The sequence below is a fragment of the Narcine bancroftii genome, chromosome 7 (assembly GCF_036971445.1).
Source record: "Narcine bancroftii isolate sNarBan1 chromosome 7, sNarBan1.hap1, whole genome shotgun sequence".
Taxonomy (NCBI): Eukaryota; Metazoa; Chordata; class Chondrichthyes; order Torpediniformes; family Narcinidae; genus Narcine; species Narcine bancroftii.
In genome coordinates this window covers 27,066,269-27,138,357 of record NC_091475.1, presented here as the reverse complement: position 1 = coordinate 27,138,357, position 72,089 = coordinate 27,066,269, and the positions used below count along the sequence as shown (strand labels likewise).

The 72,089-nt window shown below is 38.5% G+C and overlaps 1 protein-coding gene across 1 annotated transcript; it reads right to left on the bottom strand.

Annotated features, from left to right (window-relative positions):
• Nucleotides 1-28,685: 28,685 nt before the first annotated feature.
• LOC138738637 (sodium/potassium-transporting ATPase subunit alpha) lies at nucleotides 28,686-67,118 on the bottom strand. The gene is made up of 23 exons (XM_069889231.1): nucleotides 66,981-67,118; nucleotides 54,890-55,009; nucleotides 54,738-54,797; nucleotides 50,014-50,217; nucleotides 49,810-49,923; nucleotides 49,577-49,711; nucleotides 48,985-49,102; nucleotides 47,549-47,817; nucleotides 47,026-47,224; nucleotides 46,320-46,429; nucleotides 45,608-45,742; nucleotides 42,286-42,475; nucleotides 39,718-39,893; nucleotides 37,527-37,663; nucleotides 36,172-36,322; nucleotides 35,345-35,513; nucleotides 33,730-33,884; nucleotides 33,371-33,494; nucleotides 31,891-32,036; nucleotides 30,651-30,781; nucleotides 29,851-29,952; nucleotides 29,625-29,716; nucleotides 28,686-28,891 (listed from the first exon to the last, which is right to left on the bottom strand). The coding sequence occupies exons 1-23, from the start codon at nucleotides 66,990-66,992 to the stop codon at nucleotides 28,863-28,865; spliced, it is 3,078 nt and encodes a 1,025-aa protein (XP_069745332.1). The 5' UTR covers nucleotides 66,993-67,118; the 3' UTR covers nucleotides 28,686-28,862.
• Nucleotides 67,119-72,089: the final 4,971 nt, after the last annotated feature.

The following is a 72,089-nucleotide window of genomic DNA, read 5'->3' as shown; positions in this document are numbered from 1 at the left end:
CCCTCAAATCCCTGCTCCGAATCCCGGGTCCCATGCGCTAGTCACCAACAGCCTGCAGTCTGCGCGGGTCCCCAACAGCAAGTCGCCTCCAGCCTGTGTAGGTCCTTCAGCTGCTGAGTCCCTCACTGATCCGCCGCTGTGGTCACTGTCCTGTATGGTTGTCTCCTCTGCTTCTCCTTCTTAATGCAGGCTGTTCTTCCTGTTTCTGGTGCCCTGGGACAGTCCACTGTTTGCCAAGCATCTGCAACCCCTTTTGGGCACTTTCTTGCACAGGCAGTGGCATTTTAGGCACAAACCTCTGTGGTTACAGCATTTTACTTACAAACACCATCATCTCCTTCAACAGGCCATTTATTACCTGTACGGAGGCACCAACATTAGGACCAGGTGGTTTAACTCTTTGGAACAGCACTATGTCTCTGCTCTCCACTCTCCGTATCCACCCCAGTGTTTGCAGCAACTCCAGGATACCAGGGAGTGAAGCTGAGTGGACAGAAGTTTAATGGGAACTTCATTGTTGGCAAATAAGTTTGCATGCCCCAAAGCTCACAACCTGAGAATAATGCAAAAGATAAATAATTACAGATGAATAGAGTTTTTAAAGAACTAAAACCATTAAAGCCAATAAGCTTTCTTTTGAAATTTAATAACAATTTTGAGTGAATTTTGCCTAATCAAAATTTTTTAATTCAACACTAAGAACTTTGGGTAATTAGGGAAAACATCATTCTGAGAAGTGCTTGGAATGCTCATTTCAGGGAACAGCTAATGCAAAGTACGCTGCGTATTTTAAATGACAAATAAAAACCATTTGACACATGGTAAAATAGAATGGGAGCAAGCAAAATTGTAGAACTTGCTTTAGATTGGGCTACAAACAGTTAAAAGAAAAATGGACACTTGTGAAGATGCACTGTGAATATCGGTTGTTCTATAATTAATTTAATTTATTTTTGAACATGATGACGACTCAATGCTACACCAAGGGATCTTGGAATAGCACACACATAACCCAAAACTCTTTACCCCATGTCCTCTTTGCTGCAACTGAGAACAAAGGCTTCCCTGGGCATAGTAAGAAACATTTGAAGTTCATAGAGGATACTTGCATCACATTGTGCAACAAGCCCAGAAAGTATGTTCCATAATCGTGTCACAGCACAATTCAGCAAATGCCCACTTTTATTTCAGTTGATAGTGATAAATAAGACAGGTCTGTAAAATTTTAAAATTATTGTAGTGTAATTTGAATCCAGAAATAAACAAATCCCGTGAAACTCAATAGCCATTGAGCATTTATAGCAAAAGGCTGGAGAATGTACAGGCGTGGGTGATGTATTTCTGTAACTATAATTCCCTAATAATAAAGTGTCCTCTTTTGCACAGACTGAGAACAGCAGTGGGTTGAAGATCAGTTGCAAATAGCTTTTCACATCTTAATAAAATTATTACTTTTCGTTCAACCAAGAATTATAAAGAACCCTGAAAGAACTTTAAAATAACAACCTTTACCTGCCAGACAAGACAAATATTTAAATTTAGACATTCAGCACGGTAACAGGCCCTTCCAGCCCATGAACCTGTGCCGTCCAAATACTCCATTTAATTTACAATCCCAGTATGTTTTGAAGGTGTTGGTGTAGGAATTAGCGCAACGTCTTTACAACACCAGTGAATGGGGCCGGACTGGGGTTTGAATCCCATGCTGTCTGTAAGGAGTTTGTATGTTCTCCTCGTGTCTGCCTGAGTTTTCTCCAGGGGCTCTGGTTTCATTCCAAAAACATAATTAATGGGTTGTAAATTGGGCGGAATGGACCCGTAGGGCTGAATTGGCCTGTTACAGTGCTGTTTGTCTAAGTTTTTAAAAAAATTAAATTTAAGGATGGGAGGAAACCGGAGCACCCAGAAAAAACTCACGCAGACACGGGGAGAATGTACAAACTCCTTACAGTCAGCGCGGGATTCAAGGTCGAGAAGCCAAAATGAACAGCAGGGTAAGGTACACAGTGCACAATACAGATGTAATTCTAATGCAGTAAGTCATCAATAGCTGCAACAGAACATTTGGTAAAATCCTTCAACAAGCATCTATATATTTTATTCATAATATTTGTCTTATCACCATAATAATCAGTTATTGATCATTTAAAGCTGAAGCAGAAAAAAATGTGCCAACAAGTTCTGATTCAAGGTAAAAAATTAACAAAACATAGTTTAAAGTTCACCGGTTCTATTGGCCAGATCTTCAAGGGTGAAGTTAATTGCTTCATCAGTGGGTGTGTTAAGATGGAATTTTTTTATTGTTGGTTTCTACCTTCGATCTCTATGCTACCATGACCTTGTGTCGGCAGTGACATTTTTGAGCTTGATGCAAGTTGAGTCAGAGTTGAAGTCAAATATTAACTTGATGAAGGACAGAACCTCTTTACAAGAACAATCATCTGCATAATCGTAGTAACTCGTTCTTTGACCAAACCATTTCCCAGTGAATCTCTTGAGGAAGGAACATAGCTTAAAGCATAATTAACAACCTGAATAATTCCAATTAACACTAAAATTGGTTTGCAATCGCAACTTATCTGTTACCTCCAGTAATAAATGTAGATGGTTTAATTTGGCTTGGTTATAACCATGACCAGTACTTGAGACAACAATCTTTAATTTGCAAAAACTTAAATTCAGGCTAGTTTGTGTGTAAACTGAGAGAAGGAGTTTACTCAGCTCATCCGATAATTTGCTTCCACTCCAGTTATGTATGTTCTGTGGTGACCAATGAGACTGATGTAGGAAGCATAGACACAGTAGGATGGATTACATATATTCAGAATGGATTTACTATGGATTCAGTATGAGGTCCCTCAAGGACATCAAAATGTTTCTTCACACACAACACAAATGCCACTGATGTCACAGACATTGCTGAATGCCCTCCCTTCCTCAGATCAGGATACCAAAACTGTTTAACTGCCTTGCACTTTATCGACTACAGTTCCACATTTAACACCAGCATCCACTCAAAATTGATCATCAAACTTCAAGACCTGGGACTCAACACTCCACTGTGCAACTAGATCCTTGATTTTCTCATCTCCATCAGTACAGGAGCACCATAGGGCTGATGTCTTAGCTCCCTGCTCGACTCGCTATACATCTATGACTATGTGGCTCTGTATGACAACAACATCTACAAATTCAATGACGATAGCACAGTAGTGGGTTCTATTAAAAGATGCAATGAGTCAATATATATAGGGAGATTGAAAACTTGGTCAATTGGTGCACCAATAATAACCTCGCACTCAATGTCTCCAAAGCCAAGGAGCTGATTGTTGACTTCAGGGAGGGAAAACCATATGTTATGATCCAGTGATCACTGGGAGATCAGACATGGAGAGGGTGAACCAAATTTAAGCTTTTGGGAGTCACTATCTTGGAGGATCTTTCCTGGAGCCAACACACTAATGGCATTGTAAAGAAAGTACATCAGCACCTCTACTTCTTCAGGAGTTTGTAGAGGTTTGGTATGACATCAGAAACCCTGTCACACAGATGTGTGGCAGAAAGTGTGTTGCATCATGGTCTGGTAAGGGGACATTAATACCTCTGAGCATAAAGCCCTGAAAAAGGTAGTAGACACACCCCAGGATATCACCATCCCCACCATCAAGAACATCTAATGGAAATGCTGCCATCGGAGAGCAGCATCAATCATCAAGGATCCACATCACCCAGCACTCGCTCTGTTCTCGCTGCTACCATCTCAAAAGAGGTCTAGGTGCCACAAGACTCACACTACCAAGTTCAGGAAGAGCTGCTACCCCTCCACCATCAGACTCCTCAATGACAAACTCAATCAGGGACTCATTTAAGGACTCTTACTGAGCATTTTGTTCTCTTCTCTGTATTGCACAGTTGTTTACATATGTTTATATGTGTATATAGTGTAGTTTTTTTTCTGCACTACCAATAAGTGGTCATTCTGCCTGGCCCACAGGAAAAAGAATCTCAAGGTTATATGTGATGTCATGCATGCACTCTGACAATAAATCTGAAATCTGATATCTGTTGTGAGTAGTGGCACCTTATTGACAGTGACAGAGAAGTGAGAACTTGAGTGTTACTTAATCCACATCTTATGACAGACCTTTACATCCCATCAAATCAGTGTCATCTCACACAGTAATCCCATTCCCTACTAATTTTCCTGATGATCTTCCTCCCCTCTATGCTTGTCAGCTTTCCCTGGATTCTACCACTCACCTACACACTAGGAACAATTGCCAGCGGCCACTTCACCTACAACCTGCATACCTTTGCATTTTGGGAGAAAATGGTCCATCCAGAGGTCAGAGACACAATCAGAGAGAGAGAGAACAAGCAAACCACACAGACAGCACCAGAGCTTAGGATTGATTTTGGGTTGCTGAGAAATGAAGCAGCAGGCCACACTAACTGCACCACTAAGTGGCCCCTTGAAACAGTGATACTGAATCTGACCCAGATTCTACGTGGAATTCACATACATCTCATTTTTAGCAAGGGCCAGCTATGTATAATTGTTGTCCTGTCTGAAACTTGATCTGTTTTTCAGCTCCAGATTTACTTATCTAACGTCACACATTGACATAATGACAATCTACAGGAAAGTCGATTCCACTGTTTTTCCACCCTTGTGCCTTTAGCATGTTCTGTTCACTGAATCTCCAGTGATTTTATTTAAATATAACTCTAATGTCATCCACTCATACTGTAGCAGCCTCTGGGATCACAATGGTTTTTTCTGTGTGTTGAGAAAGGCAGCTAATGAACCACATTTATAGCACCTCATTTGAGACACTTACTCAAAGGATTATCGAGCTGAATACATTCATTTGGTAATGGGGTCACTTTAAAGAAGTTGAGAGAAATTCATATCAAATAATATTATCAAGAAGGTATATACTGTACATCTCTTCGGTGCTTCCAGGGTCTGTAGCCTAATGAAGTCATTCACATTGCCTTGAAAGTGCTGGTAGAAAACTTCAAATACCTCAACAGGAACAATAAAAGTACAGGTTTGCGCTGTGCTTTCCAGGAACATTTTTACATTAATGGCAACATGAGGTAATATTTTAGAAGTGGTTAGCTGCTCATGGTCGAATAATAAATCGTGAGACTGTGGTGTTCCCATCCCAACTCAGATTTTTTTTAAAAATTGCAGTAGGAATTGGCAATAAGTGTCTTCCTATTATTGTAAAAACAATGCAACTCCATACATGGAAATTATAGTCCGTGCTCATCTAAAATGGTTGCTAAATCTGAGAAACATGGAGTCTGGATGTAGACCCAATCAGAAACAGTCTCAGCCATTTCTGAAGGGAGTCTCAACAAATCAACTTGAACTAATATTTGACCGACTTCCATTATTCTAATGTCTGACTGTGTCTACAGATTTTACTTCCTTAGTGTTAGATGACTAAATTAAACTTTGATACTTTTGTTTATTGTGGAGAGCGATTAAACATGAATGCTTCCAATTATATTAAGCAATAACGAAGAACTCTTTCTTTTTCAAACATTGGTAAAACTGTTGAGGTGGTATATGAAAGTATATGAAAGTCAAGTTTATTGTAATCTGATTGTACAAGTACAACCCAACAAAACAGCGTTCTCCGGTCCTCAGTGCAAAACGTACATATTAACAAACAACATATAGGCAGGACAATATTTCATCGATACAAATAAATTAATACTGTAAATGTTGCTTCATGAAATGAGAGTCTCTGATGGTTAGTTTAAGCAGTTCCCTGTGAAGCTTCTTGCATATCAATATTTTGCTGGTTATTAAAATTATATAAAACTGTTGACATTTTGTGTTAAAAATCCAGCCCTTACCAGGAAGGTTTCTAGCTCGCTGCACTATTGGAACTATTATTCTACAGTTAACCTGAAGGACAGCAAGATTTGTAGCCTATACAATAAGTAGTTAATAAGGTTATCTCTGAAAGTCACCCACTCTGAGTGCTATGACTGATTCCTGAATCACTTGCAATATTGGATGGGGAAACAATCAATTTTACATTGTGGCATGAGAGATTGTAGATGCTATTAATATGGACCATAAAAACAAACGACTGGAGGAACTTGGTGGTAATATCTGCAGAGACAGAGGGATGGTCAACGTTTTCAGTGAAGACTCTGCATCAGAACTTCATATTCATACAGTCATAAAGCTTTACAGCACAGAAACAGTCCCTTTGGCCCAACGTCCATACCAAGTTACCTACCCAAGCTAGTCCCATGTCCCTGTGTTCATTCATATCCCTCTAAACCTTTCTTATCTTTATACATGGCTAAATGTATTTTAAACATTACAATGAATACCTGCCTCTACCATTTCCTCTGGCAGCTCATTCCATATACCCACTATTCTTATGGGGAAAAAAAGATGCCCATCAGATCCCTATTAATACTTTCCCTCCTCACTTTTGGTCCATGCCCTCTAGTTTTAGAAACCCTTATTATAAAGTTCCTGCCCAGTTTCCCCTGAGAAAAGTCACAGGAAATCCAACCTCCCCTTATAATTCAAGAGTCAGACTCGTTATTCTTCTGAATCTTCTCTGCATCCTTTCCAGTATAAGGATATCTGTCCTATAGGTGAATGACCAGAATTGTGCACAATTCTTTAAGCCCTGCCCTAGTTTAACCTGCCAAAGTGCAACGTCGGAGTTAAATTCCAGTCTGTTCCAACATTTCCAACCTTCTTTACAGGTGCCTTGCAGTTTTGAGGTGGTGCGGTGGCGTACACATACATTCCAGGCATTTCTGCAGGCTAGCAGGAAGTTTTTGTTAACTTTTCACTGAACTATTTTGGATTTTGGTCAGAATTGTCAATGGATTGTAAGCAAGGTGTTAGAAGAAACATCTGAAACAACAGTGGCGTCTTTGAGTAATAGTTGTAGCTGCAACAAAGGAAAAACAGGAAAGAAGTTTACCATGGCTGAAACAAATAATAGCTGTAGGTCCTACACCCACAATAGAACAATTGTTGGATGTTCCAATGAATGGGAGCTGGCTTTTCCCAGAGGCCGTGGGCCCAGATGGGGATTGATAGGGAAAGGAAATAAGTTTTGTAATTATTATTTCCCTCAAAATTATTTCCCAAACTATTGGTTAACTCTGTAGTCAAATGAAAGCAGAAAGTGGCCCAATTACATAAAATTAAAATTTTGAAGAGGTTTCAAATTTCTGCTCTCAGATGATTGATGTAGAAATTCTGGTAATGTGCACCTTTGTAGCAATATGGTTAAGGAATGGGTATGTAAACACACCTTATCCTAATAAAGGAGATGACTAAGTAACGTCATCAAGGATATCATCTTAACCATCAGTGTAAAGGAACATTGTCAGCACACAAAAGGGCTAATCACATGACATCTCCCACGCATCACTGCTCTGGAATCCATCATGCGATTCATCAGCTAAACTCAGTCCGTCCAGCAGGATTGTCATTGTTTCCATCAGCAATACTTGACACATGCTATAATAATGTTCGCAGAAGGCAAGCCTGGTCTGTGAATAGTGAGTCGTCGGTTACATGATCGGGGACAATAAAATCAAATTCAATTTTGTCGAAACACATACTGCAGTCCTGACAGCTAAAACTCAACACCATGAGGAGAAATGCAGAAAACACCACAAATTAAACCAACTTAGCAGTGATCAGATCTGTTGAGACTGATTTACTTTCCCTCATTAAGATCCACGCTGTCTGGCAAATATATTCACCAACCAAAATAAGCAGTAATTCCATGCTACATATTGGAAAGAGCAATCTCATTACAATTCTGTGAGGTAATTGAATGTCATTTTGCACTCCGTACCCACTTTGGGATGAATCATTCACACCTTTGTGAATGATTCTCCCTAATGCTTGAAAACCCTGTTTCATGGTCAGCTCATTGGTGCAGTGGGGAGCATCGTTAAGCTCCAGTAGCTTAAAAAATTTTTTGAAAATTTTATTTTTACATTTTTCCAAAACATAGTATCACATCTGAAAAAACAATCCTTTTTAATGTATTTACACTTTCTTTTAGTATAATTCACTTCTCAGACACAAATGCTAAATCAAGTTCATTCTAATTTCCTTCAGTCCCCCCAGAACGTTGAAAATTAAACAACAAAAGCAATTAAGTGATGAATGGAAAAATGGTAAAAAGAAAAATTCAGCGTATCACCAGTCTTTCTAATCTACTCCCACTCTTTACGGTGCATTTAGATTCATTTTGATCTCTGGTACTCTCTGCTTTGAATTTGCAAGTTCTCTCTGTGACTGTAGGGGCTTCCCCAGCTATTCCTGTTCTTCCTTTATCTTGAGGGCTATTTGTTGATGTGTTAACTGGCTACTGAAAAATAACCAGACCTCTGTGGAAGTGTAGGTGCTGGCGGGTTTTCTTCGCCATTGTGTCAATGAGCGTGAACTAGATCAAGTTGTTTACTCCAAGGGTCATAGTTGTCTTCTATCTCCACCTCATCACCACTGTTGATACGCACCAGGTAGAGGGCTTTGCTCCTCTTCTGAACATTGACGACCAGCTCATTGTCCGGACAACAAGCCATTTGTCTATCTCCCTTCTATTGTCTGACTTGCCCACAAATGTAGAGTTAGGAGAATGGCTAAGCAGTCAATGGGGTACAATAAGAGCTGAGCACAGTCTTGCAGTTAAGGATGATTGTGGAGGCATTATTATCAATCCTCATGAATTGCAGACTGCAGGATAGAAAGTTTTGGATCCCAATTATTGGGGTGGGGTTGGGGGAGGGGTGCTAAATACGTCACAGAGCCTGGAATTAAGTTTGTTTGGTACTTTTGTGTTGAAGACAAAGTATAGTCAATGAATGGTCTGACTTAGGTGTCCCGTTGTCCACAGAGATAGCATGTGCATTGGACTTGTGGTGAGAATTAGACTGGTCCTCCAATAGTTCAGCAGTTGACTATTTTGTTTACTCATGTAATTGTATCTCATTACTATATTTTATTCAGATATGCCATCGTTTATTACTTTTCTGGAGCGGAAATAATGAATTATCTTGCCCAATGATCCCTTTAAAAGAAAATGTCAGTGCAGTATTCTACACTATACCAGGTCCCAGCTAATAATTTTCCCGACATGTCTGGTGGTACAGACATTCAGTCATGGAGAAATTGCAAATGTTGGCATCTGGAACCAAAAACTGCGGGAGGTGAAAGATTACACCTTTAGATGCAAGATACACAAAAGCTGAAGAATTGTGTATGCTACATTCAAAATGTAGTATTATGTGATAATAATGCAACCTTTACCTTTACCAACTTGGGGACAGTGTGGTATCATATTACATGCTTCTTGAGGGTGTTGCAGTTCTCTCTGTCGCATGTGCTGGTAGGTTAACTGGCTAAATAAGCCTTTGGTGGGTAAGTATTATTAGGTATTTGAGAGAATGGGTTACAAGGAATTGCGTGAGGAAAAGTAATTTTGTCAAATGCTCAGGACTGGCAATAGACTCAATCTGCAAATGAACTCCAACATTAATATGAACCCATCTGCTGATTTTGTAAATATGTATAGAAGAAGACTGTTTTGTAGAGTCAAAGTTGTGCAGCATTGAACAGACCCTTCAGCCCACTACATCTATACTAACCATCATACCAATCGCACTGCATTAATTTCACATCCTTACTCATACAAAGATGTATCCACGTGGCCTCTTAAATGCTGGTAATGTTCTTGCCATATCTCCTCTCACAATTTAGTCCAGATCCCCTTTATCCTTGGCAGCACTGCTGCTGGAGCAGACCCTCAGAGAACAAAATTTCAGCACTGCCCATGGGAATGGGGTGGAGAGCTGGAGGAAAGACAGGGAGATGGAGAAGAGGGAGAAAGAATGGGGAGTGGGATAACAGAAACCAGAGAAGTTGATGTTTAATGCCATTTGGCTGGAGAGAGCCAAGGCAGAAAAATTAGATGAAACCAGTGGCCTTGGTTTGAGGCCTTTGGCAGACATCAGCATGGGAGTGGGGCGCAGAATTGAAATGGTTGGCCCCTGCAAGCTCCCCGTCACTGACGTGGACAGACAAAAGGTGCTTAGTGAAGCTATCTCCCAGTCTGTATCCAGTCTCTCTAACGTAGAGAAGATCAGAACGGGAGAAGTGGATGAAGTGTTACTTCACTTGGAAGGATTGTTTGGGACCCCCAATGGTGGTAAGGGAGGAAGTGTGGGTGCAAGTGTGCCATTTCCTGCAGTCGCAGGGGACGTTGCCAATGGGATGATTTATTATGAGTGGTCGACGAGGGAGTCACGGAAGGAGCAGTCCCTAAGGAAGCCAGAACATCAGCACCCTCCAGCCGGATGGCATCAACATCAGACCAAGACCAACCATAAATTGGAGGAGCAACACCTAACTTTCTGTCTCATCCTTCTCCAGCTGGATGGCATTAAAGTCGAGCTCTCTGTTTTCTGTGAGCTAAACTCCCGTTCCTCCCATCCCTCTATCTTTCCTCCTGCTCTCCACCCCCTTTCCTCTACTTTCAGAGCCATCTCCCCTTATTTGCTAGCGTGCCCTCCCTCTCTTATGCACCCATTACCACCTGCCTAGGAACAGTGCTCCTGCCCCTTCCCTCACCGTTTTGTTCATGCACCTGTCCGTATTGCCCATACCTTGATGAAGGGCTCTTTATCTTTGCTATTTAGTTTCTCCAGGTTTGTTTTTACTTCAACCACAATGACTGCAGACTTTCACGTTTTACTTCCTTACAGATAGCACTGGATTCAAACCCAGGTCACTGGTGCTGTAATAGCACTGTTCTAACCACTAAACAAACCACATCTGCAGTGTTGGAATGAAAGATAAGGTGCCAGAGGTGCAGTTCTGAAAGCAGTAATATGAGATTCATTAGGTTGCCTCCCTGGTGTTAGGTGAGGGATACAGGATTCAGGATAGCCTACAAGGAAAGGTTGAATATTCATCAGCATGGCCTTAATCAGTGCTAATAACATTAGGAATAAGCAGATTGAAGATTTGCAGGTGCAGGTATCCAAGAAGAAAATTAAGTGAGATCTTGGAACATTAGGATTGCTCAATTGTGAGTAGAATTACAAAATGATGGTATGGTAATGTATGGGTGGAGATATGGTACAGGATAAAAGACTTTGAATTCCTAGAACATTGAAATCAGTCAAGCATCAAGAAGTAGCTGCTCAAGAGGGATTGATTGCAACTTAATATAGATGGTTCCAATAGCGTTGTAGCAAATTAGTTTTAATTAAACAAATCAAGATCATAGATTACCCAAGTGTTCAAAGGATAAAGCAGATTGAGTAGGGGGCCACAATCTCACCTTGGTTTGCTTCTTTTTTAAAAAATATTTTATTTAAGGTTTATAATCGCATAACATTAGTTTTAATACAATGTGATAAACCCCCCCCCCCTCCCAACCACCCTGCTAATAACCTCCCCCACCTACAAAGAAAGAAAAAGGAGATCATCATCTAGTACAATCATATTAAAACTTTTCAGCTGCAGGAGCGGTGGCATCCATCAAAGAGGACTGAGAGATCAAATCTAACACCAATAGTTTTCAAATAAGGGCTCCAAACTTTATCAAAGAAAAGATATTTGTCTCTTAAATTATATGTAATCTTTTCTAAAGGAATACAGGCTTTCATTTCATTATACCATCTTTTCATACCTAAAACTAAGTCAGATTTCCATATAATAGCTAAACACTTTTTAGAAACCACCAAAGACAAACGCAAAAATTAAATTTGGTACATAGTCAATCTCAGTCTTAAAGCTATTGACTTAATATCTCCTAATAAAAACAAGTGGGTTAAAGGGTAAACTTACTTTTAATATCTATTCCAAAAACAATTTAATTTGCAACCAAAAACTTTTAACCTTAGGACAAGTCCATATCAAATGAAAAAAAGTACCTACTTGGTCATATCTAAAAGGATGCTTCTGAAGAACTAAGTTGAAAATTTTTCAGTTTGTAGGGAGTCAAATACAATTGATGTAAAAGATTATATTGCACTAATCTATATCTTACATTTATTACCTTAGTCACACTATCTTTACACAAATTTCTTCAAACATTTTCATCTCTCTTTCTATCTAAACCCAATTCCCATTTCATTCTTGATTTATGAAGATCTAGTTAAATCATTTTATTTTATAACTTATACATTTCAGAAATAATTTTTTTGAATAATCTTTAGTAATTAATAATTCTAAAGAATATTGTCTAGGTAATTTTAAATCATGACCCAGTTTTTCTAATAAAAAGTTTTTGACTGAATAATAAAAAGGTGATCGGAAGGATTTGAAAATTTGTCTTTCAAAAGACAAAATTTCCCTGGTTCAAAGCAATCTTCGACTTTTTTTTTTAAACACCCATCTAGTTCCAAACTTTCAAAAACTGATTATCCACAATAAAAGAAAAAAGTTTGTTCTGATATAAAGGTGCTTTCATTGAAATCTTCCCTTTCCCACCTGTCTGATAATCAATTTTATTCTTGATCTTCTTCATATCCCTCAAATGGCTGATACAGAAAGTAAATATACATGGGATTCATGATCTTTTGGATTTGGCTTGCCATAGATGCCAGAGGGAAGTGGTTGAAAGGTGTTATTCTCACTAGAAGCCTGTGACTAGAACTGTTCTTCAAGGATCCATGTTGTGGGCTCTGCAGTTGGTGATATGGCTTGGATTGAAAAAAATAGGTGGGCTGATTAGTAAACTTGCATATGATGAAGATTGGTGGGGTTATAGACAGTGTAGAGGGCTATTAAGTGATACAGCCAGATATGGGCAGAGAAAGGCAGATCAGGTTCCAGTTATTATCATCTGATTGCACAAAGCTAACCCGAAGAAACCATATTCTCAGGTCCTCTATTCTAAACCGGCAGGAACACACATAGAGCAAACGATAAACATATAAAATATACATATCTATCCAAATAAATAAAAATTGCTTAGTAAATATGAGGGTCTTGGATGGTTCGTGTGAGCAGTTCCTTTGGTCGTTCAATATTCTCACTGCCCATGGGAAGAACCTGTTCCTCAACCTGGTAGTGCTGGCTATGATATTCCTGTATCTCTTTCCTGACAGCGGCAGCTGAAAGATACTATATGCAGGGTGGAAGGGGTCCTCAGTGATTTTGCTTGCCCCCTTCGATCCTGGTAGATTACATCGATGGTGAGGAGGGAGACCCCAGTGATCCTCTGCCACTCTAATGGTCCTGTGGATCGATTTCTGATCCATTTCTCTTCAGCAACTGTAGTACACCATGATGCACTCAGCCAAGACACTCTTGACAGAGCTCTTGTAGAAGGTTGACATGATGGTGGCTGGAAGCCTTGCCCACTTCAGTCTATGCAGGAAGTGTAGTCATTGTTGCGCTTTTCTGACAAGTGAGGAGATTGCCAAAAATAGGTCCCTTGTTAAGTCGACTCCAAGGAATTTAGTGCTCTTTGTACTCTCCATTCCTGGTCCTCCTGCAGTACATAATTTTAGTCTTGCCCACATTGAGAGGTTGTTATTCAAGATTTTAAACTTCTGTGGAGTTTAATCCAGACCAGTGTGAAGTGTTGCACTGTACGACGTCAAGTGCTAATAGTAGGTCTTAACAGCATTAGATTTTCTTTGTTTGGGACATTGTTTAAGAGCAAGGAAGTCATGTTGCAACTACATAAAACTTTAGTTGGGCCACATGTTGGTTGCCCCATTGATGAAGCTTTGAAAGGGTACAGAAATAATTTCCTATGCTGCTTCCTGGATTAGAGGTTATGAGCTATAAGGGAGGCAGGACAAACTGGAGCTGTTTTCTCTGGAATGTCAGAGGCTAAAAGGAGACCTGATAGAAATTTATAAGAGGTGTAGCTCAGGTACACAGTCAGATATTTTTCTCTGGGTGAAAATCTCATTCCAGAGGTCATGCATTTAAGGTGAAGAGGATGGCAGGGGCAGTTTAGGGATGCTGTGCAAGGCCCCCAACTAATACCGAAAAGGGGGAAACTGCTCTATCTAATTCTTTCAATTGCTGGATACTCCTTAAATGCAAGAAAAAGATGGTAAAATGCATTTGCATCATGATCAAACCTACATTTTTTGTTGCAATCAGATTCTGACATCATCAACCTGGAACTGTTTCCCTGACCACAAAAGCTGACCGACTTGCTGACTATAGTAGCTAGGATCTACATTTCTTGTTCAGTCATTAACACCTTATCAAGGGTTGGGCTAGCGTTTCAGACACTCAGCCTTAAAACTTGCATTAAAACTTAAGCATCATCCATTGAGGAGAATTAATCTCAAACACAGGCCAAGTTACATGTGCACGGATGCCATTAATTAACCTTTCATAATTCTACCCACATTGTTCATGTTGCCAAACATGAAATTTGAGCTAATTTGATCAGTGAAAATGACATCACAGCAATGACACCTTTTTCATCCAAAACTCACACTATCCAATTGAGCAAAAAAAAACACACAAACAATGCCCAAGATGGCACTTCCTTTACTTGAGGGGATTGAAGCCAATTAGAATAAAGACTTTTATAAGTTTTATTTAATGAAACAAAATGAATATTTATATGTGGTTACATTTCTGCTAAATTCAGGCACTTCTACACCCTATATTTTGTTTCTTCAGGAATTACTTGCATAAACCAATCACAAGATCACAAATGACTTTGGACTCATTGTTTCCTGATTACAATGCCAGTGCAAATCCTGCTGTTGTATGAAATGTCTCATTGTGATAAATACATCAGGAGACAGGAAGTAATCAGACAATCCTGACAAAGAAAGTATTCAAAGAGGCAGTGCATATATATATGACAAGAGCATGGCAGGAATATTGTTTACAGTATGCCTGTGAAATGTACACAATACTATTTTGATAGGAGGAGGAAAGCATATTCCATTTGAACAATGGTGCCTGTCAGAGCAATGCCAAGACTTGTTTTCAAGGTTTCTGTGTTAATGTTACAACTTTGCTGTAACTGTAAGCTTCATAAAAAAAGCATTATTTTGTTAGATTTCACATTCAGCCTGTCAATTCACAATTAGCTGTAATGAATTCCAACATTAAATCCTAGATTAACATTACACAGAATATCACCCATAACAAGCTACTTCAGAGGGAAATGCTGGTAGTTTTACGGGTGAACTGTAAAATCTTTGCTGAATCTTGGACTTTGTTTAATCTTTATGCACCTAACATAGATGATGAGTGGTTTATTTCAGAAGCTTTTTTACTGTCAACTCAAGCTAATTAAAATATTTTAGTTGGGGGAAATTTTAATTGTGTTTTGGAACCTTTATTGTTCAGAAACCCAGAGAGTATAAGGAAATCAAAGATGGCAATACAAATCAATGCGCTGATGAAATTTAAATCTGGTAGATATTTGGAGAAAGGTTAATCCTACAGAGAAGGATTTTTCTTTTTATTCATCACGACATGATTCGTTTTCTAGGATTGATTTCTTTTTGGTATCAGCACACCTACAGGGAAGGGCACTGCAAGCCGAATATAAGAGTTATATCAGACCATTCATTATTATTTTTTTCCTGTGAAAGTTCAGAAGTGGTACATTTGTCATATAGATGGAAGTTTAATGCAATGTTATTGAAAAAAAGTTTGTAACTTTTGTTAAAGAGCATATTTTTGATTGAGAATATTAATTCTGTGGATAGTCATTTTGTAGTATGGGACGCGTTAAAAGCTTATTTGAGGGGACAGGTTATTAGTTATTCTACGAAAGTTAAGAAACAATATATGGCAGAAAGTTTAATGTTGGAAAATCAGATGGCTGAGTTAGAGAAAGACTTTCAGAAGGATGTGACTGAAGACAAAAAGTTGCCTTAGCGAAATTGAAATTATGCTATAATAATTTACAAACTATCAGTTTGAGCGTTTAATTAATCGATCTAAATAACGTTATTATGAGTTGGGAGAAAAAGCTCACAAGGTACTTGCTTGGCAATTGAAAGCTGAACAGGCATCTCGGACTATTAATGCCGTTAAAAAGAATTCAATAATTACTTATAAGCCTCAGGAAATTAATTATCAGTTTTATTCATTCTATCAAAAATTATATGCTTCTGAGGGGAAGCAGGATAATGGTTCTATTGAATCTTATTTATCTAAATTAAGGTTACCGGTATTAGATGAAAAAGATATTCAGGAATTGGAATCTCCATTTACAGATTTTGAAATCAAGGAAGCTATATAGGAAATGCTAAATGGAGAGTCCTCAGGGGACGATGGATTTCCTGTGGAATTTTATAAACTTTTTTAAAATTATGATTTATCTAATGTATTTGGAGAGGTGTTAAAACAAGTTACTGAATAACAGAAATTGCCAGAATATTGTTCAAGTGCTTTAATAACTGTTATTCCAAAAAAGAACCCATTAAAAGTGTCTTCATATAGACCTATTTCTTTATTAAATGATTATAAAATTATAGGAAAAGTATTAGCTAATATAGACTTGCTACATACTTACCTAAGTTGATGCATATTGATCAAACAGGTTTTTATTAAGAACAGAAATGCATCAGATAATATTCTTTAATTAATTACTTTGGTCAATGCATACCGAAAGCAGCCTACCATCTGCATTAGATGCAGAAAGGCTTTTGATAGGATTGAGTGGGATTTTTTATTTAAGGTGTTAGAAAAGTTTAAATTTGGCCCTTTTTTGGTTGGGTTAACCCTTTATATACGAACCCAATTGCTAGAGTGGTGACAAATGATCAGATTTCTTTACCATTTATGTTGACTCGTTCAACTCAGCAGGGCTGTCCATTGTCACCAGCCTTATTTGCGCTGGCTATTGAACTGTTAGCTCAGACTATTAGACAAAATGATGAAATTAGATGGTTATGAATGAAGAATATAAGATTAATTTATTTGCAGATGATGTATTGATATATTTGACGGAACCGGAACACGGAACAGTCGTTGAAGCAGTTACAAGAGAGTTTGTCAAAATTTGGAGAATTGTCAGGATATAAAGTTAATTGAGATAAAAGTGAAATTTTACCAGTTGGAATAGATTATTCAGAATTTAAAACTATTACAAAATTAAGGTGGACAAATAAAATTAAATATTTAGGTGTGTTTGTAGTCGTTAATTATCAGTCATTGTATCAGTTAAATTATGTGCCTATATTAAAACAGATTAAAGCTGATTTGATTAAGTGGAAAGATTTTCCATCAACTTTGATTGGTAGGGTCAATTGTATTAAAATGAATATTTTCCCGCGAATTCAATATTTATTTCAGTCAATACCTTGTTTACTTTCAAAGGGTTTTTTTTATCAGGATTTAAATAAGGCAGTGCAGGAGTTCTTATGGAAAGGTAAATTAGCTCGAATGGCATTGTATAAACTTACATGGAAATATGTGTTAGGTGCATTTCAGTAACCAGATTTTCAAAATTATTTTGAAGCGGCCCAGTTGAAGTTTATTAGTAGGTTGATGGATCTAGATTAACCTCCTAGCTGGGTTAAGGTGGAAATGGCATGTATTTCTGAGGTTGAGGTACATGAATTTATATTTTGTTGGAACTTGAATTTGTTACAGGAACATAATATGCCGGTATTGAAACATTTGCTAAAGATCTGGATTTTAAAAATAGGGTTTTGGGATCAAAAGATAAATTATCAATTTTAATTCCATTGTATAATAACCATCTTATTTCTTTTTCAATGTTTAATAATTATTTAAAGAGCTGGGATTCTAAGAGTATAAAGACAATACAGCATTGTTTTGAAGAGGGACAATTTCTTCATTTTAATCAGTTGAGAGAGATATTTGATATATCTGTAAATTCTTTGTTTGTGTATTACCAACTTAGAGTCTTGGTAAAAGATAATTATGGTAGAGAGATAAATTTACCTACTTTGTCGAGATTTGAGTCTTTGATTTTCTCTGTACCAAAGAAGGGTTATATTTCGGTTATGTATAATCTGATACAAGATAATATGGATAAGCCGGATTGAGAAAAATCTAAACTTAAATGGGAGATTTAGTGCTCATTTTTCCTGAAGATGATTGGGCAGATATGTGTCAGGATAATGTAATTAAATTTACTAATATAAGATAATGGAATGGTTAATTATAACTTTTTACATAATATTTAATTCTGGAGAAACTGAAAAAATATGGGTTTAATAATTCAGATTTATGTTTTAGATGTGATTCATGTACTGGAACTTTTTTTACATGCTGTTTGGATTTGTGTTAAAGTTCAACCATTCTGGCAAGGAATTAAAGTAGTTTTGGAAAAACTGTACAACTTTACATTACCATTAGACCCAACAATTTTCTTGTTGGGTAATTTGATTTCGTTGAGAGGATTGGGTTTGGATAAAATTCAAATTGCTTTTGTACGTTTGGTGTTATCAGAAGTGCGTAAATGTGTTGTGAGTACTTGGAAAGACAATACAGAGATTAATATACTACATTGGCATAATAAATTGAAAAGTTGTAGTCATGGAAAAAATTACCTATAATTTACATAATTATTCCTTTTTTGATAGTAAATGGTCTCCATTTTTGGAATATATTCATTTAGATATATTTTGAATTGTTCTTAACATTTATAATTTTTATATATATTTTAGGCTCCCCTTAAGGGGTGGGATTGGGTTTTTTTGTGTGTTGGGTTTTTTAATATATATCTTTGTAAAATTAATTTTTGATTATTATTAGACTGTATGTTATGTTTTTTCTATCTTTAAATAAAGTTTGAAATAAAACAAACTGATTGAAAATAGAATAACGCCATGGATATTTCACCAAGTAGAACTTCCAGAGCAAGCAATGGATGGCAATTTTCTGAGACTATATTCCTTGTACACCCTTGCCCAGGCCACCTCAGATCAGCAAAGTGCAATTACAAGCTGCCACTTTTCTGTTTTAAGATGGTCTTATCTTTAGGTTTTTAATCTCCTGCTAGTTCCAACACAAAGTTCCTTAAGGATTTATTTTGACGCAGATAAAACATTGTTATACTATTCCATAAATATATTTTGATATGGTCTTCTACTAACAGTTTTGAGTCTTCAGTGATGTTGCCTTGAATCTAACTGCCCAAGTCTCCTGCTGTATCTCATTCAATAGACAAAATGTATTGAGGATGGGAATCTAATATTTCAAAGTACAGTAAAATGTCTGGTATTCAGAATTCAAGCAACTGGCAAAAAAAATTAAAATAACAAAATAATAGGTAAAAATACACAAGTTTAAAATTGTAAATGTTCTCTGAAGTAACACACAGCATTAATGAAGATGGGAGCAAATATTCAGCCAGTGGAGTGTCTTGGTTGTACATTGCCTGCAGCAGCTGTTTGAACAAAGTTGTGTAAACATCGATGGTGTCACCCAGGATGAAGAGCTGATTGATGCCGCTTGATGTTTGGGGGGGGGGGAATGATCTATAATGTTAGTGAAAATAAAGTAAAATATTCATGCAAGTCAAGTTTGTGCAAGTAGTATTGTAGTTGTCTTTTAAACTGTTTATTCTTAATGCAGGTGTATTAGTAAGAGCAAGTCTCAAGCAACAGGAAAACACATTTATCCAGCATAGATGCTGGATACCAGGGATTTTACTGAATTGTAATGCAATTTGCATTTACATAGTAAAATATCCAGGTGCTTCAACAAAATATGGAAAAACTGCATGCAACATTCAACAGGTCAAGTAAAAAGTGAAATTAGAAATAATTAGTATTATACCTTGAATTTTGTCAGAAGTTGAAAAGATAAAAAGTTTTACATTGCAGTGAAGCAGGGATGTACAAGACAAACAGAACTCTGATAAGGTGCCAAGGAGCATATTGTTGATTTTGGGAAGGAGAGGCTGATGGGCCACTGACCTGCTCACAGAACCTGCATTTCTCCTGAAGGCAGTACACCAAGACAGTAGTGAAGGAGGCACCAACACCTGTACTTTCTAATGAGTGAGGAGATTCAACATGTTATTAATACTCTTTCAAACTTCTACAGTGCACTGTGGAAAGTGTAATGACTGGTTGTATCACAGCCTGGTTTGAAAATTCAAATGCACAGGAGGCAACAAACATTATAAAGGATCCCCATCACCCTGGTCACAACCATTGGGACCATTGGGAGTTATGTTTCTTCAATGATACATGTAGAAGAAAGGAGTATATGGAGTCTTGTCTGTCACACTTTGGAAGAATGGAAACATCTAGCTGACTCTTTTGGAGAGAGTCAGTGTACAAAAGAAAGAAAACTTACTGCTACTTTTTGCCATAAGGTACAAGAGCTTGAAGACCTTCACCTCTTAGTTCAAGACCAGTTTCTTTCCAACAGCTATCAGGGTCTAGAACCTCTCTTTGCTAGACTAATCACACTGTTCTGACACCACAAAAAAAAGTCTTCACTACTAGTCATCATCTAGACAGTCTTCACTACTAGTCATCATCTAGACAGTCTTCACTACTAGTCATCATCTAGACAGTCTTCACTACTAGTCATCATCTAGACAGTCTTCACTACTAGTCATCATCTAGACAGTCTTCACTACTAGTCATCATCTAGACAGTCTTCACTACTAGTCATCATCTAGACAGTCTTCACTACTAGTCATCATCTAGACAGTCTTCACTACTAGTCATCATCTAGACAGTCTTCACTACTAGTCATCATCTAGACAGTCTTCACTACTAGTCATCATCTAGACAGTCTTCACTACTAGTCATCATCTAGACAGTCTTCACTACTAGTCATTATCAAAAGTGATTCAAATGAAAAAAAACCAAAGGAACGTAATAGTTGTGAAATGCAGGTGTAGAACATGAGCAGGTTCAGCTGCCCTAATGGAGAAAAGAAAACTGAGCCAAATGTCAAGAGACAGCATATGGACAGAGAAAGCAAGTCACCCAAAGCAGTAGTATTCCAGTAATAATTTTTAGACCTCAATGTTTGGAAAAACATGGAAAAAATTAATTACTGCCCATGTGGCCGTTCACACTGGGTGCCTTTTTAGACCGCAAGTACCTGAGTGCAACCGTCCCAGTGGATGGATGTGCAGTAGAGTGGATGACAGTCAATGAATTTTTTCAGTACAATTTACACCGCAGGCTTCCTCCAAAAAATTATAGGGGTCCTACAGGATTGTCTCAAAATTCCTGCACATCCCTTTTTAGACTGCCTATACAGTGGCAAAATTCCTTGATTGTGTCATTACATGCCTGCAGTCTAAAAACCTTAACTATCCAACTTTTTTTTTTTATAAACAGTGCTCACAGGTGAGAGTAGGACTGACGTGAAGGATCAAAGTAATAATCAACAAAGAATCTGAATTAGCTCTGCACACTGACTGCCAAGTGGTCAATCAATCTGCGTGATTTCTTCAATGAAGCAATCACATTCTGAGTACCATATTCAGAATACTAGATTGGAAGAAATGCATGGGAATTAATGGAAGGAAAGGAAGAGATAAAAGGACAGGTACCGTATGTCGTGCAATTGAACAGAGAAATGACGACGAATTGGTAGGAAGGGCTGATGAGGGAGTTCCGTCATACACCTGTGATACTGGTTGTACTCTCGTACCCCAATGACACAGCCTCACCCACTGATCTAGTCCTACAGCTTTCCCCTTCACTAACTTCATTTTCATGTTGTCAGCTGACGTCACAGCTTTTGTTCAACTTCTCTCCAACTCCTCCCAGTTGTCTTTGTCTAAAAGATAACCTCTTGGCAAGGCCAGCTTCACTCAATTTGGAACGTTCATTCTTTTTGTTATTACTGCAACAAAAAAAATTCTCCTTTCTAGTTCTGATGAACCCAAAACATTAACACTGCTTCTAGTTGCTTGTTTCATTTTCAAATTCCCTTCATCTGCATTTTTGTTTTTCATCATGTTAATAAAATGTGCCAAGGTCCCAATTCTTGGTGAGGGTAGTGCATGGTATTAGGGAGAAGAAGCAGAGTGTTAAGATCAAGAAAAGTGTTAATGTCAAGAATGATAAAGTACTTATTCAGTACAGTACCCAAAATTGCTGGAGACACTCAGTTCATGGAGCATCCATAGAAAGCAAAAGGCTGTTTACATTTCAGCCCTGAGCCCTTCTTTGGGAGAATCATACAGATGCCTGAATAAAAAGGTTGGGATGAGGGTGAGAGAGACGGGGTGGAGCAGGGGAGAGGGTCCCGAAAGATAGCTCTCTGATAGGAAGGGTTCTGAAACTAATTGACACAAAGCTCAAACATTAGCATCAACAAGAATATCAACCAAATATCTACTTTTTTGCTAGATTCCTTGTGCTTACTACAATATCAAGTTCAAATGTCTGAGCAGAAAGCCCTGCAAAAGGCAGTGGACATAGCCTAGTACACAGGAAAAACTCTCCCCATCATCAAGAACATCTACAGGGAACACTGTCATCAGAGAACAGCACCGATCAAGGATCCACACCACCCAGGACATGCACTGCTCTTGCTACTACCATCAGGAAAGGTACAAGACTCACACCACCAGGTTCAGGAACAATTGCTACCCCTCCACCATTACATTCTTAAACAGACTCAGTCATTTAAGCACTCTTACTTTGAACATTGTTACAGATTTTTTCTTGTATTTAGTTTGTTTACTCTTTTGTAATGCACATTTTCTGGAATACAGTTTAGTTACTGACCAGTAAGTAGAAATTCTGCCTGGCCAGCAGGCAAAAGAATCGAAAGGTTTGCTTGTGATGTCATGTCTGACAATGAACTCGGTGAATAAATATAAAAAGGGGTTAATACAAAAGGGCAGGGGTCAAGCTCCCTCCTTTGCTATTATAAAGATATATTGACAAAAAAAAACAATCACACAAAGCTGTTACTATTCTGCTTCGTTTCCTTACAAGTCACCTTGAACATCAGGATCTGCTACTAACTGCACCTTGATCGAGGTAGTACACAACTTGATGGTTGAACAATAATATTTCTCATACTTTTTGTTACACTGCTCAGACTTGATTTTTTAGGCCATTTTTAAATGCCTTCTATATTACAGAAAAAAACCACAACTCCAGAAAGTTTTGCAGAGGTCATAACTTTAATTTCTATAGATGGTTTAGTGCTTTGTGAATAGGGTGAGTATTGACAACAAAAGTGGAAACAGTTAAGCAGGAGGATGCATAATGGGTTTTGAAAAACTGAGCAACAAGATATTTTACTTTAGCAACCATAAAATTGCCTAAATACACTGTCCAGACAGGAAGAAATTAGAGCAGAAAACAAGTAGAAATCTTTGCTTGATGCAGACTGCCAATTGAGTCATTTCATTATAGTTTCGGGTACTAATAAAAAGGAACTGCACTTTAAAAATTGGTACATTCCATAGAATGGCGCAGAACTAAAAAATGAATACAAGGCACATTATCCTCAAATATTGCACTGAAGAATTCAAAAGTTGTTACAACTTAAAATGTAATAAGCATGCAAGTTTTTAGTTTAAATTTAGCTATATAGCATGGTAACGTGCCCTTCTGGCTCACAGCCCCCAAATATACCAATAAACCTACAACCCCAACATTTTTGAAGGGCAGAAGGAAACCAGAGCACCCAGAGGAAATCCACAAACTTGGGGAGAACATGCAATCTCCTTACAATGATGGATTTGAACCCAAATTGCTGGTGTTGTGCTAACTATGCCACACTTGCCACTAATATCTTAAAGTATACATCGACTGTAGATCAATACAAATCAGGTTGTGGTTTAAAAATATTAGTAAGCCTTTCAATCCTTTGCAGAAACAGAAGTGTGAGGTGGGAAAACAAAGATAGTACATACATGATATACAGAGTAGTGCACTATAACATAGGGATTGGGAATGCAGATACACAATTCCCTAAAGATAGTATCACAGGTAGATAGGGTCGTAAAGAGAGCTTTGGCATATTGGCCTTCACAAATCAATTTTTTTTTTAAAACTACAGAAATCCCGCGAAATTTCCATAACAAAGTCCCGCTAATAAGCCAGCTTTGGTTGTTCACACTGAAATGAACAAAGTTGGCATTTTTCTGGGTCAGTGTGGATTTTACACAGCAAGCCAGGATTTTGTGAACAAAAGGGGCAGGACGTGTAACTCAATAGCATCGGGTCTGTGTCTAATGTCACGTATAACAATGTATTTGATGACACGTTGGAAGCACTTATTTTTTCCCCCCCAAAAATAGCTCAAAAATATACAAGGTTGAAATTAGGGTGATAATGGTGAATAACACCAACAGTAAAACTGTCAGTACCCGCACTGGTCACTGTGTTGAGGAGTTGTCAGATCCATGAGAGACTAGTCTGGACACAAGGATTTGTTATCAAATGCTACTTTTATTAACGTTCAACCCATAATAGAAGAGCATGGAATTGTAAATTGAAGAGCATGAAAATTGTAGCAGGAATAAAGTACACACGCACACAATTTCTAAAAAAGCATGGGAAAAATGTTCAAAATGTAATAAGACATACGTGCACAATGATAAAAATGTGGGAAAACAAGTGCAATTTAATGAAATGCACACAATTTATAAAAGAGTGTGGGAAAAGTATTGATCAAAAGCAGTGGATTTCAAATATTTTCTTTCCAGTCACATACCACCTTAAGTAATGCCTTACTTCTTTCTTTCTTTGGCTTGGCTTCGCGGACGAAGATTTATGGAGGGGTAAATGTCCACGTCAGCTGCAGGCTCGTTTGTGGCTGACAAGTCCGATGCGGGACAGGCAGACACGGTTGCAGCGGTTGCAAGGGAAAATTGGTTGGTTGGGGTTGGGTGTTTCCTCCTTTGTCTTTTGTCAGTGAGGTGGTCTTCTTCAAAGGAGGTTGCTGCCTGCCGAACTGTGAGGCGCCAAGGTGCACGGTTTGAGGCGATATCAGCCCACTGGCAGTGGTCAATGTGGCAGGCACCGAGAGATTTCTTTAGGCAGTCCTTGTACCTCTTCTTTGGTGCACCTGTCTCAGTGGCCAGTGGAGAGCTCGCCATACAACACGATCTTGTGAAGGCGATGGTCCTCCATTCTGGAGACATGACCTACCCAACGCAGTTGGATCTTCAGCAGCGTGGATTCGATGCTGTCGGCCTCCGCCATCTCGAGTACTTCGATGTTGGTGATGAAGTCGCTCCAATGAATGTTGAGGATGGAGCGGAGACAACGCTGGTGGAAGCGTTCTAGGAGCCGTAGGTGATGCCAGTAGAGGACCCATGATTCGGAGCCGAACAGGAGCGTGGGTATGACAACGGCTCTGTATACGCTAATCTTTGTGAGGTTTTTCAGTTGGTTGTTTTTCCAGACTCGTTTGTGTAGTCTACCAAAGGCGCTATTTGCCTTGGCGAGTCTGTTGTCTATCTCGTTGTCGATCCTTGCATCCGATGAAATGGTGCAGCCGAGATAGATAAACAAACTCACACCAAGACACAAGAATCCCTAACTAATAAATGCCAATTATCAGGACAGTTGTCAGGGTGGGGGTGGGGGAAAGGAGAAAGAGAAAACAGGGAGTGGGCTTCAGACTGCTCAAACTGAGGACAAATCCAGACCAGCTTGCTCACAATCTGGCAGACCTAGGATAAAAACTAGAATTAGGTTTAGTATGTGGGCAGCAGGATAATTATCCCTTTTGTGCTCACTGGCCTCTTCTCTCAGAGGTTCTATGTCACTATAAAATGCCACTTTTTGTTGGCCTATGCTTCCATTACCCTGAGTCTGTTTCTAGCTCTTCGTGAGATCAGTGCCATTCCAGTACTTGTGCATCCTGATGTGTCCTGGGGTGAGTTCATTCTCTGTATAGTTCATGTTGCGGTTGGAGTTAAGATTTCGGGTGGGGCCTCTGTTACTGTTAAAATTATTTTTCACTGTTCTGCTTGCATGTTTTTTCCAAGTTATAAATGCTTCCCTATAAATAATTATAAATTAGAGTACACATCCTGACCTGAATGGTCCCGGAATCCCAGAAATGCTTCATTTCCCACTGCAGCATTGCGGGAATTTTACTAGGTCCCTTTGCATAAAAAAGATGGGACTGGAATGATCTCCGCCCTACCCCCTTCCCCTCCATTTCATTTCCATGCTTTTTTTATACATCAGGCATTCCTGGAAAATGGAGAAAATGTCCTTGAACGAAAGGGCAGTGTAAAAAGCATTAATGTGTGAAATATGAGTTGGGAATGATACTAAGTTTAACAAAACATTGAGGAGCATTGTGTGTAGTTTTGGACACCCATCAGGAAAGATAAGATTGAACGTGCATTTACATAGATGTTGCAAAGACTTGAGGAACCAAGATACAGGGTAAGGCTAAACAGGTTAGGATTATTTCCTGGAGAATGAGGGGAGATTTTATAGAGGTACACAAAAATTGTGAGGGGTATAGACAAAGTAAATGCAAACAGGCCTTTTCTGCCATGAACTTCAAACCATGGGTTCAGGGTGAAAGGGAAAATGTTTCGGGAGAACCTCTTCACACAGAGTGGTAAGAGTGTGGAACAAACTGCAAGCTGAAGGGGTGAATGCTTTCTCAATTTTGACATCTGATAAAAGTTTGGAAAGCTACGTGATTGGGAAGGGCATGGAGAGCTATAGTCAGAATGCAGGTTTATGTAATTAAGCAGAATAAATAGTTCAGCACAGACTAGATGGGCCTTGCTTTTGTATATATGGTTGTAAAACCTGTTGGAAATTTTCAGCTATTGTGGAATGTCAGCATGTTCATGAAGGAACTAGTCAGGAGAGCCATTTTATTAAGCTAGTTTACCCAATTCATAATTTGACAGGAATGTAGTCAGATTAATAATTTCCAATTTCAAACATACTAACAATTTTAATTTTCCTTTCCATCAAGGGCTGGATTTTGAAAATGTTATCTCAATCAAGTGATGACTGCAATTTCATTGATACAGTCAGATGAGTCCCATCAAGCAGATGATCTGTTGCATTTATGGTGTCACAGGACCACACAACATCCAAACAAGCCTTCCAGCCCAACTGCCCATGTCATCCAAATTGTCCTTCTGAGCTATATTTAACTTCCGGCCATTCTCTCTTCAAGGTTGTCTTTTCAGTGATTTTAATTTAATAAGATTGATTATCCAAAGGGAAAAATGTTCCAGATGCTGGAAATCTAAAACAATTTTGTAATAACATTTTTAAATATTGACTTACAGTATTAGGTATTATTGATAATATGCAGTTTTTTGGGGGTAAATTCTTCAACCCCTTATGATGCAGGGTTGTCAGAGACTGAATAACTGCCTCAAATTTCTACATTCTGCTTTGGAAGGAATATAGTGAGAAGTATAGCCCAAGTTTGAGAACTTTGAATTTATCAGGCAAGGTGTAGCATTTCTATTCAAGCATTTTTTGGGGGGCTTTACTTAAATATACATTTGATTAGCCAATTCAATTTTGAGAAAACATGCTCATCAACATTCAATGATCCATGAAGCATTAAGAATATTTGTGATCCTGTGTCCAGTATTTTTTCCATCGACTGAAAAAAACAATCTTCCCATCATTCCCTTCATATATTTATCCAATTCCTGCTTAATAGATGAGATCAACAGATCTCATTCTGCCACATAATGTAAAAACACATTATACAAGGACAAGTGATTCAGACTGCAATTTATAATCACATTGACAAAGTCTTGATTTGAACACTACTTCCTATTAATTAACTAGAATTTTAGTAGGTCAAGGGCTTGTTGGAGATGCTCCTAAAGGTGGTCTGAGATGTTCATTTTGAGGTAAATACCTGAAATAATTGTGCAAGACTATTATTTCCCTCTCCCCATCTTAAACAAAATCTGCATTGATTGCACTAACGGTTAATTATTCTCACGATCAACAAAATTTCATGCAAATACCTGCCTCAAATCTATTACTATTCAATGGTTAAGCAATTTATATTCAGGCTCCTCATTCTTTCCAATATCCAAGTTAATTTGCAATAATGCATCATGTTAAATATTTCAAGCTCTCAAAGTTTTTACTTACCTGAAAGACAGCCAGTATATATATATATATAATTTTTTTTAAAAAGGTTAGATATGTCCGACTTCTGAACCATTGATTATACTGGGGCTGATACAAACTTAAAAGGACATAAATGTGATGTTCATTTTACATTGTATCATTTTAACTACATGCATAAATTAATTGTTCTGATTGTGAACCTTAGTATCTTTTGCCTTTCCAGAGACTTGAATTAGAATTCAGCAACTGCTGTACCCTCATGAATTACCATTAATCTACATTTCCATGCAAAGAATGTCAGGTGCCACTGGCAGGTTTATTTCCTCACTGCTTCTATATCAGACTGTAATCTTCAACAGTTCCGATACAATACATTACCTGGAGTTAGACTAAAAATTCAACATACCAAACTAATACCCAAGTGTGTTATCTGTGGCCTATGTCTTCCCAATTAGGTTCAGAAATCACATCAAGGTAGTCAAAGGTAATGCACAAAATGTTTTGCAGAATACCATTTACTCAAAGAATGCAGAAGACTTTAGCAACTTAATTCATTCAATTCTGATCAGTGATGGAACATTCAAAATATCTAGGATGAGTGAGTACTTAGTACTGATGGCAAATATTAAATTTAATCAAGAACAACACAAAAACCAATCACACAAATTGATAATCCAATTTATTTTAGTTATACGTAAAAAGTTTATATAAAACTACCAACTTTTTCATTTTTGTTTCTTACAAAACAGTTCATCTCCACTCACCACTATTTTAACACTTTAGTAAATGTTTAACAGTTAAGGCAGACAAAAACTGTCAGTGTGTTAGCATTTGTTCTTCTAATAATATGTTTCTTGTTCCACCCAACCTAGTAATAAAAAGGAAAAAAGGCAATGTAATTTCAAATGTAAATTTCAAGTTATAAATAATTTTTTTGCAAATTTGTAGTTCATTCTTCTATTTTTTTTAATCTGAAGAGAGTAAACCAAAGTATTGTGATCCTACGGGTGCTACTGTCCAGTTTATTACCCATAACAACCTATTTCATGATGCTGTTCAACTATAGTGGAATTTGAGAAGAGTTTGCCAAAAACCTACATACATTGCTATCCAATGCATGTGGCTTAATTGGTATCAATGTAGCACAGAAAGAGCCAATTTGTATGCGGCATACGACTGGCAGGACTATAACTACTTATAAATGAGCACACAACATCAGAAGGGCAAGCAATCAATTTAAAAAAAATTAAATTTAAACAAACATACTGCATGTTAACTGGCCCTTTAGGCCCAGGCCACCCAATTAACCTACAACCCCAGATTGTTTTGAATGGTGGGAGGAAACTGGTGCATCCAGAGGACACCTAGTAGACACAGGGAGAATGTACCACCTCATTGCAGCCAGTGCCGGATTTGAACCTGGTCGCTGGCGCTGTAACAGCATTGCGCTAACTGCTATGCCAATCTTGCTGAGATTGATGATGTAGTGAAAATTCAGAAGGAGGAAATACTGCATCTAAATACAGCAAAGCTTCTACTAGTTAAGAGTCATTAAAGTTTGCACTTGAATATTGGTTATTTGAGACAAATGCCACAATTACCTCCAGGATTCCTACGGAGGATGAACCTTCGTCCTTCATCATAAAGAAATATTATAAGACTGTATGGAAAGGCACAGAACCACCAGCTGGGTCTGAAAGAAAACAAATTAACTATTACAGAATAAAAATGATAACAGTTATGAAAGAATACATGAGCACTAATGTTTCTTACTATTGAGAAGTAAAAACAACTCTACTCCCAACTAAAAGGGAAACAACTACTTACTTGAGTGGATACATCCTGATTGCTATATCAGTGCCAGGAGTGTATGAAAGAAAAGCAGCAAGTGCAGTCTCTTCAAACAAACCAAAGATAAGAATCTTGTTCCTGTTAAACAACAATTGTTGAGAGAAGCAAATCATCACCCAATCTCCCAATAGAATGTTTAATCTTAAATTCATCATGGGGCAGCTTCACTAATGCCAGCATTAGTGACCACATGTACTCAAGACACCATTAAACTACCAATCACACAAATCCAGAATTCAAGCAACCAGCAAATAGCAAAAAAAAAAACTCAACTTTAGCCAATCATACAACACTCAGTCTCAAACAACCGGACAATTCATTTATCCGCTGACTACCAATCTTTATAGCTGCCGGATACCATGTGTTTTACTGTATTATGCTATTCTAAGATGAAGATTAATTCCTTGAATTCCCAGGAAGGAAGTAATAATAAAATGCTAGGTGATGGATGATTAAAAGTCTCCCCAGACCAAGATACAAAAGCCAATCCTCCAGTAACAGGACATGTCCTAGGGATTGGGGGCATTGTGATGTTTTACAATTGTTGCAGTACTGTCAGGCACACAGTATGTTTATCCACTAAATAATTGGGAAATTCACTATATATTTAAGTTCTTTCATCTTATACTAGCTCATATCCAGTAATAAGGTCACATTTATTTCCATTCCAATCAACTGGAAGTAAGTACAGGATGGAAAAGGAAACATTTCTTCAGTAAATTGTTTGATCAAATATCCCACCATGAGTATTTTAAACATATTTGTGAAATATTTACTTCATGCCCTGTTGAAAGATGGAGTTTCTTCTGGTCTTGCAGATAATCAAGTCAGCCCACTGCACTATCACGATACTGACAAAGAATGATGTGTGACAGGTATATTCAACAATTTTCCGCTGATCATAAGTCTGCAAAATGACAAAAGCTTAAATTATGCAAGCGGGAAAAACTGGATTGAATTATAAAATTTCTTAAGAAATAAGGGAAAAGTACACCAGGACATGAAAGCATTCATTTTAGGTTAACAGGACATTATTAAAATGCCCCTACCTAACATTAGATATTTCCACATGAAAGTCAAAATTCCCCAGTCTTTTGACAAAAATTAATCCCTTGTAATCAATGTCTCCAAGTTGACCCTACCCTCCTTCCATTTAGTTTGTAATCCTCTCCATTTATTCAGGTGGGTTCAACAACCTTAATTGAACAAATATTTGAATCATTTTTAAGTGTCCCCAGATTGTCAGATTTTTTTTTATATATAAACGTTCTAAAGCCAGAAATCATGATGGTTTAAAATCTAATCGTGCAGCCTCCAGCAGGGCCTCCGGCTCTGATGCGAGGCCTCGTCAATGCTCACAACATGCATGACTCGAGCAGTTTCCCAGTGATCCAATGACCAGTAGGAGTTGCATTTCCAGTAAAATTTTACTGGGATCCAAAAATCCAAATAACTACTTTGCAATGAAAATTTGAAATATTAGCATTTTTCCAGCAAACCCACAAGACCTCACAACTGAGGAGCAGAATTAGGCCATTCGGCCCATTGAATCAGCTCTGTTATTCAAATCATGACTGTCTCCTTAGAAATCTGAGGCAATGACTTCCACAGATTTAGCCTATGGCTGAAGAAATGCATCTTGTTCTAAAGGGACATCCTTTTATTCTGAGCCTGTGGCCTCTAGACCTAGTCTCCCACTACTATAAAAACATCTCTACATCCACTATCCAGCCCTTTCAATATTCAAGAGGTTTCAATGAAATCCCCCTCATCCTTCTAATTTCCCCATAACCTCACTAATTTATGGCCAATTGACTCCATACAAAGAAACCTTTTCAGCAAAATGCCACAATTGATGGTTCATAATGTTTAATGTAAAGTTTGAATTTTCTCAAGCTTTTTACATCATCAGCTGTCTGTAATACTCCCAATACATACATCACTGAAGTCCAATTCTATTACAGGGATGTAGAATTACTTTTATCAATAGACGGCATCAAGGAAACATATACATACCCATTGTTGGCCATAACTGTCTTCTACATCCTGCATCCACAAATCATCCCATTTTTCACGTATTCCAATTAGATCTAGTGGGAGGAATCCATTCTCAGCCATGATCACAAAATATGTGAAAAAACCACCCAAGGCCTGGACCATTCCTGGAGAAAAGCAATTTGTTTTAATTGTTGTTGCTCACACTAATAACACATCTTTTTAAAAAACAATTAAATGTAATCTATCACACAATTTGAGAACTGAATGTAGAAGATAAATAGCAGCTGATGGATGGCAGCAAGGGTAAGCATGAAACACTCAGAATAAAATTAGGATCTGCAACCATAAATCCTTTTGACAGCGATGTTATAGTTTGAGGCACATATATAAAGATCAGATGTAGATAAGCTAGCAGAATACTACAAGTTGCAAAATGAAGCACATTTCTGGTAGTATTAGGAAGATTGTTCAGAAACAACATTTTAGTGCCAAGGGAGTAGGTCATATTTGTTCTGGGGACAAACTACAACAGAAAATTTTACAAAGAACAATTTTATGTAACCTGATTTAACTTGAAGCTTGAGTAGTCATGCATCAAAACATTGAATAATGTACAAACAGCAGAAGCTAAACTGAAGTGTAAAAACAGGGTATTAAACATATATTCCAAAAACAAATCCAGTCAACAATTTAGACAATATACTATAAATATTACAAGACTTACACAAATGAAAATAAATCTGAAAAATCTGACAGAATGGAAGTAGTAAGATAAAAAGTAATTGTATGGAAAAAAATAAACAAGGATCCAATGTTATTTTTACTGGGAGATGTTCGGGGAATTAAACCTGAATATGTATCAAGTTAAATTTGTTCAAATTGCTTTGGCAATTGCTAGTCGGATATTGATTTGGGAATGGATAGATGGCATGCAAAAGTTCGGAGCTGTATTCCACTTGAGAAAATTACTTACAATTTAAAAGATAAATATACTTTTTGTGAAATATGGAGTCCATATTTACAAAATGTTGGTATTAAAATTTAAATGAATCTTGAACATTCCCTTTCTCTGATTGTCTCTATTAATACAGAAAAAGGTTTATGTATCAGAAAGTGAAGTGCTCCTGGGGTGGTTTTCTTGTTCCTTTTTTTTGGGATGGGGAGGGGATGAGGATTTAGAGGTGGGTTTTTTTTGTTTGCTTTTTTTTTTAAAATAAAAAATACCACATGTATTTGTATTAAGTTTGAAATATTCTGATATGCTTGATAAGTGGTTTTATATCAAATAAAATAAAAAATTTATCATGGCCAAATGGAAAAAAATGTTTGTATAAACAGAGGCTCCAAGGTAACTGGAAAATATCTCCCTCTTAAAAGACAAACTCAATATTGATTCATAAAGGTTACATGTATGCTAAATTACGCAGTGGCGTTTTGTTACTGTTTTATTTGTACACTTCAATATAACAGAAACAAACAAATAGAAGCAACTACTCACCTATTTGACCATAGGCCATACTGATCAATCTCTCGTTCACCAATTTGTCCGTTTTCGGATTGCGTGGCTGTCTCTTCATTATATCACTTTCAGCATGTTCATAAGCAAGAGAGATGGCAGGGACCTGCAAGGGACCAAGTGGTTTTGGTTAAATCATCGTACACCAAGACGGTGAAGCAAAATTCAGTCACAAAGAAATCATGCAAATTCCACAGGCGGCATCAAACCTGGGTCAATGGAATTGAGGCAGCAGCTTAACCCACTGCGCCACTAAATAGCAATGAGAAAGTCGACGGTAGAAATCAACATTTAGAGGATTATAATGAAATAACTAGAAAGAAAACCAATGCTCTACTCACCATGTCAGTACCCAGATCAATACACAGGATGGTTACAGTTCCAAGTGGTAGTGGGACATCTGCAATTATGAATACCAGGAAGGGTGTAATTTCAGGGATGTTGCTGGTCAAGGTGTATGCAATTGATTTCTTTAGGTTATCAAAAATCAAACGACCTGAAAAACATTCAAGAAATTTGAAGTTACTAGAAAAGGACTCCAACATGATTTTAAAAATGGACAACAAATACCAAGAAATCAAGGTAACCAAGAACAAAAAAACAAGGAAGTTTCTACTCAGCCAGGAACATCAAATGCCCAAAAGGAAGTGGCACAAGAGTGGCCTTGGGACCAGCGGACCCTGGGAGAGCTAGGGATCAAGAACTAAATATTATCCTGGACAAAATGGAAAATTCAAGCAATTGATTTGCAGGCGCTGAAAATGTAATGAAAGACACAACTGAAGTTAAAATCAATGAACACTTAATGGAAAGAATGGATCAAAAAGTGAACACCATAGTCTTAGGCAACTCAATTTCTCCTCAGATGCAATCCCCTTCACGTCCAGAATCTACCTGATGAGTCTTTTCTGCTCTGCCTCCAAATGCAGTATATTCTTTCTCAAAAATTTCAGAATGTTTCCGCACCCCAGAAACCTGCACAATTGCAGCAGGATCTTGGCTCGTACATTTTACCCCTCCAACGTTCCATTTTGCCCTTTTATTATGTTTTTGCACCTGCAAATCAACCTTTTGCACTGCAAGTCCAAGCACACCCAAGTCCCTTTGCACAATGGTCAACACAACATTGTGGGTCAAAGGGCTTGTACTGTGCTGTAATGTTCTATGTAAGTGTGCTGTAATGTTTCGACTATTTTCTTCCAAAGTGGATGACCTCGCATTTAATACGGTAGTTCAACTGCCAGAAATCTGCCCACTTTCCTTCTGAGATGATCCCTGCCCATTTCTACCTCTCAGCACATTTTCCACATCCTCTATACAATTTGCTATCCCATTCAATTTTGTCACCACAGCAAACGTGGATAGGTTATACTCTGCTCCCTCCTTCGAATCAATAAAATGTGCATCATGAACAGTTGGAGGCTAAGCACCGATTTCTGGGGCATTCCACTCACCACTAATTCCCAACCAGACAAAGACTCATTTATTTCAATTCAATGCCTTCTTTTGGTTAATCAATCCTCTTGCCATGTGAATACATTACCCCAAATCCATGGATTCTTAATTTTATGGACAAATCTTTTATGTGGCACCTCATCGAATGATTTCTGGAGTTAAAAGTATACTCTTCTATCTACTGTGCTCAATTAAATCTTCAACAAACTCCAGTAAAATTGTCAAACATGAATCCATGCTGCATCTGCCTGGTGTCTTGTCACTTCTTCCTTAATGACAGATTCATCTCCAAGTAGGTACTTAATATCCCACCAAAATCCCAAGTTGCAATCTGGTAACCATGTCGAATTTCATGCCATCCAGTTAACATTGAACAAAAAAATTAAAATATTATAATGTTGAAATAAAGTAACAAATGAAATAACCCGTTTCATTATTGATGAAAATCAGTGGTTAAATTCTGGCATTTTCCTCCCCCTTCCCTACAAAAAGCGCACCTACCTTCTTCCACACCAGTGACAATGGAGGCAAAGTTATCATCTAATAGTATCATGTCAGCAGCTTGTTTGGAGACATCAGAGCCAGCAATACCCATAGCAACACCAATATCAGCTTTCTTCAAAGCAGGAGAGTCATTCACACCATCACCTGTCACAGCTACAATGGCACCCTGCATTTAAAAAAAATTGGTCAAAACATTATCCATAGAAAAATGCCACCTCCTTTAATTCTTATTTACACCACTTTTCACAACTCACTTTATTTTTGTGAATTCCCATTCCTTCATAATTTCAAAGGCTTGCATTTCAGATTATAGTTCACAAATTGAAATTTATTGAATTTGGGCAATGATTAAATGCATTCACAAGAATACAATCCCAACTTTCCCCAATGAACACTGTAGCAAAGTACTGGTCAAGGTTTCCTGCTTTTTCACCAACGAGCCTGCACCAGACGTGGACATACCCCTCCATAAATCTTCGTCCGCGAAGCCAAGCCAAAGAAAAGAAAGAAATAACATTGGGAAAAACAATGCATCAGCATACCATGTGCTCCCACAATTTCTTTCACATGGAGACTGATATAATAAAGCAGCATACCTGCATGACAAAATATGTACTCAAAATATGGCCAGATCACAAAATTCTGCTTTTTACTATCTACATTGAACTGAATACTTCTGATGAAGTTTACATAGAATGAATTGATGCCAAAAAAATTATTCATCTTCTCGCATCTTAAATTAAGCAGAGGAAGTGCTGACAAAATGATTTAATTTGTGACAAAGATAAAACAAAGCATGATAATTACAAAACAAACTTTCCTACCTGACGCTGGCAGCCCTCCACAATAATCAGCTTCTGCTGAGGAGAAGTTCGAGCAAAGACTATCTCAGTATGATGGAGTAAAATATCATCCAACTGTTCACTGGTCAAATCTTTAAGATCTGTGCCATGGACAACACACGCTTTGGCATCCCTGTGACAAAGAACAATATCTTTAACATTTACAATCATTCATTTGTGAAGGAGGTTGATTTGCGGTAGAAGATTGCAGCATGCTGACGTGCTTGTACATGAATTGCAAAAGGATGGTTTGCAGGTGTAGTAGGCTATCAAGGCAAATGGAATGTTGGCCTTCATTGCTAGAGAAATTGAATTTAGGAGCAGGAAGGTTATGCTGCAACTGTACCAGGTACTGGTGAGGCCGCATCTGGAGTACTGCGTGCAATTCTGGTCTCCTTGCTCGAGGAGAGATGTACTGGCTTTGGAGGTAGTACACAAGTGGTTCACCAGGTTGATTCCAGAGATGAGTGGTTAGCCTATGAGGATAGATTGAGGCTTCTGGGTATTTAGAAGAGAGGGGATCTTATATAAATATATAAAAGAATGAAAGGCGAGTATAAGATTGAGATAGGCAAGCCATTTCCATTTGTGGGGAAGACAAGAACTTGGGGACATAGCCTCAGGATTCAGGGTAGTAAATTTAGGGCAAAGATGAAGGAACTGTTTTTCCACAGAGAGTGGAATTCAATGCCCATTGAAACAGTGGAGGATGGACAGATTTTTATCGTGGGGAATTAAGGTTTATGGGGGGGAAAAGGCAGGTAGGTCGAGATGAGCCTATCAGATCAGTCATGATCTCATTGTTGGGGGGAGCAGGCTTGATAGCCTACCCTTGCTCCTATTCCTTTTTTTTTAAGCAATATACATATCAACCAAAGATTAAAAAATGCTGAAAACATTCAGGAGTCATTGGTGTGTGGAAAAAAGAAATGCAGTTAACATTTCAAGTCAAAGATCCTTTGCCAGATGAGCTTGATACATATCCTCAAATTTAGAGGAGCACTTGGGGGGCATTCATGTTGTGTTATTTCACACCATTTGGCTTTAAAATAGATACCTTAACTTCAGTCCTGTTGTTCAGAGATCAACTAATCCCATATAAATCTAGAATTAAATCTAGTACTTTATGGTCTGAGCAATTTATTGCTTTACTGATCAAGTCATTAAGAGAGTTACAAGATGTTTTGCATGGCTGAACACCTTCAGCACCTCACAGGAATGAGAAAATCTGGCAAAACTGGTTTATATTAATCCATAAACTCATGAGGCAAGTTCAACCAAAGTTAATACTGCAATAATATTACAAATGTTCTCAGCAACATTGAGAGATTCTTTACCTGGGGTTAACCTGATTGACGGGAATATTCAGGCGAGCAGCAATGTCTTCTATAGTCTCGTTTCCTTCTGAGATGATCCCTACACCTTTTGCAATGGCTTTAGCAGTGATGGGATGATCACCAGTTACCATAATAACCTATAAAATTTCAAATTAAAAATAAGAATCAATATAAAGTGACACCAATTGTCTCAAAGAATCCTAACTGCATATGGTCTCATCATTCACGTTACTATCATATTTGATGGCATTCAAGACACCCCTCCCCCAATTTCAGCAGGGAATATTAAGAATTTATTTTTAGTATATTTATGGGTAAGCTGTTAATGTTATTGAAATATGTAGCTACAGTATAGCAAAGAAAAGCTTGGAAAAAACACATGCAACGAGGACAACAGGAAAAATCTTTTATAATTACTGCTGTAATTCCACAAGAGAAAACAAAAGCAGCTTAGCTATAGCAGAAAAATTTTATAAAAACAATCTGCCAGCATCGATCCCATGCTGGCCCTGCTCTCTCCTGGTGGGGGGGGGGTGGTTTACAGGGCAGTGGGATCAGTGAGGGGAATGACAGCAGGCTGCCCCCCCCCCCCCCAACAGCCTGCTCCCATACAGATCCCTCTGCCCCACGCCCCCACCCCAACACCAGTCCTCACACTAATCCCACTGCTCCCCTTCCACAGCCTGCTCCCATACAGATCCCTCTGCCCCACGCCCCCACCCCAACACCAGTCCTCACACTAATCCCACTGCTCCCCTTCCACAGCCTGCCACCAGCACCAACGTTAGATGGCTGTGATGCTCATTAGCCATACAGCATCGATGATCACTGTTGGCCTTGCTCATCTTTATCACCATAATTTCAACTTTACATAAGTCCCGAGAAATATTTTTGAGCCTTTTTTGGGGGAAAAAAGGTCTGGTATGGCATCAAATACAGTACCTGCAAACCTCTTGAAAAAGCTATCCCAATAGGGATCTTTAAAAGTCCAGTGTGATTAGATTTAAAATGAAAGAATTCACTACATTCATGTAGAAAGGTTCTAATGAAGGTTATATGCAAATCAATGATCAAGACAACTTTACAAGGATTATAATTTTTCCAGAGTTGTAATCTGATAACAACTCTGGGAAAACAAACCCAAAGATTCAAATAGAGAAAATGGCCAGAAGCTTTGTAATGAAAAGCTATCGCGCCTTGCTCTTTGCATTCTTTAACTATAGTGATCGTTCCAGCCCTACTCCAATGCATTTATCCACTTCCAGGGGCACCATGACCTGCGATAGCTTCTCTGACCACACTCTACAACGTCCTTTCTCATGTTTTTCGTGAACTTTGTCTAGTTTTCATCTGCAAGTTTCCAAGTATGCTGATGTCTGGCAATCACCACAACCTGCTTTGCAGATTGCAAAGCTGCTGGCTCAGCAGTCACAATTAATTGTACTGAAGTCTCTGCCAAACAAAAGTGAAAACTAACAATTTTTGCTTCCCCCTTCAACTCTTTTCCTTTGCCCCAAACTCCATTCCAAAGATTATTTCCATAACCAAAAGAAACTGGGGGGGGGGGGAAAATGACAATTGGGGTGCTATATTAATGTTGGAAATCACACCATTTATTTTCATCCAACAACATGTCAGATCATTCACTGAAATCCCCCTTTTGAGCTCTTTTTACCTCTTGATTTTATCAAAAGCCATTGCATTTGCTGTTTGGCCTCCTTGTATCCATAAGTACGATGTCCTATTCAACTATTACCTAGCAAACCTGTGCTCCAATGATGCAAAGCCTTAACTTTAAAGCTAGCAATTTGAAAGCCTATTATATTATAAAAACCCTTTGCTCACTTATCTATCATAACCAAGAAAGACTATTTTTCCCCCACAAGGTAATTATGACTGTTAGAACAAGTTATAAGCATGCCAGAGACTGCGGATTGAGTCCTTGGATTCAAAAGTGAAAAGAGCTCTTGGATGTTGCCAATTTCATGGCACCCAATGAGAATTGGTCAGTCATATTTCTTTCCAAAATGGCCCATTTTTGTTTAAATGAATTCCATAACAAGAAAAATAAGAACCCAACTTCAAAGCTCCTTCACTAATGTGCAATTCTAATCTTGATCCAAATGTGATGCTGCAAATCCCACAATAAATTTGTTTTTCATCATGCAGTACAATCTTCAAGTAATTTTACCTTAATCCCAGCACTCCTGCATTTGCCAACGGCATCTGGTACAGCAGCACGGGGTGGATCAATCATAGACATCAGTCCAACAAAGCAAAGATCAGTGACTGGAAAATTGGGCTCTTCCACATCAAACTGAAACCCTTTAGGAAACTTACTGTCTGATAGTTTCAAATGGCAAAACCCTGTAAGAGAATAAAGGAAATTCATCAAATCGAAAATTTTTGGATGCACTTAACTTGTCTTCCTAGAAAAATGCTTCACTTAGAAGTGCAAATGGGAAGATGATGTGTATGAGTTACATTTCACACCCTCCCCCCCCCCCCCAGGTAGAGTAGCCCCTCAGAGGGCAAAAATCTATTCTGCCAGCAATCATCTGTTGTAACCATTCTACTTTAGTCTGGATCAAATCTGCTTCTAACTTGCACAAAGACCGATCAAATCAATGATAATATTTTCACTTGTGAATATCGTCAGTAAAATTTTCTTACAATTAGAAAAAATTCCAAAAACATGAGTTAATATTTAGAGCACATTAAGACTCAATTCATTTTGCACTTTTCTTTATATTCAGAAAAATACTACATTAGAAGATTGGAATTGAATGGAATGCAAAACCCCAAATGAATAAGTGGTCAGGTCATAAAGCAAGTATGGCTTAATATCACAGGCGATGACTTCTTCTAATGTGGTAATTTCTTAACGTGGAGAAAAATTACAATATTGATGGCTTCCATCATGGCCAAGAAGAGCAGTAAAGCAAGTCAGAACATCCATTCAGCATTTTTTGTTTAAGATGGTTACAAATGTTCCAGACCTTTACTTTTGACATTCTTGCTGTACTCTGTCCTCAGTGAATGGGGATGTGCTTGAAACCTCTAGTCCTACAGAATTTTTTTTTTTTTTTTTTAAATGGCCATAAACTGTACATGGTAGGTCTGCAAAGCTTTGAGCTTATCACCTTAGCACATTAATTCAGCTTACTCTTTCACATGGGTTTGCTTGGTATTCAACTGTTTTATTATAAAACAGGCCACTAGTTAAAGAAAGCTGCAGGGAAAAGTTCTTTCCTTTTACAAGTTAACCCAAGGACACAATTTACATCTTTTCTTTCATAAAGATTTTACGGTCTACCTGCAGATTGAAGGGTTGGAACAAATTTCCCCAGGTGCTTATCAGCTCAGTGCTCTTTTACACCATCACTCAATAAAAGTTATGACAAAGGACTTGGCTGGTTGGGTTCAGGGGCATAAACTTAAGAAAAATGCTGTATAGAATGGACAAATCAGAGGGTTTTGCATCAATCAATTCAAATTTGCATTTTTAAAGAAGATGGGGGTGAAAGGAGTTTTGGGGCAAATCCAGGAAGCTATTTGAAAAATATTCGCAGGTCTGATCAACCAACATAAATGGAGACCAACAATGAGGTAAGTAGTCATTTCCAAAATCAGAGTTTGAGTTAATTACACAAGGAATGGAGTTATTTCAGAGCTGAAAGATCATTAAGAGCACAAAAGCTTCAGCAGTATATATTGTACTGTACTTTTGTAGTTTCTTGGAATACATTATTCATTACTAGTAGCATTCAATAAACAGTTCTGAATTTATGGTACTCAGTGTTGTCCTAACTGGGTGGGTTCTAGCCAAATAATAGGTAACAGGTAAATAACTACACCTTGGTGCAAAGTTTGAACTTTGTCTTTAAAAAGGACCCATGTGGTGATCAGTGTTGTCATGGACAGGTGCACCTGCAAATGAAATTGTGGCAGCTTATTCCCAGTACTGGTATTTCATCACCTCCCATACGTCTAAACTTAGCAGCTTTAGCCATTGGGATCCAGCCCAGAGCAGACATTGGGCTTCTACTGAACCAATCAAGTCTCCCAGCGAGAGTACATTCTGCATCCCAACTCTCGATGGTTCTTCTGAACAGGATTCAAAGTGGAACAATATTGATTCACTGGCTGAGGACAACAGATGCTATTTCTGAATTTGACTTGATGCTGGAATATTATGACACGTTTCCAATTCGGAGGAGCTGGACTCCCCCTGATTGTATACCATATAGCACTAATTCTCCTTGCTCTTCCTTGCTCTTCCTTGCTGTAAGAAAAGGAACCCAGAAAATGAGATGGAGGAAATGAGGACGTTGGCTGAAAAATGTACTTTTTTTAAGAATCGCTAACAGTGATTTCTAGATTCGCCTGTAGGATATCAATGTACATGTTCTCTTACAATTTGAGTGGGTTGAGAATAAACTTTACAATATCTTAATCAGACATTAATCATTTTTATTCTTGTAACATAAATGGAACAGCTTTTCGTGCCACAGAACAGCTTGCTCTTTTTAGTGGATCTGTACTCACAATGAGCAGACCAGGTAAGGACAGCAAATTACCTTCTCAAAAGTAAGCCATGAAGCAAATGTGTTTTTGCAATATTCTCTTACTGTATCAAACATCTTTCTGAAGCCCTCTGAGATAATTTAATAACAGGATTTAAATTCTCTGGTTGTCCTATCAGATTTTAATTTGGGCCTCGTCACCCTTGCACTTAGACTCAAATTTCCATTCTTACCGAGCACTCTCTCCCCCAAGCCACCCAGCTCCAAGTAAGCATTCTGGAAAGATTCCTTCATCTCATCATTCAGTGGCACGTCTTCGCCATTCAGAAGGATACTGGAGCAGCGGTCTAGAATCCGTTCTGGTGCTCCCTTCATTACCAGCAGGTAGGGGCTGTCAGCTTTTTCATTCTCATGTATAGAGAGCTAAAAACAAAATTGGTGAAACAGAACAGCCTGAAATGCTTTATGATATAGATAAAATAACAGTCATGGTAAATTATTGTAGATGCTGGCAATTTAAAGAACAGAAAATGCTGGAAATACTCATGAGAAGTTACATCCACAGAAAAGGAACAACATTTGCAGGTCAGAGATCCTTTAGAATTCAAAATGATATTGAATTTATTGGGATATCTATTGTACAAGGTACTTTGACATTCTTATGTGCTTATTTCTTGAACAGGTATTTGTTTAAAAAACAAAAGTATATTTAATTGAAATAAATAGACAGCAAGTACAAAAGATAAATAAATATTCAGTTATCCTAGTGCAAAAAAAGTGACTTTGCAATAGCGCAGACAATCCTTTTGAGGAGCCAGAGCAGTCCTTGATTAATGTAACAAGGGGAGGATTAAGAGCCTAATAGCTGTAGGAAAAAAAATTTCTTGAATCTAGGTTTCTCCACTTTCTAACTGAAGGTAACAGTGAGAATAGGTGGAGACCAGAAAGATGGGGGGGTCCCTTATGATTTGGCTGCCTTCTCAAGGCCATGCCTCACAGATACATTCAATGGATGGAAGGTCAGAGCCAGTGATGGACCTGTTTATGGTAGTTACTAGCTGCCTCTTCATTCCTGGGCAGTCAAAGGCTTTCCCTCTATCACCATCAACTCGACACTCACCCGCACATCCGCCCTGGCCCCCTTCGCCCCACATGCAACAAAGACAGGATTCCCCTTGTCCTCACTTACCACCCCACCAGGCTCCGCATACAACACATTCTCCTCAGCCATTTTTGCCGCCTACCACGTGATCCCACCACTAGACATATTCCCCTCCGTGACTCCCTTGTCCACACCTCCCTCCCCTTGGGACAGACCCCTGTAACTACAGGAGATGCTCCATTTGCACCTATACCTCCTCCCTCAGCACCATTTGGGGCCTCAAACAGTCCTTCCAAGTGAAGCAACATTTTACTTGTGAATCTGCAGGAGTCATTTCCTGCATCCAGTGCTCCTGCTGTGGTCTCGACTACACTGGAGAGACTAGACGCAGACTGGAAGATTGCTTTGTTGAGCACTTCAGCTCTGTCCACAAATAGCATGGATCTCTCAGTGGCCACCCATTTCAATTCACCTTGCCGACATGTCTGCCCCTGGTCTCATGTACTGCCAAACTAAGACCACCTGTAAATTGGAGGAACAACACATCTTCCGTCTGGACACTAACTGAATGGCATGAATATTGAGTTCTCTGGCTTTTGTTAACCACCCCCATCCCATTTCTTGACCTCTCCTTTCCCTAGGCCCTTTCATGCAGTGAAAAAAGCCCACCTGTAAAGGAAGAGATTCTCCGCCTTACATTGGGAGATTTACTTTTTAAATACGCTGTGGTCACCTCCAAGGCAAAACTGCAATCCCTCTCAGGGAAGGATCATCGGCAGAGCACTGTGCTCCACCACCTCACATGAATGTAATAGCAACTGGCGAAGGGCAAGTTGATGATGTCGCGATGACATTATTAGCCATGATCCATCTCCCCTCTCCCTCCACGACCCCCTCAGGGTGGGGGCTGTGACAGCCCCGCCTGCTGCTCCGGCATCTCACCAGGCCGATTTGGCAGCAACTCAAAATGAGGCAGAGCATAACACCCCCCCATGCAGCTGAAACTATTTTGCGAAACAGAGTTCCAGCTGCCTGGGGATTATGGGTAGGGAAGATTGCCATAACACTGCTGCGTATTAATGACGGGCGGCACAATGGTCCCAGAGGGTGCTACAAGGTGCACTCAACAGGAATGCAATACAAGAGCAGCCTTTTTGGGCTGCTCCATGAAAGGTGTTTATGTGCTTATAGCTGGCCTCCAGGCGGAGGCTTGGGATGAAAGGGCTTCCTGCCTCCTTCCAGACATGATAATTTCACACTTTGCTCCTCATCATATCCAATTAACACCTTTTGTTGATCCGGATTCCTCCCCCATTGTTTTAATTCTGAAACTTTGATATATCCTGCTTCTGCCTTTTCTGATTTTCCCTTGGGGGGGGGGGGGGGGGGTCAGGGCCGAAACGTCAGCGATATATCTTTGTCTCCTATAGATGCTGAAAAGATCGCCCGAGTTCCTCCAGTATTTCAATGTGTTTAGTCGAAAGCCACCATCTGGCTGTGATGCAAAAGTATACTTTCCACAGCATCTTAGAAGTTTGACTGATTATTTAATGGCATGCCAAACCTCCTCAGACTCCTTAAAGGAGACAAAAGTAGTTTATGAAGCTACAAATAGGTGATGGAGTGGATTTCTCTGACAGGGTAAAGCCAGGATGGGCTTATCTGGTTAATGAATGAATGGGACAGACAAACAAGAGGACCTAAACAAAAGAATGTGGGAGTTATGAAAAACAGAGCAGGAGAAAACCAGGTCAGAACTGTTCCCTTTCACTCATTGACCAAATGACCATGTTTAAAAACATCTCCATAGTCACCTCAGTTTACCCTACTGAAGCCCCTCTATCTCTGCAGCTTTACCCCTGTTCTTTTCCAGTCTGACAGGTGATCTCTGATTTCAAATGTTAACTCTCTCCCCCCCCCCCACCCCCCGCTGATGTAGCCTGATTACTTCTAGCAGCTTTCTTGCCTCTGTTCAATGCCCAGTTGCCCAGAGGAACAATAAATTAACACCAGAAAGGAAACAGTTACAATAATAATGTTTCTGGAACTATTCAGAAAGAACCAAACATGAGAAAGGCTATTACAAAATAAACACTTTGCTTCTTAAATACTCAATTTTTAGTTGTATTGCAATTTTGTAAACGATTACTGAATTGGAAATAGTTTTTTTTTTAATTTTAAAATTATCCATTTAAAATTAAATCAAAGTTGGCATTTTGGGGCACTTCACCCCAATCCCGACAGAATTAATTTGCCTGAGATATCGATTTTAGAGATGCTCTTCTCAAATATTATCTGATACTATTAAAAACTGCAACAGAACCTGGTCTTCAACAATCAGCAATAACTGCTGACACGGTGTAGAATTCCAGCCTCAAATTGATACTAGTGGCCCCTTTCACATAGCATTCTATTACTTTTCTTGTGTTCCCCTTTATTTAATCGCTATTTACCTGATATTTGTTGGTGGAGTTGAATGGTATTTCCACAATCTTCGGGTTGCGATCCCTCATTTGCGAAACTGATCCACAACACAACTCAATACACTTCAAGAGAGCGGATTCAGAGGCATCTCCAGCAACATTTCTCTGAATGAAAATGGAAAGAGGAATTAATGAAACATCTGAATTCCACACAGGACAAACCATAACTAGAGCACTCAAATACTCCAAAGTAAAAAATCTTGAATTGCAATAATTTCAGGACATGATCATGAACTTGAGGTTTTAACTATCAGCTGCAAAGGCTATTACTTGGCATACAGAACTTAACCATGAACAACATTATTATTATTTTGTCTACTGTGGGCAGATTCCAAGGATATTTTTAGATCATCACTACTTCAATTTAGATCCTGGGATTCATGCACACAAATAGGACTTGTTCTGATCACCAGGCTTCGAGGCAAGGGAATGAAGTTTGAAATCTTTTAAAATTATTTTCGTGAAAGAAAAAAAACAAGTGCTTATTAAATTGTTCAACACCATACTTTACTGGTTGGAACCATTTAAGATTCAAGTTGGTTGGTATTTAAAATATCAATATGCTTCAGATTTTTTAATCAGTAGCCCTGGGTAGAAATTCCCAAGTGCTCACCAAAGCAATCCAATGATTGACGTGACCAGATTAATATGACTGCAGTACACAACACAAAATGGAACTCACCTTTAATATTGGCACATTTTCTTGTCCTGCCTGGAAAACTGCCCGGTTACATAATGCAGCAATGAGGGAAAGTGCATTCCAAGTTGAAGAAGTCTTGTCAAAAGAAATTCCTAGATGAAGATCAAGAAAAATTGGTAACATCTTAGATTATCGCAGGAGATGGTTGGCAAAGACACTATGGACCAGAGAGCCAGTTTATATACTAGATGACCCATAATACCAGTAACTATATCTACCTCTTAAGCTGGCTCATGTTTTGAAAATGGAAATAGCCTGGCAAAGCAGGCATAACAGCTTGTTTATTTCCTATGATGGAAGTAAATTTCCCCATGCAGAACTAAATTATTGCTTACTGACATCTGTGCAATGTACAAAACTGCCAGAGAAATTCAGCAGGTCACAGCATCCATTGGGAGTTTTAAAAAATCAATCAACTTTTCTCCAAACTGTCTGCTTTTATACAAATTATAATAGAAAAATTGGAACCGGTCAAGAATTTACTTATACAATTGACTATATTTGACAAAAGAGGCAGCCACTTATAACTGTCAAATTATGACGATTTCTATCAACTAAATAAGTGCATCCATTTGTCTCATGGAAATTTTAACAAAATCCACAATTAATTGTGGAAGTTCTCTTTCTATGAAAAGAGATGGAGCCAAAAAAGAACATCAGTATAAAAACACCAAAAATCTTTCCTCACCACTCTGGTTTTCAGTTGTATCGGCTTCATGAATTTGGTTGTCAAACCACATGTGAGCGACAGTCATCCGATTTTGTGTCAAGGTTCCAGTTTTGTCCGAGCAAATGGTTGAGGTGGATCCTAGTGTCTCCACAGCTTCAAGATTCTTCACCAGGCAGTTTTTCCGTGCCATACGTTTCGCTGTCAGGGTTAGGCATACCTGGAAACAAGTCAAAAGAGATTTGCCCAAATGCTTCAGATACCAATGTCACAATACATCATTGCCCCAGTAATTAATTTCACTAATTTATTGCCACTTGGGGAGAAAATTAAAATTCCCTGAAGTTTATGATGAGCTGCTAAATTTTAAGACATTTTCCTTCAAACAACATGGTAGTATGCCAAGCTCATTTCCCTGATATCTTGCCTTTTTCCCCCAATTTCTTCTACATTTGGAATCACTAGAACATAAACCCACCAGACTCCACAACAGGTCTACCAAAAGCTGGCTGAATGAAGATGAAAATGTTATGCCATCACGTACCGTGACAGTAGCAAGTAATCCCTCTGGCACATTGGCAACAATTATTCCAATCAAGAAGATGACAGCTTCAAGCCAGGAGTATCCCAGAATGAGTGAGAGAATGAAGAAGGTCACACCAAGGAAAACTGCCACTCCGGTAATGATGTGAATGAAATGTTCAATCTCAACAGCAATTGGAGTCTGCCCAACTTCCAGTCCAGACGCCAAAGTGGCAATCCTGCCCATAACAGTGTTGTCACCTATATTGATGACAATCCCTCGAGCAGTTCCTACAATAATAAGTAGGACATTATTTAATGAAATTCTATTTCAAAATAGCCTTTCAAAGGCACAACTATGCCTTCCAGAAATTTTCACAATATTAGAAATGCATACAATAAGTGCTCCTGACATTCAAAAATTGTTGCACATTATCTTGTCATTTTTAAAATGTATTCCTATGACCATAAAATGTGGAGAAATTATCAAAGCAAACAAACATTTGGTTGAAATGGAAAGACGAGGTTTGATCAGTTCAAATGAAAACAATAGGCTTGGTATCTTCTATGTTTATCTTGGAGGGTCACTCTGCAATCACTGACTCCAATAACATTAAACCTGATTGTTTTTGCATGTTAGTGTGCTTGAACCCACAACTTTCAACAAGGTTCAAGGTTCCTTTTATTGTCACAACAATACATTCAAATTGCAATACATGATTACTTTTGCCTGTTTTAAAGCAGACAAACACATCATTAGTATTGTCTGGCACCCTTCAAAGGAAGAGAAAGAAAAGCAAGAAAATTCCTTCATGGGCACTGAGCGAGTGTCCATGGATTTGCCTCCACCACTCCTGCAGCCTCTACAGCTACACAGACTCCTGCTTAATACATCAGCAACTCATGATCCAGATCCAAATCTTCAACACAATCAGGAAGCTTCAGCATCTGAGGCCCTTCAAGAGCCCTTCTTGCTCTCAGTACCCTCTCTAATCATGGCTTCAATACCTGGTTCCTATGAGCCAGTGTCCAGCTGCCCGCAGGCAGCGAAGATCCTCCGGCCGCGACACCAACAGCTGCAGACTGCGTAGATCCCCCTCAGCCACCAAGCTCCTCACTGGTCTACTGCCATGGTCACCATCCTGTAGGGTTACCTCCTCTGCTTCTGCTCAACAGGTGGGAGTTGGGTGTTCTCCCCACTCTGGAGCTTTGCACTAGTCCACTGCCCTCCTGGAGTCTGCAACCTGTTGTGGTCACTGCTGACATAAGCACAGCCACATTGGACAGACCTCACGGTTGCAGTAAAGCCTATAGAGAGCCACCAGCACAAGGACCAGGCAGTCAAAACCTTCAGAGCAGCGCTGTCTCCCTTCTCTCTAGGGTCTGCACCAACAGCACCACTGCAATTAAGCCAAGTTCAACAAGAAAACAATGTCATCAAACTTCATTTAGTTGTACCTTCAACACAATTGGTTGAGAAGAAAGCTATGTTTTTTGTCTCCAGGGGATTTTCACTGGAATATTCAGAGGATCTGCTCTGAGGTTCAGATTCTCCTGTTAATGAAGAATTATCCACCTAAATGAGATAAAAAGAAAAATTAATCTTTGGTTTTGGGGGTGGGGTGGGAGAAGAGAGAGGAGTTTTATAATAACCAGCTTGCTACTTTCAACTCCAATTTCTATCACCAAGTTAGTACCTGATTTTTGGCAAACGTTATATATTTAGAGAAGCTTAGTTGAAAAAAGGCAGTGCACAGGTTTACACTATTAACCTCTTAATGGACAAGAACTAGAACACTACTAAAACTAGGTATGGCTGAAAATACTATTTTCTGGTGCATGTTCGAGTTTGTAATCAACACTTCGAAAAGCATGTATTGTGCATCTCACTCCCAGAGTGAGGAAACCAGAAAATTACAAGAATACCTGTTCTATCCCATAAAGATAGTAAAATTTCACTAAGACCATTCTGAAAAGTTTTGCCAAAAACATACAACATGTGACCAAGGGCGCGGCAAATGATACATCCTTATCAGTTAATTATACGTACCTTGCAACCCTGTGCAGAGATTATTCGCAGATCTGCAGGGATACGATCACCACCTTTTACCTCTACCAGATCTCCAACAACCACGAGCTCAGCATTAATACTACTCTTTTCTCCATCTCTGATAACCAGAGCTTGCTAAAGTGAAGAGAAAACAAAAATCAATGTGTCATTGCAGGCATTAACATGCAACATCCTTTATATCTTTGTTTAGCTGCAGTATACTCATGACTTACCTGGGGTACCATGTTCTTGAAAGAATCCATGATTTTTGAGCTCTTAGCTTCTTGGTAGTACGAGAAACAACCGGTTATTATGACCACAGTGGACAACACAACTCCGAGGTACAACTGCAAAATTACAGATTTTTCTTAAGAATCACAAACAGCATAATGAGCACTGGACAACTTCAACTTTAGGGATAAAAAAGTTCAACTCACATTATCATTTGCTGGGTTATCTGCAGTTGCAGCTTGGATACCATAGGCGAGAAAGCAAAGAAATGCTCCAATCCACAAGAGGATTGAGAAGCCACCAAAGAGCTGCCTACAGAACTTTATCCACTCAGGAACTGTGGGAGGAGGCGTCAGTGCATTAGGGCCATCGCGAGCAAGAATCTCTTTGGCACGATCAGGGGTGAGACCCTAACAAAGACATGAATAAAATGGTTGTTCATATTTTTAACATTTTAATGTTTAACACTTGTTCTTTTCTTCTAATGGCTGTGAAAAATTCCTTGACCAGTATTCCAAGTGCCCTTTGGCTGCTGAACTAAGTCATCATTCTTCATACATTAACACAGATAGCAAATGAGCATAACTCATTCAACCATTAAGTATGCCGAGAAAAATAAAAGGTTGCACAAAAATCAAAGTTATGCAAAAATTAATTATTTAACAGGTTACACTTGATATACTATTTGACTCCTCTTTAGAAACAGCACTATTTTCTGTTTGAAAAACTCCAAGACACATTGGCATGAGGCTTTTCTTCATTATATCAACACATATAACTGTTTATTCTTCAGATAAACAAATTTGAGATCCTTGGACTTTTCTGCAAATCCTTGCACGAATTGCCCCCCAAATCTTCTCTACCATCACATCCCTTCTCATCACCTTCCTTCCAACTTCAGGATTTGATCGAGAATTAGTAGCACAATAGAACAACTTTGACTCTAAAACCACTTCTTGGGTTTGGGTCACATAGGTTGGTGTATGAAGAGTGTAAGTGAGCCACTGACTGTATGCAGACACAAATATCTGAGTGATGTGTCAGCACAGGTCAAGAACAACAGCATCGGCAATGTGCTAATCCCTGTAAAGTCCATCTCTAGGAAAACCTTGAGCCATGGCCATCGGCCGCTTAAAATATGTGCTAAGCAACAAACATGTTATAGTAAACCATGTTAAGTGATTGTAGAACTGATTGATTAAAGTTCTGCAACATTGGTTAGCTCCTGTAGTTTCCCATCTTCACAGAAGCTAGACCAGTCAATACAGGCCACTTCATTAAAAATGACCAGACGCTAGATACAAAAAGGCAAAGACCCAGCAAGTGAAAGAAATAAAACAAATGATGATGGTTCTTCCTTCTCTCCTTTTAGCAAATTCAGTGAAATGATCCCAAGCTTGAAGCTCTCTTGAGCAATCAAAGAGAGAGAAAATGTTATTAAATGATGATACAATATAACTGATGCCTGCAGTATTGCAAAACTATTTGTTTTGTTGGCAGTTGCTGAGAAAGGCTACATTAAAAAGAACCCCTGTTTAAAAAAAGACATTGAAAAATTCTCCCATCCCAATGTATTATGGCAATCAACTTGATTTTTAAACTTATCAAATAGTTGCATAAGATCATGAGTGGCGATGATAAAACACCAACATGACGCCAAAATAATCATGGAGAGACAATAAATTTAATGACCATAATTGCATTTGTTCCAATTAATATCCATGAGCTTTGTTCTGCCAAGAAACAAGTAAAATTGATTCTTTAAAATTTCTACCTTGAGATTAAATAGAAAGTGAAAAATAGTAACTACTTTAAAAGTTCACAAAAAGAAATTAGTTTTCCAATAAACAATCTGCAGAATTGAGGATGTGATCAGTAATAAAAATTGTGAAATGCCAGGTTATTAGACAAGCAACTATCATTAAATACTCCAAGTGCTGACAAAATTTGTTTCCTTCTTCACTGAAGAGAATCCAATAATCTTTAACTAGGCTTTCATTGAATGATTAGTACTACTTGGATTGTTTTCGTTCAGAAAAAAGACATCAGCTTGACAATTAGGAAGAATTATGAATATTATGAAAAAATAAATTAGACTGCTTGAAAAATCACAATATAAAATGACACACAGCAATCAACTATGGGTAAAATTTACTTCACTGACACACCCAGATAAGTTCACCACACCAAACTGACCATGGTCAAATTTTAAATGGTCTTAGTGGTTGATACTGGAAAATGCTACACTCAGTCCTCCAAATTACCAAATATTACTGGAACAAAGCTTGTACAAGCATCAAGAAAAACAAGCAAGAGTCAAAGTGGGATGGCTTGTCAGTGAAACATATTTAAAACTTAAAGATACAGCATGGTAACAGGCACTTCTGGTCCAATTACACTCAAATGACCTACAACCCCCGTATAATTTTAAGGGTGGGAGGAAACTTGAGTAGCTGGAGAAAACCAACGCAGACACAGGGAGAACTTAAACTCCTTACAGACAGAGTCAGATATGAACAAGAATCAAGTAATAGTGTTGCATTAATTTGGAGGAGGGAAGGGGCATTGGTGCAAGGTAGGGAAAATGCACAAAAAATGAAGCTTAGGAAGGAGAGTGCGAGAGAGAGGTCAGGAATTTGTTTATGCTTAAGGGATGGGAATTTTAAACTGCATGATTTGAACAACATTTTTTTTTTAAATAAAAAGCCCTCATTTGATCTTGCTAATTCAAGCTAAGAGTAGAGTACCAATCTTCATCTGAAAATGTTATATTAAAATTACATTCCCAATCAGCTGAAGGAAGTAAAAGTGGCTGTTGCCACATTCGAAACTCACACAAGTCTTGTGTTCCCAAGAGGGTTGGAAGTCCATAGGGGTCACGGTCATCTGGATACAACCTCAAACTAAAACACCAGCGGGCAAGGAAACAAATAATCCCAAGCCTGGAGACCAGATCCGTGAGCTGTTCCTTCTTGACTGGCAGACTTGACGTGACTTATTTGGGGGTTTTGTTTTGGGAATTCTATTGATTTTTCAGGGCTTATGAGTTTGGACTGTAATGGTCTGGGTTTTTTTTTTTATATACCCCCCCCACATGCACTGTGTAATAATCTGTTCTTCACAGAGTTGCCATTGAGGCTGGTGTTCAGGTGTTAAGTTTATCAGGTTAATTCTATTATTGTTAGTTTGATAATAAATTTTGTGTTAAATTTAACCCATTCATTTATGTATCTCAATTGTTGCTGGGGAGTGTAACACCAAAAGAATCTTCTAAATTGAGCCCATATTCTCAACCCATTTCTCATGATCAGATTATGTGTCAATTTAGAAAAGAAAAAGGGTAAAAAGGAACCTAAAATTGACAACATAGGTGATTTTTTTTCCCCCGAAAGCTTCAGTTCCATTTCTACCCAAGAAGAGAAATTCACTAATTTATCAAAATGTAATAATAAAATTACATATATTAATCTCACAATAATAAAATCTAAAATTTGGAGCTGATGATCCCCCATTCCTTTTAGTCTTTTGAAGATGTGCTTTATTTATATGTGGTTGTTTTTCTTGCAGTATGAAGAAATAACCAAATCTAATGAGTTAAAGGAGGATTTAGAAATGAAAATTGGAAAGGCTTGAAAAAGGTACAAAAATTTAAGTAAAATGTTCATTTTCATTGAATTGGTATGCCCAATCATTCGAATAAGGATGACCATTCTGATAATAGCACTTTAATCTGATTAATACCAAAAAAATTTTATTTCAATAAATTTGATTAATGATTCCTCATTTAGTGCAAGATATTGTTTTTTTTTACAATTTAAGGTGGTACATAGCATACACAGGTCCAAACACAAACACAAATTATCTCATTTTTATTCAGATGTTGATCCACTATGTGAGAAGTGTAAAATTTATGAAGCTTCACTGATTCATGTTTTGGGAGTGTCCCAATTTAGTAAGAGTTTGGGAAACATTTTCCAAACTTTATCAATGATTTTTAAGATCAAAATAGAACCATGCCCTTTCAATGACTTGTTTGGCTTTTCTCACGAACTGGATATACCTGTCTGCAATCCAGGAGAAAATGTTAGCTTTCATCATGTTGATAGTTAGATAAGCAATTTTAATGAATTGGAAAGATGACTCTTCACCTACCCAAACACAATGGTTATAGGATATATGTCCTATTTAAGCTTGGAGAAAATATGATACAACATTAAAGTCAAGAAGTTTCAATTTTAAAAGATGTGGGGGTCAATCATAGAATATTACCATGATTGGAAGATTAAGAAGTTTAGATGCTCTGGTGATTTTGTCTGGTGTCTGAAGGTCACTATTTGATCCATATCTTTACATCCTTTTCTACAAGGTAACCTTGATTAGTGGGAGGGGATAGATTAGATTTAGTTTTAATTTTTTTTGGTTTTTTTGATTAACTTGTTAAATAGGAGTTTTAATATGGTTGTCAGATCATTTCAATAAATTAGACAGAACTTGCCTTTTGTTTAGATCAAGGGATAGTCTAATGTAGTTTTACTTATTTTCTATCCATATGTATATATGATCTGCTTTTTGTTTTATTATTGACTTGTGTACGTAGGAATTATATGTTAAACTCAATTTAAAAAATCTTAAAAACTTGTCAATGAGCTAAGTCGTAAATTGAATATTAAATCTACAAAAAGCCACATCCAGAATGATGAATGGATCTATGGATGGAAACTGTGGAAGTCCAAATGCGATTGATTCCTATTTTGATAGGAAACACATCCAGGAAAACAAGAGAACTACAGCAATGTAGAAATAAATAATCAAGGGTAAAACACAATATTAAAATTGAACAGATAAAAATTTAGGAAAGAGCCATGCTATCCTATTAATAAAAAAATTACCAAGTAGAATAATTATAAAAACTATCTTGGAGTACACTTACCCGTGTCAGGTCTGTACCATATTTCTGCTGTAGTTCATCCAAATTCAGTTTATGATCGTCCTGTAAAATAGAAATTGAGCATTAGATCATCTCAAATATTTCAAATTAATCAGGAAGATCTCAAAAAGTATATGCTCAAAAAATGTCTATACCAATGTCACTTCTTTCTTAAGTTCATCTATGTCCTTATTCTTCGACTTGCTTTTCGACTTTTTATTTGAATTAATGGCATTTTCTGATGTTGCTGCGGGCTGATACTTCTCACTTGCAGCCTAGAAAGAAAACAATTTGAACATATTAAATGGATTTAGTCACAAATTATAGTGAAAAATCTACTTCAGCAACAAAAATAATTTTACTGGTCATCTCAGCAATTGCTAGATTGTTAATACTTTGTAGGCCTCTTCATACCATACAGAGAACTGCTACCCATCCCAAATAGATTTGAGGATATTTGCAAGATAGATTGATGTTCATGAGTCATTGATGTTCATGACTCAAGGCTTTGCAAGACCTATATTTAGCTCAAGAAGAAAAATGTTTAAAATTATGCTTTTCCGAACAGTTATTGTTTTCAAAAATTAGGAAATGTGGGCAGCATAGATAGCATAGCAGTTAGTTCAATACTATTAATTGCCAGTGGACAGTATTTTAATTTCATGCTCTACTCTCTCATCAACATGTCTGTCCATAGCCTCCTGCACTGCCAAACCAAGGACACCAGCAAATTGGAGGAACAACGCCTAACATTCCATCTGGACTCTCCAACCAGATGGTATTAATATCAACCTCCAGTTTCTTCTGGGCCCCTCCCCTATCTCCCCCTTTCTTTTGCCATCCCCATTTCCTTTCCTCCACTTCCCAGTTCCCTTGCTTCTCTCCTCCCACCAACACTTTCCCAGCTTTTTTTCTTCTTCCCTCCCACCCATATCCAGGCCATTCCTCAGCAAGTACACTCAGAGAAAAAAAAAATCAAATCTCTAGTCATTTTCTCAATGCCATTAAGTTTTGGTCATAGATTTGTGACATGAATTTTAGTTAATGACTGCTGTTATACTTTTTACAGCAATCTAGACTGCATTGCTAAACCCCAGGAAATTATATTATTTTTTAAGTTTATTTTCAGAATTAAAAATTTGCATGTTAAATGCTCTGGTTTCTTGTCATCTTAATGGGGGTAGGAAGTCAGGGGGGGGGGCAAGAGCCAAATAAAGGTCCAAAATGGCTGCTCTATAGCATCTGATTATGAAGGGTAACTTTGAAAGTAAACTAATTTATGGATGGAAGGCAAAAGGAATAATTTTCAGATGTTGGGGCAGTTGAAGAGATTAGTCCCAAGTCCTCAACCATTTGCAGTTTCTATTAACAACTCACTTATTAATGCTGTGTTTTTGTTTTGATTGATGGGAAGATGAGCTTTTAAAAGGACATGGAAGATGCCACACGATGTGGACAGTTTAAGCAAGTACACAAGGTAACATAAGAGAATGCAAAAATATGCACTTTGGCAGGAAAAAAATGGCAAAATAGAATCAATTTTTAAGATCTTGATAAGTTCTGGCGAGCATTTTAATTTCAGGCTATCAGAGAGCAGAAATAAATACGCAGCGTCAGAAAGAGCTGGGAACCAAATGTCATGCTGATTTTTTTTATTGTGGAGGTAGAATACAAAAGTAGGGACATCTCTATTGGGTTTTGGTGATATTTGTGTGCTAACTGTGTTACTAACTAAAAATTAATCCACTTAGGTTAACCAGAATAATTCTTCGGATGATGTGGTTGCTTCAGAACAACAGAATTCACCAAGGTGTCATTGTTTAAAATTATAGTTTTTCTAATCGTCAAGCTTAAAAAAAGGGGCAACTTCTCTTAACTCAAGCCACCTTTCAATAAAAAGCAGGCATCATCTTTAGTATGCACACAGTCTTTAGCAGTCAAAGAAAAATACATTTTAATATCAAAATGTGAAATTTAGTACACAGCTGAGTTTTCAAGGCATCAATGCTCCTGCCCTTTGTACATCTCAGATCTGGACTATCCAAACCATGGATTTTATAGAACTTGTGAAAAATATTCCAAAAATCATCTCCACTAAATCATCTAATCTACTAGTAAATGTTGTGAGCCCTTTGTCCAGGCCAACATGCCTCGCATTAAATTACAGTGGAACCTGTTGTGGGAAGGACAAGTCTGGCTTATAGATCGTGCTCAGCCATTTAATTAATGGTGGATCAGACCATGGAGACCTACCAGTCTTTTCCCTACAACTCTTAATTCCCCTACTGTGCAAAAGATGGTCTCAATATATTAAACAAGGCAGCTCCTATGGCTTCCTTGCACAGAGAATGCCATAGATCCACGACTCACTGGAAAAAAGAGTTCCTCCTCATTTCCATCCTAAATCTACTCTTCCAAATCTGTGACCATCTATATTTCTTATTTCTAACCGCACCTACCAGTGAAAACAACTTTCCTGTCTATAGCTCATCTACTCCTTTCACCATTTTGTACATTTATACAAGATCCTCTATCATTCTTCTGAATTCATGCGAGAATAGTTTCAGGTCACTCAATTTCTCCTCATGGAATAACACCCCCTCATCTTTCGAATCAACCTGGTGAACACTCCTTTGAACTAAAGCTAGCGTATCCTTCCTCAAGAAAGGAGACCAGAACTGTAGTTTTCCAGGTGCGACCTCACCATTGCACTGTACAGTTGCAGCAGAATCTCACTGCTTTTGCCCTAGACCTCTGTGGCCTTAAGTTTTGGGGCAACTTGATAGCTTGTAAAATTACAGGAAGTATAGAGAAGGCTGATAATCTTTTATCCAGAGTAAAAATGTCAAATTCCTTCCTATCCTTGCTTTTCCCTCCAGCCCTGCAGCTTTGAGACTTCAACCTCAATTACATTCCCCTGGCTCTGGTTGAACGAGTTTTTGCATCCCCCGACTCTGGCTGAACGAGTATTCCTCATTACCCTTTAACTCTCTTGGCCCCAACTTTCAGAATTTCCTCTTGATGCTTCCTTCATCTTTAAGCTAAGAGTTCACAATCCAACATCTGATTACATTTCCTAACCTCTTCCATTTTGTATTTATTGGTACTACATACCTATGAGAAACAATTTGTTGTTTTATTCATTTAAGTATTTTGATTTAATTGCAAGTTTTCTCTAAACCAGCAGTTTTCAAACTGCCTCCCTAAACTCACATTCCACCTTAAGCAATCCCTATGCCTTAAGTGCTCTGTGATTAGTACGTGATTGCTTATGGTGGTGTGTGAGTGCAAAGAAAAAAGTTTGAAAATCAGTTTTACTCATACGTAATGGACTTGTTATGTTCAAGGTTTCATAACACCAAAGGAAATGGGCCAATAACAATTTTTCTCAAGCAAAATATTTCAGTAACAATTGAGTCAGAGTAGTGTTTCTCAGCCTTCCCTTCCCACTCACATGCCACCATAAGTAATCCTTTACCAATCACAGCACACTTATGGCATAGGGATTGCTTACGGAGGAATGCGAGTTTAGGAACAGTTTGAAAACCACTGCTCTAAATAAATATTAGACTTCTAAAAAGATTATAGGTTCAGGTTAAAGACTCCATCCAGACTTTTTAATCTTGGAGTTTTGGTCCCTTTTCAGATGCTGCTGAGATCTCTTCATCTAACCTCTTGCTACAACTTTGCATGTCTGTACTGTGTCCAACATGTCCTATGCAAGAGATGACTAGCTGAACTGCTTGCAAAACAAACCACAAACAATGAAGTTGAATATTTCCAGCATTCTGTTATTTCTAGCAACAATTTTTTTTTAACATTTTCATATGCTCAGAAAAATATTGTGTGACATGTCAATGGTACCTCCAGAAATAATTAATTACAGAAGAGGCCCCATAGCTCAGTGGTGAGACCACTGGTCTTGTAAACCAGGAGCTGCAAGTTCATTCCACGCTGGGGCCTCATTTCTGTGAGGGGCGCTAGACAAAATGGTGACTCTGTCTTCCTTACGGTAGACAACGTTAAAGAATCCCATGCATGTTACATTCTAAATTTAGTATTACATTCCAATAATGGAACCTTTACCAAATAGAATGTGTTTATAAATGGCTTCTTGATTTTCCTGTGCCCATCTCAGCCTTTCTGGCATCACATTCAAATTAGAATAGAACTGTTTTTCACCCTTTCATTTTATTTCCCCATCCTGATTTTAGAATTACTGAATAAGATACAGCAGCTGACTTTATCCACCCCCAATTAAAAATAATTTTTTTGTTCTCACACATACAGTAAAATTCCGAGCATCTGGCACCTATAAGGATTGGTAGATGCCAGAAAAGCCTTTTTGTTGGCTATGTGGAGCAGTCTCTGCTCTAAGCCTACACAAGGCTAGACTCCTTCACTACATTGATGACAGTTTTGGTGCTCCCAAACAGTCCTTTCAAGTGGAGCAATACTTCACTTATGATTTGCAGGGGTCACCAACTGCATCCAGTGCTCCCACTGTGCCCTCTAAATCAGGGAGACTGGACACAGACGGGGAGATCACTTCATTGAGCACCTTGACTCTGTCAGCAACAATAGGATGGATCTGCTATCATTTCAATTCCCTGCCCCATTCCCTCACTGGCATGCCTGTCCATGGTCTCGTGCACTGCCAGACTGAGACCACTCAAAAATTGGAGGACAACATGTACAGTATTTCATCTGAGCATCCTCCAACCACATGGCATTACATCGACTTCTCCAGTTTCTGTTAGCCCCTCATCTTTTCCCTTTCAACTTTCCTTGAGCTCTGCTGCTCTCTTCCCTTTGCCCCCCATTTCTTTCCCCATACCCCTATCAATTCTCACCTTTCCTCGTGTTATATCCAATTAACACCTTTTGTTTATTGATTTATACTCTTCTCTCCCCCCCCCCCCACCCTCCCATTCTTTGCTTTTCACCAGCTTTTAAAATATAGATTTCCCTTTCTGTTTTTTGCTTACACCTTGATGAAGGGCTCAGGTCCGAAGCATCAGTAATATTTCTTTATCTCCCATGGACATTGGCAACATTTGCATTTTTACTATAATCACAGTGTCTGCAGACTTTCGAGTTTTACTCCTCTCTGATGACTAATCAAGTCAAAGTGGTCATTAATTGGAGGGAAATTACAGGTCCAGGCAAAAAACAGTTTTAGCAAAAATCAATGTGCGTCAGCTGTAAAATCCCAACCAATTGTTGTAACGGGTCACTCACTCAATTTTAGAAACAACAACAATCTTCACATCCTGCCATTTGTGGAGGGGTGTGTGTGAAAAAGGGCAGTGGCTGAGAGACCAGATTAACATTAGCTTGACATGTAGCTCTTAAATAATAAACCGTTATGAACTTCAGTTTTTCTATCCTCACTCAAGATTCCTTTATTATCATGTTAACAAAGTAGGTTTTATTTTCCTTCTACACAAAGGAGCCAGAAGCCCAGTACCACCATCAAAATGAGAAAGAAAAGCAAACAAGAGTCCCCCACAAACCCTTGTGTCCCAGTAACATCCATATCTGCAGGGCCTCCTGTACATACCAGCAATGAACCAGGCATCCAATTCCCTCTCCTTCGTCCCAAACCCCCAATGCATTTAAGAAGCCATCAATGCCTGAAGATCAACAAGCTCTCATTTCCAGGTCCCAATACCCAGTTGTCAGCAGCCTGGTGGTAGCCCTTTGGCCACTGAGCCCAGCATAGGTTCTCACATGGCTTCTCCTTCTGGACAGGTACTCTCCCGCCCTGCGCTCCCTCGGAGCAGGCATCCTCAAGGCCTGAGTTGTTGAATATGGGCACTGCTACCTCAGTTACAGACCTCCACATGTCCCTCACAGCAAAAAGAATTGCTAAACCAATTCTACAGGCACTTTAAGCCCATACAGTGCTATCAGGCGGCTCCAGGGATAAATCACACTTTAATCTCACAAATTACCAATTGTGAAGCACAAAAGTTAAAAACAATGCTGGATAAACTCAGTAAGTTAAACAGAATACATTATATCGCAAATATAAAGATACATAACCAATATTTTGAAGGGCTCAAGCCTGAAACATTCATTATATTTGCGATATGAAGTATTTAATGTGTTTTACTTCCATCACTGCATCTGCAGATTTTCGTGCTTACTCATTTGTGAAGGACTATGGTACTAATTTCTTAAGGAATGGAGCAACCTTGGAGGATCACCATAAACATCAGTGTAAAAATTCAAGTTTATTTTTTTTCTCTGCTCATACAAGCATTGCAGCCCTTGAAGATTCTATTCCCATTATCACAAACAACACCAACAACTGCAATTGCAAAAGCCAAAGTCTGGGAATAAAAAAAAGTCTATTACTGCTAGTTAATTTGACATCTCACCCTGTATTATTTTTGTCTTCAATGTGGTCAAGTCCAGCAATTTCAGATTAGAGCAACATTCTCCAACAGCCAGATGGTTTTAAACTAGTACTTTCAGTAAAGGTAGAAAGAATCTCAGTTCAGACTGAAAGTTCAGACTGAAATAAAGTTGCCTGAATAATTACTTTTCTTCTATGGAATGTGCATTTATTTTATTAAAAATATTTAGCAGGCAAAACCAGTAGATACTCCCTTACAGATCATAGAAACAATGCAATTTTCAAGGTCTCAATACTCCCTTGAAAAAAATGAAGTACAAAGATTTGCAAAGCATATATGAACACCCCAGTCTCTCACAAAGAATGCAACAAAATCAGATTTTTAAAATGAAAAGGATTTAGTTACCAAATGTGATTCTTAATCAAATTGCTAAAACGCAGCACAAAATTAAATGCTGCACACATTTCCCTGTTTTGTCTCAGCCTTAGCTTGCATTATGTACAAACCATCATTTAACTGAAAGTCCATTTCTCAGCATTTAATAATCAAAGATACAATTTTCAACTTCATTCCCATCCGCCATCAAAGTAATGTCCTTGAATGGGTTCATGATTGGGCAGCATGGTTGAAGCAACAATGCTTTTACAGTGCCAGCAATTAGGACCGGGGTTCAAATGGTGGGCTGTGAGGAGTTTGTACGCTCTCCCCGTGTCTGCGTGGGTTTTCCCTCAGGTGCTCTGGTTTCCTCCCACCATTCAATACATACTGGGGGTGTAGGTTAATTGGGTGTAAATTGGGCAGCAAGGACTCATGGGCCAAAATGGCCTGTTGCTGTGATGCATGTCTAAATTTAAAAATTTATTTGTATGCTTCTCCAAATGGCTTTTCTGCCATGAATGCTCACCATTCTGAATTCCAAAAGTATATGAAATGAGTTATTACAATCAAGACCAAAATTGGTTCTCTGTCAAGCCATCTAGCTAGCCCTATGCACTGTTCTATCCATACAGCAAATCATTTACTACATCTGGTACTCCCAAATGCATCCTCCTCTACATTGGGGAGAATGGATGCAGACTGGGGGTCTACTTCATTATTCACATTCGCTTTGTCTGCTGCAAAAGCAAGGACCTCCCAGTGGTCCACCATTTTAATTCCCAACCCTGCACTGAAATGTCTGCCCATCCCCCAAGTTCAGCCAAGCAAAGGTCACGTAAACTGGAGCAACACCTCATCATGGTAGACTCCAATCAGACAGCATCAATACCAACTTTAATTTTCATTAACCCTCTTCCCTAGTCTTTCTCTTTCCATTATCCTTCTGTCTCCACTCTCTTCCAGCTCCTCAGCCCCATTTTTTCCTATCAGAGCTATTTCTCTTAGCTGCCTCCCAACTCACCCTATCACTTCCTCCTCCCACCTGTATTCACCTATTCCTGTTCGCCTGTGCTCTTTCACTCCCTCACCCCCCCAAAAAAATTATTCATGCATCTGCCGGATTTCTCGCACTCCTGAAGAAGGAAGCAGGCCTGAAATGTCAACTGCCAATTGCTTTCTATTGATGCTTCATGGCCTGCTGAGTTTCTTCAGTATTTTTAACTGTACTGCCTTGAAAGTTTATTTCCTTCAATTTCCTTTACATCACCCACCATGGGCCTCACAGGAAGCACATCCAAATCATCACCCATTAGTGTTTTAACAGGTTCTTGCTAACATTTGTATCCTCAACTGCATCCCTTGGTCAAAACCCCACAATTTTAAATCATCCAATAGGAACAATTTACCAAAGTGTGTCATGATCTTGTGCACCTCTAAAATCCTCCCTCCAACATTTGTTCCATGAAAAAAACATACCAAACACTACTTCCTTATATTGCAACTAAGGGCCATTGTGCATTTCAATAACTTCCTCTACATGCAACTTATCCAAAGCTTTAAAGGAAAAGATGCAATATAATTTCATAATGTTCTCAACTCCATTTATTGAGATACATACAATTCACTAATGACTCCATATGTCCTGGTACCTTCACAGGTCTATGTACACAAGCAAGATGCTTAGATTGTACTTGGCCAGACTCAATCTGGAGTATAGTGCTCAGTTATGGCACTATATCCTAGCAAAGATGTACATTTTGGACACTTAATAGAACATCAAAACTAAATTGATGAGTTGCATAAACTTTGCTTGATAACCTCATTAGGAAAGTCAAGGGATTAAAATTAGACATTTAAATGATAACATTTAAATAGAACAGAGTAGCTGCAGGGAAATTAATGCAAGACGCAAACCAATAATCCTAAAATTAAAATGAGGCATTTAGAAATGAAAACAGGCAATATGCTTTTCATGTAAATATCTGAAATCTGGATCCCCATTGAAAAAAGGAGTGACAAACAGGGAAAGTATTTTCACCCCCCCCAAAGTAATGAGAGAGAATAAGCAGCAAAAATAATCAAATGAAATGACATCACTGTCTATGTAGCAGTGAGCACAATGCTATTACAGCGTCAGCAACCGAGGTTCAAATGCTCCAAGGAGCTTGTACATTCTGCATAGGTTTCCTCTGGGTACTTGATTTGTACGGTAATTAGTGTATTTGGGCAGCACGAGTTTGTGGGCTGGTAGGGCCTATTACCGTGCTGTATATCTGAATTAAAAATTAAATCAGCAAATATTACATTCAGTAACAGAAATAAGCCCAAGGGGACCAGTTTTTCTCTATATCCAATCTACAGGTTAAATTTTGTTTATTTACATTGCTGGCCTTTAAAGGCACATTTTGCACTGTCCAACCTGTTATTTTACCAACTCCTTATATTTCATATTCTGACAACCTTTGAATTGTGTGAACAAAAAGATGCAGGAAAAATATGTTAAAGCACAAAATAAAAAGTTCTTTTAGTACTGCCTGTGCTCAGTAGCAGAAACATGACAAAATCTCAAAGGTCAAAATGACAAGCAAGCTTCAAATTCACCATCTTCAACAGTCTTCTGAAATTCCATTCAGTCTAACCAGAACCTCAAACCACATTGATAACATGTATAAAGTTTATTTACAACTCCTCAGCACATGCTTCCCCTACATGAAACTACAGTCAATGAAAGTACTATATAAAATAATCAAGGAGTTACTCAAGTACCAAAATATTTTTACAAAGATACTATTGTAAACAAATGGAATACTACCCCCATTTCTCAGCAAATTGCGCTCCAAAATAATGCAGGGCTCGCTGAGTTTCTCCATCATTTTTATATATTAAATACAAAATAATATTTCTAATGCAAGTAGCACGAGCCAAGTTTACAATAGACAAGAAAACAGCAAAAAAGAGTAAACCTCAATCCCATGTCTCACTGCTAATACCATCACGCCTAAACCTCATTTGTATATCCCCCATCATCCTCAATTTTCTGTTCAAATCTACTTCAGAGCGGCGTGGCCATGTGAAGGATCTAGTTTGATGTGGGTTAGAAGAGCTTTCCATGAAGAGTGATTAAAAAGACTATTCAAAGTTAGGAGAATCCAAGATTTTGTGTTTAAAAAGTAGAAAGTGACAGTTTTAAGAAAAATAAGACCCAAAAATCTAAGGCTGAAGAAGTTCAAAAGTCACAGAAAGTCCACAAGGGAGTGAAGAAGATGCTGCCATGATGTCAGAGAAGACTCGAAAAGACCGGGGGGGGGGGTTTTGGACAACCGATCTGAAAAAGTTGCTGGAGACAATAGACATTGAGTGGACGATTTTCTAAGTAGAAAATGCATTGAGAGAGGCAGCAGACAAAATATCGGTGATGACCACTGCAAATGAAAACCTGACGACAACTCTGGTGGGCCAGGACAAAAATTACCTGATAATGGCTCATGAAAAACTGAAGGCCCTGGAACAAAATGCAACAGTGTGGAATATGGACAAAACTGCTGTTGGATAAAATCGATCACATGGAGAATTTCAGTCGAAGGAATACCTAAAAGGGACTGATCCAGTGGAGTACTTTTGAGGAATGGATCCCACAGGAAGATTCAAAGAAAACTTGCTTGTGAAGAGAGCCCACCAGACCCTCAGCCCCAGAAGACCAGATGATCAAAGATCATGATGGTTCCTGTCAAGATTAGAGTTACCAGGATCGAGAGGGAATGTATATGCCAGGGAAAATAATGGCCCAGTCAAGCTGGAGGACAGAAAAGTGCTTAATGCAAACTTGGTTAAACAAAGAAAGGAATTTGATAGTGTCAAGTGGCAACTGCGAACACGGAACAATTTTTTACATCAGTTATATCTCACACCACAAAAACTACACAAATCAAAATCTGAAATGTGTTCAGGTGTGGAGGTGAAATTGGAACATTTTAACATTCTCGCACCTCCTCATTCTCTCTCAAACCAAAGGCTGTATGTTCAAATCCTAAAGCAGTAGATTAAACAAAGTCTAAACAGTTGGTGCTTCATTTCAAATGAAATATCATACCAACATTTTTTCTGCCCTCCAAGGCAGACAGACTATGGAAGATCGCTTGATATTATTTTGAGGAACACCAAAGATATTTTATCCGAACTCCCACTTTGAAGTGCTTGTTGTGCCTAAATTTACAGTCACATTTCAAGGTAGAACACATACAGATGGCCTGTCAAGATTTTTGGTGTACTCTGGAGTTGAGAAAGGTGTTTATATAGTTACCAATCCTTTAACCCTACTCATTTTAGTGATACAAGTATCTGGGTCCCTATAGAAGATATTCTCCCCACCAGTATTATTTCAATTAGCTGTGCCAGAACTCCTTTGAAATTGCATCTCCACATCTACCCATGTTTTGTTGAACCTCTTTTCTAAGTTAATTATGCCAAAGTCACAAAATTTGCAAAATCTTAAAGCGCTGACAATCATTCTTTTGTTTAAAAAAAATACACAAACCGACAAGAAACATTCTGGCCCATGTGTCTCATTCTCAATGTTACATACAGCTTTTAAACTTGCATGGCACAAAACTGGTCCCTCAGCCCAGCTCATTTATTTGCCCAGTGAGCAAACTGAGCTTGCTTGTGTTTGGCACATCTCTAACCCCTGCCTAGCCTATCCAAACATCGTAATTGCACCTGTTTCAAATATTTCCATTGGCAGTTCATTTCAGTGCTCCCTCTGTGAAGTCCCCTTTAAATCTTTCCCCCTCACTTTAAACCCATGTCTTCCAGTTTACCGTGGGAAAGTCTGACTGTTCAGTTTGATTTTGTATACCTCCATAAAGGTCACATCTCAGTTTCCTATGCTCCAGGGAATAAAGTCTGGAGCTTCCCCATATAACTCAAGCCCTCCAGCCCTAGATTTTTTTTTTGGGAGGGGTGCTCCTCTCTCGTTCAATGAGATCGCTCCTGCAGGAAAGAAACCGTTTAGAAATAATGACACCTACAATTTCACCAATTGGCCGTTTCCCCAACATTTCTATTACCACAAAAATGAAAATTTCTTCACCAGGAAAGAAATGAATACTCTGCCCACACAACATGTTGCAATCCAACACACTGAGAAGTATTTGCACGATCTCACCTGCTCAGGAAGCCAACGAAAGCGCAATATCCACCCCCCCCCCCCCCACCCCCACCCCCACCCACCACCACCACCACCAGGGGCCCACGTTAACACCTCACGACTGGGATGAGTAACTTTAATCCCTTTCCCTGGCCCTTCAGAGATGCGCTTGTCCCACGGAAGTTTCATGCAATCAGAGGCTGATCAGTGCCCAGGGAAGAACTTGGACCAGTTGTCCGATCCTTCATCGGGTCCTCAGGGCCTGTGCCTCCTCCCTCATACCACCGACCCCCTCCCACCCCCACCTCGTCCCAAAGGCCGGTGGGACGGTCCGCCCTCCGCAGCGCTTTCACTTACCCCTTTCCCCATTTTCCTTCCAAATGCGACTGGACTATAAATAAAAGTTTAAAATAATTAAATTATGAAGTGAAGCAGTTTGCCCCACGTGGCCCAACCCTCCTCCTCCGCCGCCACCGGAACCGGATGAAATGTGGCAAGAACGCGGGCTCCAGCTCTTAAATAATTTCACCCGCCTTTTCCACGCCCATCGTCTCGATCACCGCCAATGGACGCGCAGTGCCCGTCTGCCAATCATTGGAAAGGCAGCGCGGCTGGCTTGTCCAATCAGAGCTCGGCTTTTTTTTCCGCGGACCCGGCCAGGATCTGCGCTGACCTTTTCGAGGTTGGGACATTGACGAACGCGGTTCCAAACTTTTCCACGGAGGCATCGAGATTTTAATGCTATCGAGTCATAAAAAGCAGCTGAGGGCAACCTGTTCCCGTGACTTTGAGCCACGCTGGAGGGCTCGGGCGACGTTCAAAGGACACTCGTGTCTGTGGCTCAGGACCGTGTCTTCCCATAAGTTTACAGTAAACCTGGTGCCAATTTACTGTATAACTTCGCCAGAGGAGAAAAGAATTATACATACACGTGATGGACATTGTATCCGTGCAGAAACATTGGTGATACATAGAGATGCATTTTAGAATTAGGAAACAAAATGCGAACGAGTGTTTCGAAGACAAAATTTCTTGCTCCATTAATTCATAATCCCTCTCTTCTTCGAGCGAATCCGAGGGAGGGAGGAATGTTTGTTTCCCACACACAAGTAGGACGATTGCTTATGGGAATTGCTGTCTTTGTTTGCCCTCTGCTGGAAATGTACTTCTCTAACCCCCTGCGCTTGCTAATCTTTTAACATCAATTGTTATCAATCAGGATGGATGAACACATGGGTATTTAAATAATGCAAAGGAAAGCGCAAGCCCCCCCTCTCCCCGACCACCACCACATCTGTCGAGATTGGATGGCAAAGGCTATTAAAAAATGTAAGGTACAGATTAGTTCAATATAATTTTTTTGTACATCCGTTATACCTGATGCCACAAAAATAGAATAGAATGAAATCAGGTTTATCAGATCAATGTTTCAGGTGTGGTGAAGAGACAGGAACTTACTTGGTCATGTCCCATGGGTGTATTTAGGATTTTTTTTAGAACAAGTTACAGGTATTGTATTTCCACATAACTCAGATTTATTTTTATTGGAAAATATAGAAGGATCAAGACTAAAGTTGAAACTATCAATATCCCAAATTAAATTTGTTAAACTAGCAATAGCATTGGCAAGGAAATGTACTGCAGTGACCTGGAAATCAGATTCACACTTGGGTATGGGAAAATGGAACGCATAAATTTAAAAATGTATCCCCTTGGAGAAAATTGAGAAATAAATATGGTGTATTTTTGAAAATTTGGAGCTCATATATGCAAATTTTAGGTATAAATATATAGTGGTGTTCTTCCTGCCTTTTGAGACCTGGTTAATCTTCCCTCAATTGATCAGATAAACTTTATTGAATCCTGTATGTTGAATAGCAATCCATGAAGCTATTCTTCTTTTTTCTTTTTCTTTAGTTTATACAACTATAATTTTTCTTTCTTGGTGGTGGGGGGTTGAGGGAGAGTATGGGAGGGGGGTAATAACTATCATGCAATGATTGAAATATTTTTAAATTTAAACACATTGTTTTATGAGATTTTTTATTAATTACATATCTGGAAAAAATATTTAAATAATTTTTTTAATGCATTCACTGCAGCAGGTAATCAGTAACAACAAAATACTGGGCTCTTTGAAATCTGAAGTGGAACCAAAATAGCTTGAAATTAGAAAATCGGGCATTATCTTAAAGAGATGAATATTTAAGTCACAAAAAGGTTTCAGCTGAACAATCTGCACAACTAGTATTCTCAAAAGTAAAACAGAATTTTTGCATATTAGGCATCGTTCCCTGGTAGCAACTTCCTTTGCCAGAAGATTGGAGGATCAAACCCACTCCTGAATAATCTGGTTTACACATGACATTGCCATCTTGCTGGAAAGCTGCCCTGTTGGTCAGTTGTAGGAACATGACAGCTTGAGAGGATACAGAAAAGATTGACTAGGACATTACCCCGACTGGAAGGTTTAAATTGTAAAGAGAGATGGAGTAGGCAGGAACCATTTCCCTGGAGTGAAAGTTAAGGGGACATCTTATAGAAGTTTATAAAAATCATGAGGGGCAGGATTGTCATGGGGAGGGAAGTCTAAAACTAGAAGGTAAAGATTTATAGAAAGATGGGAAACATTTCAAGGGGACCAAAGGAGTAAGCATACACATGGGAAGATAGCAATGCTGTCTCCACAAAATTCCTCAAATCTAGTGGAAGGTTCACTGGTTGAATATCAATATCCTCTCCCAAACCAACGTCCCTCAAAAGTTAGGCTTTTAAATACATATTTCATCTGTTGGGTGGGCCATGCTATACACATACCCAACATCATTCAGGGTACTCCCAAGTAGGCACTCTATTCTGAACTCAGTCATGGGAGAGATTGACAGCAGACAGCTGAAAAAATGTTCTCAAAGCCTTGAAAATGTCCAATATTCCTGCCTACTCTTGGGAATTTCTGGCTCAGGACCACTCAAAGAAAAGGGGAGCAATTAGGAATGCAATAAGAACCCCAAAGTCCATCCATTGGAAGGATGTGGAAAGAGCACATCATCTGTCCATCTACCCACCTTCCCATCTTCTCCCATCATGCACTTTCATCGCCATCCAAAGGGAAGCTTGTGTTCCCCACATTGGCCCATCACATTAAAATATCCTTAATTTCAAGAGATTTCTCCAATAGAAGAAAAAGATTAATCTTTATTTAGAAAGAAAATTAATGGAACCGATTGTTACGTGAGCATAAACAGGATCTAGAATATTGTTTATTAATTTTTTCCCCTGCTGGATTCTTCAAGAGGGATTAGTGATCTGGGACTGGAACCAAATATATCCATGCTGCTAAAAATGAGGATAACTCCATGACATACATCTCAAAAGATGTCTACGTCAATAACTGTCTGATTTTTCTCCTTCTGATGGGCAAGGAAATCTTTCATAAAAGCAGTCCTTTTATAACAATTGAACTAATAAGAAAAAGACAGCAAATACGAATAATTTCTTTTCCTGTCTTGTGTTTCCATTTCTATGTCAAGCATAGAAGTCCAAGAATATGGAACATAAAACATAGAAATCTACGGCACAGTACAGAACCTTTAGCCCAAGTTGTGCTGACCCAATAATCTCCTCTTAACAACTGCCTAGAATTTTCTGACTGCAGAACCCTACATTTTTCTCAGCTCCATATACCTATCCAATAACGTCTTGAAAAATCCTATTGTACCTTCCTCCACCACTGTTGCCAGCTGTACATTCCATGTACCCATTACTCTGTGTGGAAATTTTGCCTCTTACATCTCCCATGAACTTACTGCTGTTATGAGCCAAAGACCTCAAACCCCAGCAGCAACAGAAATTCACCAAGACAAATGGTTATTTATACAAAAATTGCTTTTCATTTTCTTTAAACATAAAAACAGGATCAAATTTCAACTTATTACTATTAATTTCACCTAACTTAACCCCCTTCTAATTCTAAACGCACGTGTGTAATGTGTATATGTTCAAAAATGTTATTTGCTTTAATAGTCCAATCATTCACTTTTCACTGCTCCAAGTTCACTGGTATCAGGCAATCCTTATACTCTGCACAGAATTTAACATTTATGCATTTTCACCAGCTCTAGTGCTTAAAGGTAAATGGTTACCACTCAGGAAGGTACTAAATAGTTTCAGACAGAGAGATTCGCTGCTTGTTGGTCACACACAAACTGATTTCCTCCAATCAGTCGCTTCAGTGTTTTGCCGAAGAAACTTGACCCATCATGGATTTTCCAAATGATAACCTCTTCTTCCAGGTCATCACAGAGTTCCTCTTGTTTACCTTATTTCAGGAGAAACAAACACTCTTTCCAGACATTTCCTCTTGTAAGGACTACAAGAGTTTTCAACAAACTGAACTCAGAATTCACAACCTGTCTTCAAAATGGGGTTTTTCAACAAGCCTGCCAGTTTGCCATGTTGCAGCTTCAAAATGCTACTGCAGAACTGACTTCTCTCTCCCTCTGAGAAATCCTGTTTTTTCTTTCCTCTCTCTCTGCTTGTAAAAACCAACTTCTCCCAAGGCTTTAAACCCAATCCTTGAAAGATCATTATCAGCACTTGAGCCCAGACATCTCCATTTGCACCAGCTTTTGAAATTCTTTCCAAAGTAGTTCTATTGTCTCTGCAAAGTCATAGAGCCTGAATATCTTGGTTCAGAAAAGCTCTTGCAGTTTAAATGAGATGTGAAGTGTATCTGTTTGTGAAGTGATCTGCGCTAAACCCCCACAATCTATCTCTTTTAAAGATATTTATGTATAATATAATCCTTAATTCTGCCAAGCATCTTAAAACTATGCCCCCTTGTGTTAGTGACAGTATTTCAGCCCTGGGAAAAAGCCTTTGGCCACCCACATGATCAATGCTTCTCATATACTTCCATCAGGTCACCACCCATGCTCTGTCTTTCCAAGGAGAAAAGCCCAAGTTCACTCAAACTATCCTCACAAAGCATGCTCTTCAATCCAGGCAGCATCCTTGTAAATCTCTTTTGCATGGCATCGACACCCTTCTTATACTAAGGTAATCAGAACAGAACACATTATTCAAAGTGAAGTAAAACTAAAGACTTATATAGCAGGTGGGGTCTAAATAAGATCTTATATAGCTAGTGGGGAACATTGAAGAGTGATTTTTCCTCAGTGCCTGGAGCCAATAAGTAGTTCAGCTAACAGTTTGAAAATTTAGCCACACCAGTTTTAGTTCAGATCTACAAATATTCAAATGCTTTAAACTTGAGTAAATTGAACCCCTTTTAATTAATTATTTTTGGCACATGAATGAATAGAGACAAGAAAATTGCCAGAATCTCAATGGTGAGTTGTATTTTAAAAGTTAACATTTTTGGCATTGAAGATTAAGCTTGCTAGGAAAAAACTTAGAAGACAGATTCACACAGTAGGGGTGTATTATAAGTAACTGAGACAATAA

Excerpts from the sequence above, each read along its gene's own strand:
- LOC138738637 (XM_069889231.1), bottom strand. Across the intron at positions 33,495-33,729 it reads TTGATCTGGGTACTGACATG|GTCCCTGCCATCTCTCTTGC; the intron begins GTGAGTAGAGCA and ends GGTCCCTTGCAG. Across the intron at positions 32,037-33,370 it reads TATGGCCTATGGTCAAATAG|GAATGGTCCAGGCCTTGGGT; the intron begins GTGAGTAGTTGC and ends GCTTTTCTCCAG.